This window comes from Chenopodium album, chromosome 10, assembly GCF_948465745.1.
Source record: "Chenopodium album chromosome 10, dcCheAlbu1.1, whole genome shotgun sequence".
NCBI lineage: Eukaryota > Viridiplantae > Streptophyta > Magnoliopsida > Caryophyllales > Amaranthaceae > Chenopodium > Chenopodium album.
The window spans coordinates 2,968,850-3,038,904 of record NC_137843.1 but is presented as its reverse complement, the minus strand read 5'-3'; the positions used below and the strand labels follow the sequence as shown (position 1 = coordinate 3,038,904).

The window sequence follows — 70,055 nt, the reverse complement described above, 5'->3', positions numbered from 1 at the left end:
AGCGACAAACAATTCCGGCGTAGATTTCGAATGCAACGACCTTTGTTTTGTAGGATTATGAACAAGGTGGTCGAGGGGGATCAATTCTTCCAGCAGCGTAGGAATGCAGCTGGAAGGCTTGGTTTATCACCGTTGCAGAAATGCACCGCTGCGATTAGAATGTTGGCGTACGGTACCTGTCCAGATGCGGTGGATGAGTATCTGCGCATTGGCGAAACTACCTCCAGATTGGCTTTGCAACATTTTTGTCAAGGGGTTATTACACATTTTGTTAATGGTTTGTAGTATAAAATGTATTCGTACGCTAATTAAATTTTATGTTGTATTACATTTATAATTAATTAGCGATTAAATTTCAATATTGGTATAATTAGCGATTAAATTTCAATAATTAATTAGCGATTAAATAAAAGTATAATTGTAATTAGTACCCATAAATATTATTTTAACCAAAACATATTAAATATTAATAGGGTGATGTGTAAGAGAGAGAGATATTGGTGGGGTATGTGAAAAAGTAGGAGAGAGATTGATGAGCATTTTTTTTTTTGCTCACTAGTGGGATAGATTTTGCTCACTAAAAATGCTCATGAGCAAATTTAGTTGGGAAGAGAGAGAAAGTGGGTAGAGAGAGAATGAGGAGAATTTTTTTTGCTCACTAGTGAGAATGGTCTTATGTGTGAATTGATAAAGAGGTTAGGGAGAAACCTTTTAACAATGAAGTAAAAGTAGAATAGTAAAGATAGAAAAGTAAAAACATTGCTAGCCTACATTTCAAAATCTAGATTCACCTTGGATGTTAAAAAAGACTTTTATTCTACACAAAACGACTAATCTAATCCGAGTTGTGCTGTTTCAATTTACCATTGCTAAGAAAAATGCACTCCGAGCCGGATTGGTTACATACGGAGTATTGTATTAGGTACGATACATGTACTTATACATATACTTGTGTACTGTATATATTGTACACCTACCATCTTAGGAAGAAGAATAACATAACCTACCTTGAGTCAATGAGTCATAGTGAGTGAAATGAAATAGGGGCAGTAGCATGGCACAGAAGGACAAGAGATGGAATGGCCTGAAAGTGACAACAAAATGTCACACCCATTAAAACAGTATTGTAAAACCCTAGAAAATCAAAGCTTTTCCATTTGCCGGGTAAGGGGAGACAAATGGCTGTGCTTTATAAGGACCTACAATAATAACAATGGCATTAGGTAACTCGTATTAATCATTCAATCTCTAATTCTCTTTCACACATTCGTGTCATCAGCAATAATAGAATTTTAGGTTAACAGTCACTATTTTTCACTTTAAGTAGTGTAATTTTGTGGTCTAATTTTTGACCTAAAGACTTTTTCTTCTTTTTACTATATTGAGTCATGTGATCACACATTTACTGCTTGAACAAGTATTCACATCTGTGACAATTTGCTTATTCACTGTTTTTGATGTCATGTCAACTCATTTTGATCTCAAATCATATTACCTTATAAAGTTCCTGCTTATATACTTGTTTACTACAGTGCTTTAAAGTTGGATTAACTCTACAAGTGATTATGATCCTCATGTTTAATGTTTTCTGTTGGATAATACTGTTTAGATGAAGTAGGGATATTAATTTGGATTTGTGTTCTTTAATTGGCCCCTTAGGTACTATTGTTGCTTGCCTTGCTTTGCACTACTAATAGTTAGTTCATCAAGCGTGTTAAGCATGTGCGATTTAAGTATTACGGATTATACTTGCCTTTTCTTTGTTTATGTTATAGAACTAGACCCAATGATAGATCCTTCAGTCACAACACATCCCAGGGTTATGGTTATGGGATAGTTCGGAAGAAAGGATATGAGAAACACCTATACCTAATACTCCTAGTAGACAACTTAGTGTGCTCTAAGTATGATGATTAGATCCTCGTTTTAATCCTAACAATGCAAGTTAATTGGCCCGTTTAGCAAAGGCATGTCGAGTTGGAGTCTAGTACTGTATGCCAAGTTTGAGCGTCTTAATTAATATATGTATGTGATTAGTTTCAAGTTGGTACTGGAAGCCATATTGTTGCATGGGTGTGTGGCATGAGGTTTCATTATTGTACACTAATTAAAGTGTATAAATTATAGTTATACGTGTTTAATCTGTCATAAAGCAACGAAAATGGACGCAGATAATAGTATCGCATCCACATATAGTGATGATGATATGGCAGTATTCTGGCATGTCACCTACATATGATTCTACAATGAATAAATAAATCAAACTGTACTCCGTATTATATATAGAATTAAATTAGGGAGTAGTTTAGTAAAAAGGATTAGAGATGATGAAAATGATAAAATAAGGGGGGTTATGAATTATGATAGAGAGAGATTCGAGAGGGGGAAGGAGGGAAGAAACGAATCTTATAGGGGAGTGTGAAGAATAGGGGCAGAGATAAAGCTGATTATTTAAAATAAAATAAAAGACATGCACACAGAATGTTATACTACAGTAGCATTAGAGAGAAGATAAGTAAAGTGGGTGAGTGCGGGTGCCGCTGCATACAAATTAAAGGGGGCGGTAGCCCGGGGTTCGAGGGGGCCCCCTACCCTTACTCTGACGGCTAACCCACCCCTCTCTCTCTCCTGCCCGTACTATTGCACCACACAACTGAAGATTTTGGAAATAGTTGCTCCTAATCTCCTACGAGGATGTGATATCACTAGTTAATTATTTTTATTGAACTGAAATTTTGAAAAGAATGGAGAAGAATATTATCATTTTCTCAAGTAATAATAGAAACAAAATGTAGTGTAACATTTACAAAACATACCTAGGGAGGTATGGAGTACTATTATGAAATTGTATGGGAAGTCCAATTGTATTTACATTTTGATCTTTTAAGCTGATAGACATATATTATCTCATTGAATTGTATGTAATAATCACACAATGTTGAATTTAGTGTTTCTATTATATTTAATTACAGGGTGCAAGCGGGTAATCAAATCGAGTTCCTTTAGCATCATTCAATATGGAATGCATTCAAGTGATAGGTCATTTGCATTACTTCAAACAATATTTAGATCATAAGCCAGGTTAGTTCTATCTTATTTAATCTGATACGCTTTTATATACACCCGGGTGTATATAGAGGTAGGTGCATCCAAAGGTATTTTTTTCTTATTTGATATAATTTTGCTCATTTTGAAATAAAAATTATTAAATGAGCAAAATACACTAGGATGCACGATACACTCGAGTGTATATAACAAATCTAATCTAAATTATATAAAATTAGAATATTATATACGACTAGGATTTTCAATAGCGAGGATATAAACTTAACACTCCGTGGTCCGTACTATGCATCTAAAATAATATAAGAAACACGAAAAAAAAAAAAAAAAAAAAAAAATAAAATAAATAACGGGTAGAATAAGGAAGCAAAATAATGCAAAAGTTGAAAATGACATAAATAAGCTCCAAAATAGAGAAAAAGGGGAAACAAGACCTTATCTCAGTCACTCCCCACATTCTCTCTAATGTCGCATTCCATGCTACTCGTCCCGTCCCTAAAATATCCCATTTCTGCCATTCCGGACGGCACGCGCGCTCAGTTTTGCCTTCTGCTTTACCCAGAATAATCCCCCTTTTTTTTTTTTCCTTATCAAAGTTTGAACGTACAGTAATTTTTATTCTACTGTACTTCTACTACATTATACTTGATCAAAAAGGACGTTAGTTTATTATGTTGGTACACTTTTCTTTTCTTTCATTCAATGAAATTCAGAATTCTAAGGTTTCTATGAAATTGATGTTTAACTGCTGACATCACTTACTAGTGGACTAATTTGGGTATTACAACAGTGAATAATTCAGGTTAAAGATTTTGAAAACTGATGGCCTGGGTATAATTAAAAGCAAACATCTGTTTCACATTAAACTTTGTCCTAATTAAATAGGTTAAAGTGTTATTATACAGTCTACTTTATAGCTAGCTCTAACCTCATATGGATATTATAATAGGTTTTGATAATACAGCTATTGTTTGGTAGTAAATTAAGTCTTTATGGATAAGTTTTAGACCAAGTTGATTGTTTGCAATGTGTCCATGTTGGTTGCCAATATGGTTTGCAATATTTGTCCTGCAAAAGTTGGATATTTACGTGTTTTTATTTATTTTATTATTATTAGGAGAGAAAACACAGGTTGAACACCTCTTTTTTTTTTTTTTTTTAGTTGATCAAAAGAAAATCTATTGATATGAAATTAAAAAACAAAATGAAAAAAAGGATTTACACCAAATTACAAAAAGAGTAGAATACTTGGTATATGTCCCTATTGTCAATAATATACGGAGTGCCATTAAATCTAATTTTATTAAAAAAAAAAAAAATCAATTCAGTGACTCAAATTGTGAACACATTCCTCCTTGTTATAAGTGGCTTAATATATGCATATCAAACTTTTTTTTAGTTGGAAATTGAATTTGAATAAGCCTTGTTATTAACCTTGATTTGAACATAACTTCAACAAATTTGAACTAACTTTTATTTGAACTTGTTATGTTTTATGAATTCATGAGATTTATTTTTTCTAAAAATGTGAAAATAAGGTAAGCAAATCAAGGTTCTAATAACCTCTCTACAAACACGACAAATAAACAATAGATTTTCCCTTCAAGGATAAGGACTTGACTAAGCACCGCAGACCAGGTGATATTTTTGAATACCTAAATTAATCAAAGTTTGCACCCTCCTTCCTTTGAAACAATGGTGTCATAACATAGTTTAATCTATCTGGATCTTTCTATATCATATCCTTAGTCTAATGTCATTGATCACGTCCACTCTTATAAAATGGAAGGTGTTAAATGTACCACATATATACATAATCATACCGTTGTTGGTTGTTGCTATTCAAAAGAGATTTCACTAACTTTACTTATGTCACTAAGTCTTCTCATCGCTAGTATTAGAACCGTTGCCTTTTGCCCCTTTTTATTTCTTGAATTAGATTTTGAAAAGTATGAGGAGCTCTATTTTGGAATTTACGTAAAACTATTGTTTAAACAATATTTTCATGTGTTTTTTTTATTTTTATTTTTTTATATATAATGTTTTGTAGGTCATAGAAAAAAGAATTGTGGGTATTAATTATATCCATAATTTTATTCGTTTAAGTGGATGTCATATTCATATATGCCCCATAAAAACAATAATAATATAATAAAGTTTTAATGGTATATTAATTTAATTAGGCTAGTGTTCGAGGCTCATGCAACACTTGTTCATGAAATATGACTCTTCCATATGCTTAGTTGGCTCTAGGGAAACCTAGCTAGCTAGTTTAGCTAGAGCCATGCATGTAGCTGAATTTCATGATTGTTATAAAACTTTAGGCATCAACAACCACATAAATTTAACTTCAAATGGATCATTTCATCATGAATTACATACTAGCGTACCAGTGTTTGTGGGCACATCACACGTGTTCACATGGTCATAAATAGACCTACAAATACTGAATCATTTACTTGTACTACAATAGAGTATACTTTGATTGATTAATTTTGGATAATAAAATACTCGTTAATTTCCGAGATTAACCTATAAAATCTTGAATATATATCCTTAAAATTAATCTGTTTGATCTTTAAGAATGTTTTATCATTGGTTGGACAATATATTATAGTGTTATGAAGTAATTATATGATTTGATGATGTTAATATATGATGCATTATGGTAATGCAAGCAAAGGGCTCCATTTGTGGCATAAGTCTCGGCAAGGCTAGCACTGTATAATCACTTTACACGTAGCTGCACATGATAAGCTCTTTTATAATTATCTCTCTTCCTCCCTTTCTCTCTCCCCCGCCTTGAAACTGTAATCATTACCTTTGAATGGCATCTGCAAGAATGGAAACTCCAATGACTCTAACAAAGATTATTCTTTTGGTAAAATTGATTGCATCAGGTTTAATTAATTAAATATTGTCATTATTATTTCTTCATAATCCTACTCTTACTCCTACTCGCCACTTCCTAAACCTTTTTTTTCTTCTGTTTATTGGACGTTCAATTAGTGCCAGTGCTTAGATAATTTGCAAAGGGTTATAAGTTCTGTATTTCATAAACTGATTATTAGGAAAATCATAAACTAATTATTAGGAAAATCTCATTTTCTTTTGATTGGCACATTTGAAGATTTTCCTCTTCATTCCTTATTCCTAATTTGAGCTACTTTCATCTCTTACAATCATCTATTTTAAACATATGGTGTTACTACTATATCTAGCTCCATATATTAAGTATTTAGTCGAAAGTCCTTCTAATTGACAAAAAGCGCAGACATATTTTATGTGTACGATATATCTGACATCTTAGAAAACAATGATAAAAAATTAGTACGTACATATGATCATTTGGTTTGAATTTGTCTTGTGAATCTGTATATCGCTGAAATTATGGGTTTAGATCATAGTTCATGCTTTGTAGTATTTTTAGTTAGTTTTATACGTTTGTATGAGGTGCAAAGGCTACCTAGTAGAACATTTTCTATGTAGATGTGGATTTTAACCTTTTGATAGGGCATAATTGTGCTAGTGTTAGTGAAAGGTTGCGATTACTGTAGTAAATAATAGCTCTTATACCAATTAGTGTAACCAAGGGAGGGGTAAAAAAGAAAAGTAACCTTAAGAAAGAAACTAGTAACAGAAGTTGCAACACTTGCTAGGGCATTAGGATTGGCCAATTGAGGTAAAAACTGCTTGAAATGTGAAACAAATAATAGTTAACTAGTACAGTTCTTGGTTAATGTTTCTACTGTATGTAGTCATCCAAAATCATGAGAGTAATCATGATATGTTTTTATCAAAATATTGTTTTACAACATTAAAAATGCAAGTAAAGGCAGCTAGATGACAGATTAAGGAAAAAGGACAAATAAAATTCCATACACTACCCTCCAAAAACCTAACCATATTTCAAAATTAAATCCAAATCAACTTTAGGTTTATTTTAATTGCAACAACCAAAAAGCAAGTTTCATCATGTATATATTTATCTGTCCAACTAAAGCTTCCCCCACTAGCCCTTTTATCTTCCTTGCCATCTTTTCTTTTCCAACTCACAAACCAATCTCAAAACCAGTCAAATTGAACTTGCAAATACCCAAACTTTCCCATCTCTTTCTTCTCCTTAACAAGTAATAACACATAGAAACAAAAACTCATCTTTGCTTTTGCTTTTCCACTTTAATTTGCTAACTTGATCTGAAAAAAGACTCAAATTCCTTGTTATTATACCATCTTTTACACTAAATTTAAGGAAAAAAAATTCATCAAAAGGGATGATCCAAGAACTATTGGGAGGTAGTAGTGCTCCTACAAGTTTTTTAGGTGAGAGAAAGATTTCCATACCTTTCTCTTCTCCTCCTTCAACTACATGCCCTTCTACCACACCAATTCTTACTACTAGTTCCATTGCAACAACTACATCATCCGCAACTTTGGCTAATTCGCAAAGTGTTGGTGGTAATAATAACAGTAACAACAACAGCTCAGAGGCTAACGCTAGCCAGCAAAATCTGAGGTGTCCGAGATGCGACTCCACAAACACCAAGTTCTGTTACTACAACAACTACAACCTCACCCAACCTCGACACTTCTGCAAGACGTGTCGGAGGTACTGGACAAAGGGTGGGACTCTTCGGAACGTTCCCATCGGAGGTGGTTGTCGTAAGAACAAGAGCACTACGGTAAGCGGGTCATCTACTCCTTCTGGGCTAGTCAAGTCATCCTCAAATGCCATGGCTAAGGCCAAGGCAACTTTATCAACCGAGTTGCTAGTCAATGGAAACCCGGGTTTTCTAGGAAGTGGGTTGTTGGATCATCTTCACCATCATCCGGATCTTCAGTCAGGTTGCTCAAACCCTATCCTTTGGCCTTCACTTCAACCAAACTCTCATATCTTATCCTTGCTTCGAGGCTCAAACCAGTTCCATAACCCTAACCCTAACCCTATATCAAGTGGTTTTAGTCATGTTAAAACTGAGGGTGGTGCTACTACTACCACCAACATCGGGTTGGATTCATATGGTAATGGATCTCAATCTGGAATCGGGTCTTTCCAAAGGAACAACCAACACCAAGCAAATGGGTTCTCATCTGGGGTTGTTCCAGATTTCATGCAAAATAATGGGAGTAATAGCAATATTTTAGACTTGTATCAAAGGCTAAAATCATCATCAAACTACAATAATTATTGTGGTAATGAAAATCAAGGGACAGTTATTTTAGGCAATATGGTGGGATCAGCATCGCCTTCTTCTCCTATGCATTCGACTATCTTGGATTCGGCACCGGTTGGAGGAGGAGACCATAATTATGGAGGTTATAGCTTCATGAGTTCTCCTGCAATGTCTGGTTGGTCTGATTATCCAATAGCACCTGTCAATGGTGCATATCCTTGAAACTGTATACATATATATATGGGCTAGTTTAATCTTTGCCTTTTACTTTGTTCTTCTTGTTGTTTTTTTTGGGGGGTGTTTCTGTAATTTCATTTTTTACTACTTTTTCTATGAGCTGCCTTTTGCTTATTGTTTCTCTTCATTGTAGTTAGTTTGGGGTTTGAGGTATATGGTGAATTAATATGGCTAATCACTCCTTTTGATCTTTGTAATGTTGTTCTTGTTTTATACTTCTATGTAAGCTTTAATTAACTTGTACTTTTGATCTTTGGCTCAGAGGTCGAATGTCCTGCCCTTGAAAAACTATGCATGGTTTAGTGAATGTGCTGAAATTGTTTATAAATGCATCAAACTTACTATTATATTCATAGAATCATAGGTTGAATTGCATGAACTTTTCAAATTTTCTTGAATTTTTTTTCTGAACTTAACCAACTTTAATTTCTTCAGGATATTGGTCGAGTTGATAATCTTTTCTTTTGTTTTGTTTTTTTGATGAATTTGATGGTGGTGTTATTTGCTTGTCATGGCAGTTAAAGTTGATGAGGTAAGCTTGAGGTTGGGCAGCAGTTTGCCTAAGTTAGTAAAAATCATGCATAATCCAATTTTATAGCGCTAGTAAATGGTTTTCTAATACTTGTATAGGGAATGGGTAAGTAAATAATCCAACAGCTAGAGTTTAACACAGTGAAGTTTGTCATATTATGTACAACTAGGGTTCTGCAGCTAGGAACTATGAGAATCTGCACTGATTTTCTCCTTAGATTCTCCATATCTTGAGGCTCTATAATTTATGCAATTTTGTCTCCCATTTACATACTTAAATGTGTCATTTTGGACTAGGGTTTTGACATGGAATGATGGAGTTCAGTTTTCCTTTCCTTTCCATCTCTTGTTTGGAGTACGTTATTTTTGACAGTGGATAACCAGCTATAATGTCTTGGTTTCTTAAATCCCATAAACTCTATTTTAAAAGTGCGGATGTGAATTGCATCTTTAATTGCTCGTATTATAAGTTTACAGTATGTAATAGCCAATTAGCTAATTGCTAATTTAGCTATGTTCCCTTTAATGGACTTTAGCTGGTGGCTTTAAGAGTTTAAGAAGTGTTTTTGGCCCATTTAAGCTCTAAACTCTTTAATTCATTTTTGTTTATCTGGTAATTGCAACACTTTCTTCATTGGAAAATATCCATGTGTCTTTCTTAATTTTTAATTCATTATCTTTCACATCTAACTTTCCTAATAAATACTAATTTTAGTATTCCACTACCCTATCACATCTACTCCTAAAACTCCATGAGAATACTAGCGTTGAGATTATTTTGGGACGAAGATAGCATAAGATTAAGATTCAGGCTCATTGTGTGGAATTTATATCGAACAAGAGAAAACACAGTTTGAGATCGTCATGTGAACTATACTTAGATTTTAGCAGAAAATTGAACATAAGGACTAGAATGTCATAGTAAAGATTTAGAAATTATTGCTATCTTGCATATAATGGGAAATGTTTTTTCCCCAAAGGAGATACATGGGTGATGAGTACAATTTTTGCTTCATATTGTAAGCTTAGCTTGTTTTCCTAATTTAAAGTCAAGTCACACCCTCGTGACTGTTTTTTCTTTAGGGAAAATAAATAAATACAGAAACTAAGTGTAGCTATTATTTAGCAACTTTTCCACACTTTAGAACATTTGAAGGGATTAAATTTTCTGTCCGTACGCTATATTCATTATTCCACACCCTGAAATAAGCTTGCTGCCCTAAGTACTGTCTGTGCCATATTGCTGATCTCAAATTCCACATTCCTTTGTTGTCTAGAGCTGCTAATACTGCTGTCCATGAGTTTTGATACACCTGCATCATTTCGACAGTATATAATGCTTTTAAGTTTACTACGACCTCTATATATAAATGAGAGTGAAGTAATTACTTATATCTTAGCAAGCTTTAGTTTTGTTTACCTGGATAGTGCTTCTCCAGACAGCATCAACCAAATTGTATTTTCTCCTCATGTTTGGATTCCATTCATCTGCACCAAATCTGAAATATTCACCGTATATTAGGATCAAGATGTCTAGTTAAGCAGTTGTAAAAAATTAATATCAGAGAGAATAATATAAGCTTACGCGACAACAAAGAAGTTATGGCCATCAAGATGCCAAGACTGAGTGGTATCTTGGTTGTTTTGGAAGATGATTTCTACATAATCATGAAGAGCCAAGTCATACACGGTGGTGCCAAGGACCATAGGGCCGGGTGTGGGTTTGTCCCTGCTCGTTTTAAGGTTGAAAACACCAGCAATGTTGTAATGGTCAGCCAGTTTTAGTGGTGTGCTTGGATTCACATAAGAGACATTGTTGATTCCATAATATCTCTTTTTCAATCCATTTACATTGATCTTTCCCGCCGAACTTCCCAAAATGATTGTCTTAGTGATTTCGATTCCTCCATAACGGTAGGCTCCTTGAGGGTTTGGTCTTGCAGCATTAGCAGTAAGGTTCCATCTAGATGACACAGAAAAATAAGCTTAATTATTAAAGATTGTGTTTAATTATGACTGATTACAGAGCATATTTATAATTTCAAAGATTTGAAGGTTGGTTACCTGAAAGTTCTGGCTTGCTTCATGGACCAGTGAACCTGATAAGTAGGTCCGACAGGTAAAGGACCGGAAGCACTGACTTTTGAATTCTTATAACGTAGGATTGCAGTAGCTGTGCGAGTCTTCTTCATGAATCGAGTTGAAGTGACAATGTAATAGTCCTTGATAGCACCGCTGAGGGTCACAAGGACTGACATGGATTGGCCTGGATGAACGTCAAGTGACTCGTAAATTTCTTGGAGAACATGAGAACCCTCAACCTCAACCAGTTTCATTGTATGCCCCTGTATCCTGATGTTGATTGAAGCCATGATCCCCACATTCGACACTCGTAACAGATATGTTTTCCTTGCTTTACCGGTGAAGATTGTACCACTAGGCACCCCGTTGATAAGTAGGCCATCAGGCGTTGGCATACCAATTCCATTGTCCAACTTATATTTCAGCATGTTTGCTACTCCATTTGTGAACTAATTTTCATAGAAAACAATACTATATTAGAGTTTTAAGTATCTCAAGTCTTGTTTTTCCTCATTAGAAATTGATCGAATTAAAGTTAACAAACCTGAGGTCCAGTATGGAACCATTCTCCAACAAGGAGGGTGAACTCCTTAGCTGGAACAGGGTAAGGTAGGGCAATAACAGGTCTTCTATGAATATTGAACGCGCCATATCCTCCATCAGCTCGATGCATAGCCGTGGAAGGGAAGTACATGTAAGTACCTATTTGATCCTTGGCTTGCATCCTGTACGTCCAACTCGAGTGTGGTGGAATGGGACAGTTAGTTCCAAGTACCCCGTCTTCCCACGAGTTCTTTCTTTGCCAAACCCCATTCCTACATATATATATGTTTAAAAGACTTAGCTAACAAGAGTTATGTACATCAGTTTAGATGAAAAATTGGTGATTTCATCTCAGTTTTAGGCATTTTTAGAAATCATTGTTCAAAACATAAGCTTAGAGAAGTTAGGTCCTTGAAACACTAACCAAGTTATTAGGAATGGCTCTGCCAAATTATTATGGATTGTGATATAGAGATTGTCATTAGTGTCGCAGTCTAATGTTGGACCTGGAAATTTTCCATTTATAAGAATAACCTGCAATTGAAAGCAGATATAATATCAGTAAAAGTTAACTAGGATGGTTTTGCACGGAGGTGAGCTAAGTTGATGGCCTCGATTTTTTTAATAAATTCGAAAGGTACACTTGTGGTATTTATTTTTAGAATGGTTGATGCTAAAAAACCCAAAGTAATTAATGACGTTGATGCTTTAACTAGGAATAATGAATATCAAATTAAATTTGGTGGTGTGAAAATGCTAACTTACCCGTTCACGAACTCCAAGAGGAGATCTAATTCCATAGGTTACGTTCCAATCAAAATATTTATCTGGACTATCTGCATGAATTGTGAAAATATTTGACAAAGCTAGAACTCCGAGGAGAATAGAAAATAATTCTATTCGTCCCATGTTATGAAGATTGTATACTTAATAAAAGAACCTGCCAAGAAAAATAGAAAGTAATTAACAATAGAATTAGTTAAAATCATCAGGTAACTAAAGCCACATACTAATCTACCAACTTTTTTTTTTTTTTAGTGAATTAAGAAAAACTCAAATTATACTTGATAGGTGAATTTTCACTTACTAAGACGACATTTAAGCTTTCCATTTTCAAAATAAAAAATCACTGATCTTTTAATTTATGGCAGCCAAACAACAACCAAAGCAGCACTACAAATTCGATTAACACTAAATAAGAAAACTAAGAAAAATTATTCCACCTACTTACAGAAACATATGAAAATTATTGGCAAATAACGTAGAAAACACAATACATTACCTAAGTATAGAGGAGTTTAACTCAATCCCCAAATTTGTACGAGAAAGATATGTTGTAGAAAATTATAGATGGATTACAACAGTGTAGTCCGAGACCTCCCTTATATAATTTGGTTGAACTAAACAAATTTTAAGCCACGCTGGATTTAATTAGCAATTAGCGGTGTCAGAGATCTATTGCGGCGCACTTCATGCTAGATGCTAATTTGCCACTTTCTTGCTTGAAGTGTTCCTCACTAGATCTCATTATTATATTTTCTTCTCATTAAATTCCTTTTGGTATCTCCTATTTGAAAATTTAACTCCTCGATTTCTTAGTACTCGTGTTTTGTATGGAGTATCATTTAACTTTTTTACCGTATAAGTAATAATATAAAAAGTTTATTATCTACTCATATTAAAAAACTACACACCCGAACATATATTTAACGAAATCTTCTTTGACGATTATCAATAAATGATCACACTTTCTCTTTTCGATCAAATGAAAATATATGTTCGGGTGTATCATTTAACTTAGTACTCGTATTTTGTATGGAGTATCATTTAACTTTTTTACCGTCTGAGTAATAATATAAAAAGTTTATTATGTACTCATATTAAAAAACTACATCCCCGAACATATTTTTTAACGAAATCTTCTTTGATGATTATCAATAAATGATCACGCTTTCTCTTTTCGATCAAATGAAAATTTAAAAGTGAGCAAACATTAAGGTTACGAAGCGTGTTTTAGTTTGTATCGAGCGTATTCCATCAAAATTGATATTTCGATTGCATAAGGTTATAGTTTAAACTTTAAAGTTCGTTAAATTTACCGTACTTTATTTGTGATGCGAGGAATTAAATGAGATGCGTCGATGGTGGAAGAAGATGAGAAAAGCGAGAGAAGCGGAGCTGAAAACAAGAAGTAAGTCATTTAATTATAATTAAAAAGTCAACTAAAATTTGTCATTTAATTTCTGTTGTCATCCTGACACTTTGGAAGGACATATAACAAGCAAGTCGATTAAATGCTCCTAATCCTGAAGTTACTAATTTAACATCTATCAAAAAATTGGCAAACTACGTACAGCTAGTACATGAAATGAAGATTCAAGTTTGATTTTGATGATAGAATATTAGAATTGCTATCTCATTGTCCCAATTAGTTAATCACATGGTACGGTATTAATGTGATCTTACTTAACACATGCGTTTACAGAGTAAATTGTTTTTTTTTTTTTTTTGTGCAAACAGAGTAAATTGCAGGATTATGGATTAATAATTTCTTAAAGTATTGTCCTACCTTGCTCTCGTACTCCTCCTTTTTTAAATACTTTTCCGTAGTATCTAATAGTTATTGAAGCAACATGAAATTTATTTAAAAAGAAAAAAGTGATGACAAAAGAGTGGATAATGAATGAATTTTCACTTTTTGGGTAAGAGAGATTCAAAGATATAATCGTTTAGACATGAGAGTGGGTATTTGTAATTTGTAAACATAAGTTATGTTGTACTCTAAAGTGGAATAAGGTAAAATTGAGTTATTAGACTTTGTTGAACATATTAAACTGGAAAAGCATGTAAATATATGATATAATTTAAGAAGATATTAATTATGTACAATGAGGGGAAATTCTCGGCCTTTGATAGCTTAAGTCTTCAATACTCTAAAAATCGTCAATTAGTATCAAATTATGCTTAAATAGTCATGTGTCATTTTAGTACCCAATAAACTTCTTTAATATATTTGTTGGTATCAATAGACTTCTACATTAGTATTAAAATGGTACCATTTAAGTAAATTTAACACCAACGAAAGTTATTAGATTCCTTGAAAACTCAAGCTAATAGAGGCTAAGAAATCTCCGTACCATATGTGATACAAAGAAACCATATATCATGATAGTTTTTGCTATCATCTCCCAGTTACTTTGCAACTAAAGACAGTTGCAAAAATTCAATTATACATCATCCTCTCGCTTGCAAATGTCTGTCCTGTTTAATTCAACTTTCAATTTTTTTAGTCTGATCGATATTATTCGAACAAGAATAAGCAGTTATTTCTTACCTGTACTTGATTCGATACTTGTTTGGGTGGTCTTATTTAGGTTTTTTTGGGTTTATTTTTTGCTATTTACTTTCATGTTGATTTGATGAGCTTCAGAGTACAGACAAGTACAACAAAATGCCAACCTCCCTTTAGAAGGCCCATAACTTGGGCTTTTTGCATGGATTAGAAAGCAACATATGCTGGGTCATATTTTGTACAAAAACGACATATGTTGGGCTCATACTACCAGCACTAAAGTATGCTTTCTGCCATGTTTTTTTACCCTTTGAACCATTTCCTGGTTTAAGCATGAATTTGCCTCAAAAGGTTAAAATTATGATCATCTTACATTAAAAGAGAGAGAAACAAAATAATAAACGAGTATCAAGAATCATGGATCGAATTTCATCTACATCAATAATTCATACCATTTTCTCTCTACACATCAAAAATAAAATGATAAATATATTTATTATAGTTTATAATTTTGGATTGAGATATATGATCAAGGTACAATTGAATTTCTTCTCTTATCCCCTCCTTATAAGCTTGTTTCCCCCTCTTTTTTTTGGACAGTCATACCCTTGTGACTGATTTTTCTTTTTTGGGAAAATAAATACCCCCACAATAGGTTAATATAAAATCAAGAAAGAAAAAAATGAACCAAGTACAATACAAGAAAACTATATAAACTAAATCTATAAATTAGCAGCCTTTCCACACTTGAGAGCATTTGGAGGGATGTCACTCTCTGTAAACAGACTTTTTTCATCGTTCCATACCCTGATATACACTTCCTGTCCCAAGTACTGCCTGTGCCATATTGCTGACCTTAAATTCCACATTCCTTTGTTGTCCAAAGATACTAATATTGCTGTCCATGAATTTCGATACACCTACAATCGAAAAAAAAAGAAAAAAATTAATCACATCGAAGACAAAATACTTGACATTTAAACTGCTAAGCATATCACGGTTATAAATTGAGCACGTACAGTCAACTTGTTTGACTTGTTACATATCACAGTAAATTAAAATACAAATTGACATGCAAAGTTTTTTTTTGTTATATGAAGTAAAATGAGTATTTTGAAGCAACTTTTAGTTTACCTGGACGGTGCTCCTCCAAACAGCATCAACCATATTGTATTTTCTTCTAACATCTGGACTCCATGAACCCGCACCAAATCTGAATTATGAACCTTGTATTAGAATCAATAATTCAACCTAAACAAATAATCAACTTTACGAGGGTAAAGATAATTTAGAAGCTTACGCGACAACAAAGAAGTTATGGCCATCAAGATGCCAAGATTGGGTGTCTGTCTCATTGTTTTGGAAGATGATTTCTACAAAATCATGTAGTTCTGTGCCATAAACAGTGGTGCCGGATATCATAGGCCCTGCTGTTGGTTGATCCCTACTCGTGTTAAGGTCGAAAACACCAGGAATACCGTAATAGTCAGCAAGTTTCAGTGGTGTGTCCGGGTTTACGTAGGAAACATTGTTGACCCCATAACGTAACTTGCCATTGACCTCCCCAACAGAGTTTTCCAAAACAATTGTCTTAGTTATTTGGATTCCTCCATAACGGTAAGATCCTTGAGGGTTAGGCCTTGCAGCATTGGCTGTCAAATTCCATCTATATCGAAGAGAAAAAAGTCATAAGGTTAAGCTAGACTAAGATTGATATGACCTTAAACTTTTACGATCATATATATGGAGAGTCACGAATAACAATGATGTAAAAAAGATTGGAAAATTTGTCAAAAATAAGCAAGCATTTGCTCGGTTTTTCCAAAATAAGCAAACCTTTTGATTAACCCAAAGTAAGTTCACCTTTATTGGGTATTTTTTTTTAATAAGTCAGATGACTTACAATCTACCAAATAGGTCACTTTTTTCCTAATTCTAATTAATTTTTTTTCTTATTTTTTATTTGATGATTAATTAAATTGTATTAAAAAAAAAAAAAAAAAAAAACAAACAAACAAACAAACAAACAAACCCACCGCATACCAGTGCTCCACCCCCATCCCCCCAGCCACCGCACAAACCACATCCCCCGGGGATATCTAAAAAATTAAGGTTTTTTTTATCTTGAAAAAGTGTTTTTTTTATTAAAAAAAAATTTACAAAATTAATTAAAATAATACATTTTAATTAATTTAATTTATTTTTTAAATTGATCAACCACACAATGACATGTGGCATAAGCAACCCAAACAACCGATTACACTTAAAAGAAACCGGTCATGACTTATTTTGAGAAAATACCCCATAAAGGTCAACTTAATCTGAGTTAATCAAAAGGTTTGTTTATTTTGGAAAAAACGAGCAAAGGTTTGCTTATTCTTGACAAATTTTCCAAAAAGATTTTACCTCAAAGTTCTAGCCTGCTTCATGGACCAATGAACTTGATAAGTTGGGCCAACGGGTAATGGATGAGAAGGGCCGATATCTGAACCATTGTAATGAAGTATGGCAGTAGCATCTATAGACGTTCTGTCAAAACGAGTTGATGCGACTATGTAGTAGTCCTTGGCCGAGCCATGGAGGGTAACCAAGAAAGCTAAAGATTGGCCTGGATGAACATCGAGTGACTCGTAGATTTCTTGGAGAACATGAGAACCCTCAATCTCAACAAGCTTCATCATATGCCCTTGAATCCTAATATTGATGGATGTCATTGTCCCTACGTTTGCTACTCGAAACAAGTAAGTTTTCCCAGCTTCACCACTGAAAACTGTGTTACTTGGATCAGCGTTAATAAGCAAACCATCTGGCATAGGCATACTTTCTCCATTGTCCAGCTTTTTTTGGAGTTCCTGTGTCAGATCATATATGCATTGAAACCGTATCATACATCCATACAAGAAAACAACTAATCATTCCTAGGATGAAATTTGCATTATGAATTAATCAAGTAACACTTATATTTACACAAAATTGTTCTTAATTTGCTACATTATTACTTAAATTAGTACGTGTCACTCTGACTAAGTTTACGAACCTTGTGATCAGTCTTGTACCAGTCTCCAACAAGGAGGGAGAATGCGGCTGCTGGCTCAGTGTACGGGAGCGCAATGACAGACCTTTTATTAATAATGAAAGCACCAAAACCCCCGGCCAGTCGATGCAACTCCGTGGAAGGGAAGTACATATAGGTACCAATTTGATCCTTGGCTTGCATCGTGTAGGTCCAGTTTGAGTGTGGAGGGATAGGACAATTGGTTCCGAGTACACCGTCTTGCCACGATACCTTCCTTTGCCAAACCCCATTCCTATAAGCAAGGAAGAAACCATAAGTATTTTTATAATAGGAAATTACAAACCTACTAAAAGGAATTGATGATATATACTAACCATGTCATGAGAAATGGCTCATCCAAACTATTTCGTATAGAAATAATGACATTATCATTGGTGTCACATTCAATTGTTGGACCAGGAAATTGGCCATTTATAAGAACACCCTGCTTTTGATTAAGAAAATTATTATTAGTAAGAAAAATTACCAGGATTAAGCTTCTTTCTTAAGTGTTATCAAACAAAATTGAGGGTGCAAACCGTACCCTTTGAGGAACTCCAAGAGGTGATATCGTTCCATATGTTACTTCCCAATCATAATATCTATAAGGACTTTCTGCATGAACTCCGAAAATACTTGACAAGGCCAAAATTCCGACGAAATACAAAAATGTTAAACGTTCCATTGTATGAGGATTAATTATTTAACCCAACCTGCTTAGACAAAGTGAAAAAACACCAAAACTTATTGGAAAAGAAAATTGATTAGTTGAAAAAATATGGAATTTTATTAACTAAAAACAATTTCAATTCCTCTTTTGAGATTGTGATTACCATACATTAGTTATTTGACAGCTAGTTGTGTACTAAACATGCAAAGTATTACGTATAATGTAAGTATAGATGTGCATAAACAAGCATCTACGTTTTGAAAGTGGCGCGCGTAAAGCACCTAACTAGAGTAAAATGTAGGTGATAATATGATGGATGTACGCAAACTTATTATCCAACTCTCAAGTTAAAAACAAAGAGGAGAACACTATAATACATTACCTAGTTACAGGAGAAAAAACTCGAAGCCCCCGACTCGTAAACGAAAGAGACGAGAAAGAAGAATTATTAATGAAGTACGAGTACAAGGGTGTGTGTTTCCCAGAACCCATCTTAAATATAAAAATTATGACAAGCTGGAGTCAAAATGGACGTGTTTGGGATCTATTGCGGCGCACTTCATGGTAAACAAGGCTTATAGCTATACTACAACTCCCGCTTTCTTGCTTGGAGTGTTCTTCACTTTGTATTTTTCAATGTTACATTTTTATCAAATTTTTAAAATAATATACTTTAATTACTTTCTTCATGTTGAAGTTTGAACTTTTTTGTTTATTACTACAACTTGAAGCGAAGCGTCGGTGATGCAAAAGAAGGAGTTAGAGAATGAAGAAGACGAGGTATGCGAAAGCAACGGAGCTGAGGACGGATCTTTGAATTTAATTAAGGATTTTAATTTCAATTTCCATGAAATATTTGATTAATTTAATGAAAAACAGAGGGAGGTTTTAGTGGATCCAGTTTATAGTACAAAAACAAGGCTTATAATTTGGTCTTCCTTCTTTTATACTTTCTGATTCTGAAATTGTTGGGTTTCGAGCCATTTTTCCACTCTGTACACACTCTGTGTTCATCAGAGTTTGAAACATAACAGAGTGATTTTTCCCGCCATCATTGGCGGTCAACGCTTCTTTTGATTTCATTAACTGTTTAGTTACCTTTTTCATATGTTGAGTATATTAGTCAACTAGATCCAATTTTTGGAAATTCTTTTTTTATTTTACACTCGAGTTTTGCTATACCGATTTGGTGAGGTTGTGCAATAGTGACTGTTACTTTTAGATCTTTCAATCGTTTAATAGTGGATATATATTAACAAAACTCATGTGACATGAGAATTTAGTTTGATCGATATTGATCATTCCTAAAATAAATCTATCCCAAATTATAATTTTGCCCTTTTTCCAAGATGAACCAAAGCTTCATCCTCCACCCCCATTGAACTTATGCTTAACCAATAAAATGGTGACATTTCTTTTTATACAACTATACAAGGTATACTTTACGCCATTTTACAATTTAGTATAGCTAGCCCTACACCGACAGTAATATCAATACTTAAATTAACCAATAGGTTTGTTTGATGGTTGCAATCTAAAAATTGGTTTATATCACATCATCACATATGAGTCTTTTGGACTTAAGCTTTAAAGCACGAAAACGCTTAATTTTAGCCACGAATTGTTCCGAAACGTTTCGGAAACGTATTACGTTTCGAAACGGCCCATGGAGTTTTCTTATTTTGTGAAGCATCTCGCATAATTCAGCAGTTTGAAAACCTGTGGAAAACTTATTAAGGATATAAATAACCGTTTTCCTTTAAATAAAAAACAATTAAACCCTTAAATTTACAAATTACAAGTCAAGCAGCATAGTTGTTTGAGTTGTTTCTATAATTGCCGTTCCACCGCCTTGCTGGAACAACGTCCATCTAACTATCACCGACCGATCGATTTCCCTGATTTGATGTTTTTCTTGTATTTAATTTGGAAAAAAAGGGGAATTCTTCCAATTTACAAAACGAATTACTTGTTTGTTTTTGTTTCTTGCAAGTTTATTTGGTATTTTATTCTAATTAAATGTATTTTATTTATGTATTTTTTTTGTGTCCCGTTTCCCGTAATTTTAAAATTTCCGTTTTCCCGTTTTCCCATCTCTATTTCTGTTTCCCGTTTTCGTGCAACCTAGGACTTAAGTATGGATGTAGTATAGATCTTTTCATATTTATCACATAATTGCGTTCTTGTTATATGTAGTAGACTGTTAATATTATATCAATGATCGACTCAACTAAAAATTTATTCCCGAAAATTAGAGTCTTATGTCTAATTTGTATTCGGTCACAGATTCACAATACTTCTTCTCCCAAGGGTACATCTTAGAGTATACTTCAGACTTCACCTATATATCCTTCAAGTTTATTTAATTAGGTGATTTATCATATTGCACAGATTCACAGACTAATTGAGTTTTAAATACAATCTCCATTATAATGGTTTGACTTTCTACATACATTAATTATGAACATTTGACATTAGTAATTTGAAGTCCTCTGCGCCACGTGATGACTAATGAGTAGTAAAGTCACTCATGCATGTGTGATAGTGTGAATTGAAACCATTTAATTTCCAAATAAAAAATAAAATACGAAGTACTCCCTATATCACAAATTTCACCAAGTCAACTCACAAATTATCATCTTGGTAATCAAGTCAGTTTCTCTTTACCTACAACCTCATGTTTTAATTAGCATACACACAGTATCAGTTAATCTATTATTGGATCTGTTCAAATGTACATTATCAATATACGGAGTATTAACTTTTACGATGATGAAGTTAAAGTTGACAAATATAATAGTCAAATTGTTACAATACTGAAAGGAAATGGAGGGTTAGTAATCTAGTATGAAAGGAACTTGCCTAAGTGTTTTTATTGATTATTTGCGTATATCAATCTAATAATGTACTCCGTCTCCCTGTTCCAAATTGATCCCAACATGCACTCTCTTTTTCATATAACGATTGCAAATTGTAACATTATTAAAGTCTACACTAACCATACTTTATAGCTAGTAAAAAACTCTCTTTTTCTTTCCACAAATAAAAAATGCTCCACTATTCTTATAGAATTATTTGTGTTGGGTATGACCAAAATTTTCTAGGACCATTATTTTTGTGGAGTATTATTCATTCTAAAAGCTTTCGGAATTATCAAGCAAGGTCATTACTTGCTTAGTTGCTCATGATTTCTCTAGAACAATAACATACTTTAATGTTCTAGAGCATTATACATTAGAAGCTATTAGAATATAATACATGGTTCATGAATTTTTCAAGAATATTATGGATACAAGAATGATAGAAAAATTTCTGGAATATTCCGACCATTTCATCCAACCTCCATCCACACCTATAAATATAGGCCATGGGTTCAATCATTCAAAAACACAGATAAGAAGCCATACCATACACTAGGCTTCCTACATACTACACCTCCTTATACTATTTACCTTCTTTACGAATCCACTATTCCTACTTTGTAATACTCCTTTGTGAGTTCCTATTGTGAGAGTTTTCTTGTAATACTCACCCTTTTAAGGGTTCTTGTACTGTCCTATTTTCATAATAGTGGATTATTTTGGTGTTCGTCATCATGGTTTTTTTTTCCAGGATTTTTCCCCACATTAAATATTGTATGTCCATTTCATTACTACTTATCTTGCCTTTATCTTTTATCTTAATTTTCTTATCAATCTATACATCTTTAATTTGCTTCCGCTGCGCACTTATCAACCCTAACAATTTGATCTATAGCCGATTTGGGCATAACCCATTCCAAATGTTATTTTATGTTGCTGATATTTGAATAAAGATCACAAATGCAAATCTTTGATGATTTTGGAGGCTTTAAAACATATGGTACCTGACACAAATTGTATATTGATCTAAGAGCAAAACTCAAGCATTAAAGCCAAATTAAAGTTGGGTATAAAACTTTGATTATCATAAAATCATAAATCATCACTTAGTAGAGTTTAACTGGGAATTACAAATAATTCCAGCTAACATTGGGTTGACAATAACATCACCATTTCCTCTCAGCTTACAAAAAAGTTTTAGTAACCATTAAACATGAAAGATATACTATTCGTAGTAAAACTGTAAAAGGAAAGTAGATTTTAAAAACAAGCCAAACATGTACTATTTTCATTTCTTTGATTTTAATATTTTTTGTTTGGGAGTAAAAAGAGGTACTTCTCATGAAAGGAGATGGACATATATTAACGAACTCTGTAATAGCATGGCTGTATGGATGAACAAGATAGGGTGATCAATCATGATTCCAAATTAGGCAATAAGCAATCGTGAAGACGGTTAAAAAAACACCGAAAAAATGATTTTGTATGTGGTCATATTCAGTTAATTATCAAATTAGGACTCCAATCTGTACTGCTTCATATTTAGTTACATTTTTTTTTTAATAAAAAAAGTATAAACATATAACATAGACATTAAGACATACATTAGACAATTAATTAATAGAATTATTAGATAACACCACTATAGTATAGCAAATCAAATCAATTCATGTTGTTACAATACATAGTAATAGCGTATATATCTAAATCTTACTTCTAAAATGTAATAAATACATTGTATTGTAAAGTGCATAAATAAATTCATCACTAATAATAATATAGGCTAAATCATATATCTCGGTGTGTATGGAAACCTTTCTAAAAATACATTCACTCTAGCTATGGTGCAATCGGTACACAGAGTCCTCCAAATGTTTAACACAACGCACTTAATTAATTTTCGCGTATATGAGTATAACAATATAAGTAAAAAGAAATGATTATATGGTAGCCTTTCCACATTTGAGAGCATTTGGAGGGATGTCATATTCGGTAGTGAGGCTTGTTTCGTCATTCCAAACCCTCAGATAAACTTGTTGTCCTAAGTACTGTCTATGCCAAATCGCTGATCTCAAATTCCACATTCCCTTGTTATCTAGAGATGCTAATACTGCTGTCCATGAGTTTCTAAACACCTGCCAATTTGTAAAGAAAAGAGGCACAACATCAATTAAATTAGAATTACAAGTATAATAATTTCTACTTAGTGTATTCGATACAATATGTATGTATGTAAATGATACGTCGTAAGTTGTATAAGTGTATGTTCAAAGATTACCTGGACAGTACTTCTTGAAACAGCATCCACAAAATTGTAACTTTTTCTGCTTATGGGACTCCATTGGTTTGATCCGTATCTGAAACATTATTTAACATCGTTTGAGTATATATAGTTTTTTTAATGGCTTGAAGAGCTACTAATGCTAGATAGAGAGATCAAGAAGCTTACGCGACAACAAAGAAATTGTAGCCATCAAGATGCCAAGACTGAGTGGTGGCCTCGTTATTCTGGAAGACTATTTCTAAAAAATCATGAAGAGCCAAGCCATACACTGTGGTGCCTTGGATCATAGGGCCGGGTGTGGGATTGTCCCTACTTGTGTTGATGTCGAAAACACCAGGAATGTTGTAATAATCAGCAAGCTTGAGTGGTGTGGTTGGATTCACGTAGGAAACACCATTAACACCGTATTGCAACTTGCCGTTGATCTTCTCAGCTGAATTGGCCAAAACTAATGTTCTTGTTATGTTAATTTCCCCATAACGGAACGATCCTTGGGGGTTCGGCCTTGCAGCATTGGCAGTTAAATTCCTTCTGTTGAATTAAGAAAGCAAAAATATCATGGTTAATATGACACGTAGAATGTTATGCTACACAAGATAATTATATTCATATATAGGAGTTAGAGAAATTGAGAACGAACATTAAATAGAATGTATATAGTATATACGAGTATTACCTAAGAGATCTGGCTTGTTTCATGGACCCGTGAACCTCAAAAGCAGGGGGACTAGGTACAGGGCCAGAAACAGTTATATTTGAACCATCATAATGAAGGGTTGCAGTGGTAGTGAGAGTCGGTCTAGTGAAACGAGTCGATGCAACAATGTAATAGTCTTTGATTGCACCATTGAAAGTCACCAAGAAAGTTAAGGATTGGCCAGGGTGAACATCAAGTGACTCGTAAGTTTCTTGGAGAACATGAGATCCTTCAACCTCGACAAGCTTCATAGTATGCCCTTGAATCCTGAAGTTGATTGAAGTCATGATCCCTACATTAGCCACCCGAAACAAGTAGGTTTTCCCAGCTTCACCCGTGTAGACTCTATCAGTACTAAAGTTTTGAAGACCGTTAATAAGTAGGCCATCGGGCATAGGCATGGTATTACCATTATCTAGTCTATTTTGAAGCACCTGTATGATAGCGACTAGTCAAAGTTAGTGTATGAATAGTAGGATCGGACATTTTGGTCATTAATAATTAATGATTCAAGTTTACGAACCTTGTGGTCAGTCTTGTACCAATCACCAACAAGGAAAGAGTGTTCACCATCAGGCTCAGGGTAAGGAAGAGCAATAACAGATCTTTTGTAAACATTGATCGCGCCAAATCCACCAGAAGCGCGATGCATCAATGTTGAAGGGAAGTACATGTAGGTACCAATTTGATCCTTGACTTGCATCGTATATGTGTAGTTTTGCCCTGGTGGAATAGGGCAGTTTGTTCCAAGTACTCCATCTTGCCATGAATTTTTTCTTTGCCAAATTCCATTCCTAAAGGTTGAACACAACTTATAATAAATAAGGGTTTTCACTCAGAATAAACAAAAGTGTACAGCTTTCTAGTTGAATTCGGCAATGATGTCCAATTACTTGAGGTGAGGGTATGAAGAATGAGTTTAGAACCAATCAAATTAACATACAATACCTTCGTTTCATATTGATGGTGAAATAATGTAATCATGCGAGGTTTTGTTGTATTTTTACAAGTATACATTTAGAGATAATAATGTTCAAAGATTTACATTGACAAACATGAAAAAAATAAAATGCTAATGTCACGTAAGTAATGTACGGGTAGTAATTTTACAAAAAAACAGGGGACAAAGCTTAAAATAAATTTAGGTGGATTAAAAAAATTAAAAGGAATTATTGAATTGAATAGTGAATACTGAGTAGTGGATAGAGTGAATACTAAGTTACTAACCATGTCATGAGGAATGGCTCGTCCAACTGATTATTAATAGTGATGATGAGATTGTCATTGGTGTTGACCTCAATTGTTGGACCCGGAAATTGCCCATTAATAACAATACCCTACAATTGAGTATGAATATATTACATAATTGCAAAAATAAATACATAAAAACTTTGGAAATAAAATTAGTAGTGCAAAGTATTTAACAAACCGTTTGTGGAGGGAAATTCCCAGGATATATCGTTGCATATGTTATGGTCCAAGTGTAGTATTTATACGGACTTTCTGCGTGAATTCCGAAAATACTTGACAAGGCTAAACTTCCAAGAAGCAAAGATAGGACTGAAAAATGTCCCATTTTATGAGGTTTGATTGATTAATAAACCTGCTGAGGAAAAATGCAGAAATTATCAATTATTAGACTTTGTAGCAATGCCTCATAGAATATAGTTATACTTTGTTTTTCATTAACAAAATCGTCAAAGCGGATCAAAGTTGAGTGGATAGTGCATATAAGTCAAAGTATTGTAAATAAAAAGAAGTCAGTAAATATTTGAGAGTGAAGTTGTGCGTGATCCATCAAACTAATTATGATTTGGAACAAAAATAAAAGGACAAATTAAACTAAAAAAAAAAAGACACAATGGATGATATTAGAGGGACGGTGAGAGAGTACTACACAGTACACAATACAACTAAATGAAGAGACGTCGTACTCATGTAGGGATCGCATGCCTAGTCTAAAAATAGGATATTTTAGGCAATTTAAAAGTGTGTGGATAGTGAGATATACATTAATGATAGCGAGTTTAATAATATTGGAAAACTACCCAAACTTAGATACTTTACTAAATATCAGCAAATACTAAAAAAAAAAAGGTGAAAGCAAATAAGTAATACCTTAAGGTAGGAGCATAGTTGAATACTAGTAGAGTTGAATGTCTCTTGTTTATAAAAGAAAGAAGAGATGTAAAACAAGTATATATGGGGATTGCAAATTAAGGGTGCAGTTTCCCGGAAGTTGTACAAATTTCAGTGAATTAAGTATAATGCCATACTTGAATTTAAAGGTGTCAAAGATCTATTGCGCCGTACTTCATGTTATTATAATAAAGTCAGCGTCACAACTCCCATTTTAATGCTTGTATATTCTTCAATTGGTTCAAGTCGTAGTATGAATTGCTTGTAATAGTGTAACAATATTGCCAAATTTGCAAATATTTTAACGTTGTTATCATGCTATAAATTGAGTATGATGCTTCCTTGGTGCAAATTGTAATAAGATACTTCCTCCGTCTCCAAATGATAGTCCCTTATGGCCTATTTTTAGTCCCAAATTGATAGTCCCATTTGCTTTTTTCAAGTACCATTAATATCAATTTTTTACCAAAATTTCCTCCAATTACAACAATATTTGTGCAAATTTATCTTTCCCATGTAAATTTTGTTTTTCAATGCACTTTTATTACTTTCTCTCTCTACTATTTTACATACCCAATGTAAATTTATACTTTCAATGTAATTTTACTACTTTTATTTAAGTTTCTTAATTCCCGTGATTTTTGCCCATAAGGGACTATCATTTGGGGACGGAGGGAGTAATAAGAGCGAGAGCGGCGGAGCTTAGAACGGATCTTTTAATAAAAATTAATTTTAGGGATTCAAGAACCCATCCAAATTGCCTTATTTTCAATATCAATAACATTAATGTCTCACACATGGAAGTACACAACTTTAAAATGGAAGATCATTGGAGGTTTTGGTGGATCAAGTTACTATATTTTGTGTTCCCATGATCTCTATTTAAAAACAATATAATAATGCAGTTTTTCTTAGGAACAACAAATAACGATGTAGGGAGTACAATTTTTGAAGAGATCTATCTACCAAATACCAACTTCTAAGCTTCCTACTAATTTCAAGTTGAGACTTTTCATCCTTGAAACATAAGCGATTTTAAGTTGAAAAGAGTAGGGTTCAATGCCATAGATGCATATATACGAAGTACATGTCAATGAACTTGTCTGGTGTTACAACGTGCTTCGTATCTCTTATGCCTCATTAACGACATATCAATGTTACGACGGAGTTCTATAAGGCATTAAAAAATTAAATTAGGATCATATTCCTACAGGGCTACAGATACAGTCCATAGAGATAGATTATTGCTTTTTCAGTAAATTACTTGTAAGAATTAGTAGGCGAAATTTTAGATACTCTGCATCCCATTTAGCCTGCTCATATCTTGATGCATTTGATGCCTTGATTGGATCCAATGTCATTGAATATTGTTCTAAATAAGTACATAAAATACCTCATTCAATAAAATTGCACTAATGAACGAGTAATTACTAACGATTTATTAATCATGACCTTAATATGAATTTTGAAATGAAATAGTATCGAGTTGAGCTGAGAATGATGAGTTCTACTCACGTAATTCTCTAACAAAAAAAAAATGTAAGAGTACGATTGATGTGGTCTGAGCAATAAATTGCTGCTAACTGCTGTTGTCTGTTGACTGTTGACAAAGGAGTACTAAACAACTTCAACAACGGTGAAGTAATTCCATTTTGATTAAAGAGATAAATTAATCAAACAAATACTGTAATTTCCAATACAAATCAATATACAGACGATTTAAGGGGGAAGAGGATGAAAAAAATCAGAATATTTCCCGCTTCAACTTTCTAACTCACAGTCAAACTCTGATGACTGATTAAATCTATAGTAGTAGTATTATAATTAACGAACTAGACTGATCGATATGTGTTGTTTAAGGATGACGTCCAATTGCTCTTCCACAAAGGAGAATGTTAGTAGGGGGGTTGTACTCATTAGCAAGGCTCTGGGCAGAGTTCCACACCCGGAGATAGAGTTGCTGTCCAAGATATTGTCGCGACCACATTGCAGACCTCAGGTTCCACATCCCTTGGTTGTCTAATGATACCAATATTGCTGTCCAAGAGTTGGGATATACCTGTAAAAGTTCATCCAAATACAGGCAAGTCGCAAATATGATCAGAATCTAATTTTCTGAGGGGGAGGACAAACAACAGCAGAGTATATTTAACTAATTAATCAAATTTCCCAAGTTTTTTAGTATGCTGTACCTGAGTGGTATGTCTGGTGAGGGCATCTTTTAGATTGTAATTCTTCCTACTGGCTTGACTCCATCTACCAGTACCAAAACTGCAACAATTTCGAGTCAAAAAATTGAGAATGCCTGCTTAAACTCATAAAAATGGGAAATAAGAGGATAAAACAATGTAACGAGACGTACCCAACAACCCAGAAATCATAACCATCAAGATGCCAAGACTGCATGGCATTCTCATCATTCTGGAAGACAACCTCAATAAAGTCATGGTGAGTTGCACCCAAAACAGATGTGCCAAGCCTTGCAGCACCACCAGAGGGACTACTTTGGATGGAATTCAAGCTGAAAACTCCAGGAATATTGAAGTAATCGGCGAGCTTCAGAGGAGTATCAGGGTTGATAAAGGAAACCTGGTTAACAGCATAACGTTGCTTTCCGTTGATAAGAGGTGCTGAGTTGGCTAATACAAAGGTTTTTGAAATTGGGATTGTTCCATAGTGGAAAGATCCCTGAGGGTTGGGCCTAGCTGCATTTGCTGTCAAGTTCCACCTACACAATTAAGAAATTGACATAAAAGGTTAGCCATATGTTACCAACAAAACATAGGCATGATCAGAAACACAGAATTTTTTGTGCTACAGCATTCAAACTAGAAAATCCAAGGTCATCTAAACACTATGTTAGTATCAGGTGAAACGCTAACATCAACAAGGTTGCCATCGACATCAAAGATATTGAGGTTCAACATTGAGATTTAATTCCATACCTGAAGGTTCTGGCTTGCTGCAAGGACCAATGGAATCCGCCAGCAGGGGCAGCAGGCAGAGGTCCTGAGACTTGTGAGGCAGAGTTTGAGTAGTGGAGAGCTCCAGAGGCAGTTAAAATTGTCCTTGTGAAACGTGTTGATGCAACTATGTAGTAATCCTTGGGAGCCTGATCTAAGGTCACAAGGATTGAGAGAGACTGACCCACATGCACATCAATCGAATCGTAGACATTTTGAATAACATTAGATCCTTCCACTTCTACCACCTTTAATTTGTGACCTTGGATCCTGAAGTTGAATGATGTCAACAATCCAACGTTTGAGACTCTAAATTTGTATGTTTTTCCTGAAATTTGACAAGCAATTAATGTTAAGATATTGATGTTACTGCTTAAAACATTTTTTAAAAATTAAAAAAAAAAATTTAAAAAAAAAAAAAAAAAGCAAGGCAATGATATGTCAAACTTAGGGGAGTATCAATGATTCATGAAGGTAACCTTGTTCTCCGGTGAAGGTACTCCGAGTCTGCTGGCCATTGATAAGCAAGCCATCAGGGAATGGAAGAACCTTTCCTGCATCCAGACTTTGCTGCAGGGTCTGCATACAACATAATTTTGTAATTAGGATTAGATTTCAGGAAGACTACTTGTAGCAATAAGTTCCAAGTTCAAAATATGGAATTGAAGATTCAAAAGATAATGAAAGTCTTAGGGGAGTATCAATGGTTGGTTTTCTCACATTTGTAACGAAAACAGTATTCTAATAAACATCAAAAACCAGCAACATATGAAAGCCTCATGAAGTCATGATCAGTAACTAGCAGTGAAATTTATACATTGAACTTAAGATATTACACTATAGGGGTAACATTTCTTGATACACAATAGAATACTGACCTTGTAGCTGGCTTTGAACCAATCACCAACAAGCAAAGTAAAGTCACCAGCAGGGTCAGCATAAGGAACAGGAATGCGAGGCCTAGAGTAGACATTAAGGGCTCCAAACCCACCAGCAGCGCGGTGCAATCCAGTTGATGGGAAGTAAGTGTAAGAACCAATTTGATCTTTAGGCTGAAAGATGTAAGTGAAGTTCTTGTTTGGGGGAATTGGACAGTTGGTCCCCAATACACCGTCTTGCCACGAGTTCTTCCTTTGCTTAATTCCATTCCTATAATTATTGAAAAAGTTCAAATTAGATCAGTCCTTCATCCATACTTGGAAGGCCAATGTTGGATATATGAGTCTAGATTAGTCCATAAATTGTAGATTATAAGTATATAACTTTTCCATTCATATTTCATTATCAAATGTGCCTAAGCAATCACATTTACATAATAGTTTCAATCAACCTTAGCAAAACCATATTTGCATTTTTTGGTTCTTTTTTAATAACAGAAGCACCAGTATTTCTATGTAACACTGTTAAAAAAGGACTACATACTCTACGTCTCTAATTAGAATCACGGTTTTCTTGCACTTAGGAGTTTAATTTACAGTTTTCAAGTAATGGTAATTAGCACATTGGTGAAGTATCAAATTGAACGAGTGTAAAATAGGTCATAAATTAGCAGATTTTGCAAAAGATTATACGGAGTAAAAGATACTCATAAAGTCGTAATCAACAGCAAAAAGCAGTCATTTAAAAAAATTAGTGAATTAATAAAAGTCAATTTAAGCGGTATAAATAACTTTTGTGGGTAAAAATGATATCATTTTAATAAATATTTGTTGACAGGGCGTGGGACCTTAGAATTAGCAGTCAATTGTTACGTTCTTCGGGCGTGTTCAACACTAGCTTTTAGGTAGCTGTTAGTGGTTTGACCAAAAATGTGAGTGTTTGACAAAGTAGTAATTAAGGTATCTTTTAGTAGTAGAAGTAGCTTTTATGAAAAGTTAGAAATATTAACTTTTGAAATTAGAGGTAGCTTTTGAGGTACCTGTTGAAAATTTAATCTATAATTCTAAAAATAAAATATTGAGTTTTATATGTACAGCTAATCAAACGCTACTTTACCGAACACTCGTACCTAAATTATCTATCTTCACAGCTAACAGCTTGTTGATTGCTAACAGCTACCTCATCATAAATCCGACTTAACTCATAACTCACAGCTTTCCTTCTTTTATTTTTAATTGCACTGTTTTTGAAATACTTTGAAACAACATTTAAAAGATTATAGATCGATTTGGTACAAAATAAATCCGACTAACTCATAATTAACAGACAAAAAAACATCAATAATACAACATCAATTAAAATATAAATATAAATCAAGAAAATGTCTTATTTTCACTTATAACTTATAACTTATAAACTTGAAAATTGAATTGAATAATTAGTTATTTAAAATACTGAACCAATCAAAAGTATAGGAGATAAGAAAGGAAACATACCAAGTGAGAAGGAAGGGCTCATTCAATTTATTAATAACATTGAGGACAATGTTGTCATTTGTCACACAATCAAGTTTTGGTCCAGGAAATTGACCATTGATGAGAATAACCTTGCCAAAATAAATAAATAAATGTAAATTAGATTTTAATTGTTAAAAGGTTTTAATCAAAAATGAAGTATTCTATTTCAAAAGAAGAAAAAAAAAAAAAAAAAAAATCAACCAACCTGTTGAGGAACACCCAAAGGAGCAATGTTTCCATATGTTACAGTCCAGGTGAAAAATTTATAAGGGTCATCTGCTTTTGCAATGGAAATACTCAATAATGCAACTATTCCAAATAATGTTATGTTTATCAAACTTCTCCCCTCCATTATCTTCTATTCCTGTAAATAAATACCACACAAAAACACATTAGAGTTATATAAGAAAAATGAATGCCACTATAAACAACCCCGGCATCACACGGGTTAGATGTACGCAACCTTATCCTTAACGACTGGTCGACTAGACTAAGGAGTGGTGGAATAAAGTAGGACATTGCTAAAAAGAGGAAGGCGCAATGGTGCATACCTTAAGGAGTGAAGGGAGGCAAAGATTTGGTTGGAGATCTTGCAGGAGAAGGACTGTCAATGAGAGAGAGGGTGATGAAAGCAGAGGATATATATAAATAAAGAAATGAGGCAGGAAAATGTGTAATTTATTAACTCCTGGAAAAGGCAGTTTTCCTGATATCAATAATTTCAAAATTTCTTGGTTTTTTCTACTTTTGTGTATACTACTTCTCCTTAAGAGCTGGCATTCGGTGCTACTTTTACGCGGTTTCGCTTTCGCGTGAAGCTCATCATACCTTTATCCATAATTTCTATGGACCTAATTGCCAATTTATACTTTATTTTGATCTTCTTTATTTTATTAATGTACAGTTCTTTGAATAATGTACAGATTCTACAATTTTGTGATTACAATGAGTTGGCTGAAATGTCTAATTTAAAATTTAAATGGACTAGTGTTTTTAAAAATACTTAAGTCTAGTGTAATTATGTCTAGGGTTTTTTGTCAATCAAATATCATTATAGATTTTTCTTCACATTCTATATACGGAGTATAGCATATAAATTTTTAGACCTTTTTTGTGTAAAAAGGTCAGTGTAGTGATAATAACTAACTTGATCAAATGTAAAAATGAATCCAACTTGATTAAATAACTAAATAAGACGTGTTTTATTTTTAATATTGATCATAAAAAATAGACAAAGCACAGCACATAAAATGTAAAAGTCATGATAAGAGTGTAATCAATCGTAAATGGTGAAAATATATAATCAATATCAGTTAAATTTAGGCTTTTTTTTTCTCTCTCTAGTTTTTAGAGAGAGATAGTTCCCTCTAGGGTTTTTCCTTGGGAGGGTTTTTCTAGCCTCTTTTACTAGGGTTTTTTCTATGTTTTTTCTTCAATCCTTCCTTACTTTTCTTCATCTCCTTCATTCTTGATTTTTATTTGTGAATTTTGTAGGAGCTTCCACTGGTTTTTACCGGTGGAAAGCCCCAAAATCTCTTTAATCGCTTTCAATAAAAAAGATACCATCTTTAAGATGGTGTTCATGGTAGGGATTTCAATTAATTGTTTATTGAAGAATGAAGATCGAAGGTTTCGCAATTTCTACCGGAGTTTAGAAGACAACGGAAGTATATTCATCCAAAAAATTATGCATCTGTAGATCTGATGCCGAATCAGAACGAACTCACAGATTGTATTGCTTCGGATGAAGTTTTTTGTTAAGGCTAGTATCAATCGATTCTGCGATGTTGTTATTTTTAGAGTTTTATATATTTTTGTTGGAATTTTAAATTTCTCAAAAATTGATTGTAAGTATCGTTTGACTATTTTATAAATGAAATCTTTAATCTTCCCGTAAAAAAAAAAAAAATATATATATATATATATATATTTTAGTTGAGAGAAATAAGGGAACTTCTACTTCACCTTTTCTTAAATTTCAATAATTTAAATTCAATTGAAATTAACATACATATTTAATCGGTGTAACAATTTCTTTAATGTGCAATGGATAGTCGGTGCAAGCAATATTTAGTGCTTAAAAAATGGATTACATTGACACTCACCAACCCCTTCGAGTTAAAGAAATGGGAACAAAGATACTACATTACGGAGTAGTATTAATATATTACTGTAGTATTACAGGATTCCTTTAATCTCGGCTGGACTAAAGTCAATTTACTGATCGCTGTCCTCCATTGGACAAGTACACAATACCCTTTTTTCAGCTCTATTTTTTATTTTCAATTGTCAATTAAGTATTCTTTTATTAAAGGCAAGTGCATAACACTAATTTACAAATGCATATCACAGAAGTATCATTGTCTATGAAATTTATACTTTGTTGTTTATAGTTACTATAGGAGTATAGGTTGTTACTAATGGATATTTTAAGGTGAGAAAAATAGAACACTATTGACATATGGATTTTTCAGGGGAAAGTATCTTATTAATACTTCCTTAGCTTTATTCCAGTTTACTTGACATGTTTTGATTATGACATATTTTTTAATTAGCAAGGATATTATAAATTAAAGGTAAGTAAATTGTAAAGTATTTTAGTCTAGTAATTGAAAATTATTTTAAAATATACTCAACATACATGACAATGCAAATTTTTAATCATTCAAATAGAAGAGAGAGGTTGATTGCTTGTTTTGTTGAGCGTCTCAGTTTTAAACATGATGACTTACTAGTTACAACACACAAGATGAGATGGTTCTACTCCAATGAATATTTTAAAACTAAATTGATTAACCCTAATCGATGTGAAATTCAGAATGCTATATTTAGATGAAATTAAATAGAGTAAGAACATGGGCTGGTCATACATGCAAATTAATCATTGAATTGAAAGTCCACAATATTCAAATAATCAAATCTATATTAATGCATGTAAGAAAATTTTTCCATTATACTTACTCCATTTAATATAAATGAATACATACATTTTCAATCTTAACACTTTCAATAATATTATTTGCAATCTATATGTAACAAAAGAAAATACGTAGTAGAAAAGAAAAAAAAAATGAAATCTTGTTATATTATTGACTAAAAATGTAGCTTCTAAATACTCTAATATCAATTATTTGTTGATTTTTATAAATAAATAGTAAGATATATAATTATTTAGAGTTTTACATTATTATAACAAGGTAAAATTAACATATAATTACTTTGTCGAAACTTGATTTACAATAAAATTTCCGACTGACTTTTCGAAAAGAAAAAAAAGGTAAAATTAACATATACTCCAATTAACAAACAAATATAACCAATTAACCATCATATCAAGACGGAAAGATAGAGTAACTAATAACTCTTCATTCACATTGGGTGAAACTAACGAAAACTTTTGACTTTTAAGAATAGCTCCATAATGAGAGGATGCCTTGAAAAGTTGTAAATTTCTGCATGCACATCAATTAATACTAAAAAGGGGTCAATTTCTCCACAATTAGTGGCTAAAAATTAAGAAGTTACTAGAGAAAGTATAAAGATAGATAAGCCTACAATTGGTAAGGTGGGACTACGAGAGGTTTTGCATGCAGTGTAAGCAATGCCATGTACAAAATCAACTTTAATTTATGTTGTTAATTAAGACTACCAATCGAGATTATGGCAAATGATTAACCAATATTTTAAAATGTTACAGTGTAGTTATTTCGGTAATGATGGAGGCTAACATGGGTTGTCTTTGGGATCTTCTGAAGTTTGTAGGGTCCACACGTTTTTATGAGCCACTAGTCCACTTACTACCAAATTGAATGACCACCGTTAGTTGTTTATATTCAAGGCATCAATTAAGGGAAAGGTCACCTACATGACCCAATGGCATCACCATGCATAGTCTTCAATTTGCACTTTAATTTACATTACTCTTAATGCTCATGCATGTAACATATTGCAATTTCTTTCAAGTTCAGGACTTGCACCTAGGCCATGAAAATGAATGTTAACGTTCTACAGAGACGAAAGTAAAAACGGACTTATTTTGACGAGGTATATGTTAAAAAGTACAACTCACTCAAAGTTTGTGATCTTTGAGTTTAAAATTATTGAGTACAAAATACAAATAATTATATAGCCAACTGATTTTGCTTACAAGTCAAATGTACAGTGATTTTTTATTTTTGGCGTTTGAAACTAAAACGATGGTGAGAGATGCATTCCAATATTATACAAATAATAGTTTGTTCGGAACCATTAGTCTTGTAATGACTTTTGAGTCAATAATGAGATTGTGATTTGTAACTGGCTAAATTAATAGTTAAAATACAAATTTGGGGGAGGGGGGTGGTAAATTTTCTTTGTGTTATGATTTTGGTTTTACGGTACCTATAGGGGAGACATGAGGCGTTATACACGAGTAATTTAATGTTGTTAGTGTGGATATGCCACGTTTGGTCAGCTTCTATTTTATTTCTTGTTCTTTTTGGGGCCTAGCCCCTTGTTTGCCTAAAAAAAAAAAAAAAAAAACCTAATAACAAGTAATTTTTAATTGTCAAGTTTCAAAAGTAAAAATATAAATATAAATTTTTTTTTAAAAAAAAAAAATCAAATATAGTTTTTGCAAGAATAATGTAGGGAATGGGTCATGAAATATTAATATAAATCTTTTTTTTAAAAAAATCAAATATAGTTTTTGCAAGAATAATGTAGGGAATGGGTCTTGTGATTATACTGGAGTATTAAATAGAATATGCTATAAAAATATAAACAATAAAGTTGAGAGATCGAAGCACAAGAAGTCAAGAACACATAGTTTGTTCCTATGCTTTGATGACAAGGTATTTTCAAAATTATATTGCATAAAAAGAAAATTAGTATTAAAAAAATAGAGTAAAAAGTTGAGTAAAAAATTAGATTTTTTGAAAACATTTTAATAATGTAGAAATCTAATTTCAGATTATTTTCGTGATCAAAAAAATACTTCGTATATTTTTGCAAGTTTGTAACTGATTGTATATGTATGTATTTTGAGACAGATTTTCAAACCTGAGGATCCGTGGCGCAATGGTAGCGCGTCTGACTCCAGATCAGAAGGTTGCGTGTTCGATTCACGTCGGGTTCAATACCCTGAACTTAGGTCCTCTTTTTCTTTTTTTTTTTTTTTATCAGATACATAGATGTTACAAGTTTATATCTACAACTCCCATGAATTGTGAGCTCTCCTCGAGCTCGATTCGTTGGTGTCCGAGCTGGAGCTTTTGTTTCATCTTCTACTCATACTCTAGTACATGAAATCTCTAATTTTCCCCGCATAATATAGATAAGAAATATCGAGATCGTTGTAGAACGCAGCTGTGTGTAGCTAACAATAATATTTTGTAGTGCTGGATCAGCTAAACAATGTGCAAGTATAACTCTTCTCACATTGACAGTCAAACTATCTCTAGAAGGGACCTTGAACTCAAATAACCCAATTTAATCCATCAATCATAATTAGAAATTATATTGTAATTTTACCAAAAATTAAATTTGAGCATATACTCAAAACCTGAAATGGGGATTAATTTAAACCAGAATTTGAGCAATCTGCCATATCTAATTACAGAAGCCAAAGAAGAACAAATATATGCATGAAGCACGTACAGAAGGCAGAATTTAGCTTGCATAAATGAAACAAGATCCTGGATTTCTTTAATTGATAATACCGGTCCACTATCATGAAAACAAGCCGCTTCATCAATGATAATGAAAAGTAGCCAGTGCATTCCAATGCTCAGCAGGCAGCTAACTACCTGAAATTAGGATATACAAATTACAACGTCAAACTAAACATACTTTTCCCAATGAAATGCGGAGGATTTTACTGCCACCACAAAAGAACATCCACAATTCTGGACATCCAATAGATGAAAAGAGAAAAAGACGAATATTCTTTAGAGGGCAAAGAGCGAAAAACTTATCAACTGGCCTAAGTTCCTGGGCACAAAAAAGTCATCTTTTTTCCAATTGCTTGAAGCTGTTCAGAGGACAAAGTTGTATATGGTTCGGGGACATATATTGGCATATCTTCGTGGATATGGGCATGACACTTAATAATATTACTTACAAAACCATTATTGTCACTTTCCATCTATTTATACCAAACAAGCCCCTACAGTATTAGGAAAGCAGGGGGAGGGAATGGAAAGTGATCATGACATTTTCTTACCATTGATAATGTTACTTGTACATATATCAGATCCAAGGCCAAACACATGGTTCATCTTAGCACGTTTTGTTTCCAGATATCTCTCATTCTCCTTTGTGATAGTAGTGACAACTGGTATTCTATTAATAACAGCGAGACCATAGTTACGGAGCTCAACACATTTCACAGGATTGTTTGTCAGTAGCCTCAATGATCGAACTCCAAGATGCCTCAGTATCTGCAAGCTTACCAAGGCATAATTAACATACCAGAGTAAATAATTCAACTGAATTACATAAGTTTTGACTTTTCAAGTAGAATTGGTTACCTGAATTTCTTTTATCTAAACTCAAAACAAATGAAAGCCAAGTACTGTAATATAATTAACCATTAACCCTGACGTTGATCTGGTTTTAGAATTCGACACACAATATTTGGGAGGAATTTGTTCATTTTTCGCGCGGGCGTGGAGGGGGGGGGGGGGGGGAGGATGGGAAGACTGGGAACAGTCTTCATGTAAAGAGGAGAAGCAGGGAGAGAGCAAGAGCAATGTGCTGAAAAGCGTGTGAATATGAATGTTCATTTATAATGGCCATTCCATCTTCCATGATAGGCTTCTTAATACCTGTGCACTAATGTGATATTCGCGTGAGTCCACAGGTAAACCAAGCTCTATATTCGCATCAACAGTGTCCAGTCCAGCGTCCTGTAAAGTATAAGCACGAAGTTTGTTTCCCAAACCAATGCCCCTTCCTTCATGCCCGCGATTGTAAACCAATACACCTCTGCCAGCTTCCTCAATCAGCTGCATTGCAAGTGCAAGTTGATTCCCACAGTCGCATCTGGCTGAGCCAAATATGTCCCCTGTAAGACATTCAGAATGTACCCTCACAAGGACATCTTGGCCATCTTCTATTGCACCCTGTTTTGATCATAGTCTTTTATTAGTTGTAATTATTATAAGGGTTAAAGCAGAAAATATATCTAGCAATGATAAATTAAAATTGCACACCTTGACCATTGCAATATGCTCAATGCCATCCATGATTGACAGGTAACAGTGAGCTGTAAATGTCCCCCATGTAGTAGGAATACTTGCACTAGCAGCATGATTAATCAATATATCATTTACCCTTCTGTGCCTGTGAGATCATAGAATGTATTCAGTCATCCACCTACTTTAAAGTACAGAGTAAAGAAATGTAGAAACTCGTATATAACACCTCAAGTCTGAAGGACCAAGGATGCTTGAATGAAATGCTTGAATAGAATCTCCTTTTCATGTCCCTGGTAAGAACCTTGTGTCAAATTTTCATTGAACCATCCCTCTTTGCTATTAGGATTAGACCTAGTTAATAGACATGGTAACTCAATGGGCATAGGGTTAAAGTCAAGTTTAAAAGGGTCATATTGTACATGGCCTTTAATAGACAGGGTTAATGAGGCCAAAATAATAGCCCGATAATTTTGTACAAAAATTACTCCCTCCATCCCCAAATAATAGTCCCGTTTGCCTTTAGCACAAGTTTTTAGAGAGGTGAATTAAAAAAAAAAAAAAAAAAAAAAAAAAGGTAATGGAGTTTGGTTGGAGAGAGAGAGAGAGAGGGATTTTGTTGATTAAAAGTGTTAAAAAAAAATGAAAATAGTGGGGTTTGGTAACTTTGGTTGATTCCAAGTGAATAAAATAAATAAATTTGTGAAAATGAGACTTTTATTTGGGAACAAAGTGAGTAGTTAAAAATTAAGTTTGAAGTATGATTTGTATTCACTTGTGTTTACTTTTGTCTCTTTCCTTTTACATATTTCTTTGCTCTATTATTGGCATGTCTATTATCGGCCTGCCATTGACTTGTGGCCTGCTTTGTTTGAGCCAGTTTAACTCGCTAATGACCAAACCTGCCCTTGACCCACACCGACCCCTAACCTGACCCGCCCAATAAGCAGGAATAAGGATGGGTATACGTCAAATCTAACAGGATTGAAACAATAAATCCATAGAATCTAGTATGCACAAACTTAAACCTTTAAGGACAAGTTAAAACATGTATTGTCATTCTAAGAGTTTTTTGAGTCAGAGGGTCAATAGGATGTATCGTTTTTAAATAAAGTGAGACTTACCGTATGAGATCAGTGATAGATATGATTTTCAGTTTCTCCTTGTTAGCAAATTCATGAAGCTTGGCAAGTCTCTCTGTTGAGCCATCTTCACAAGAAAGCTCGCACAAAACCCCAACTGGTTCTAGCCCAGCAAGCACAGCAAGATCTACAGCAGCTTCTCCGTGCCCGGCTCTTTCCAGAACCCCTCCCTCTCTATACTTTAGCAAAGAAACAGGACCTGAACAGCAAAAGTCCTCAATTTTGGACTCCGTTAATGCTAAAGCCAGGATAGTGGTTTCCAAGTCATTAATGCAAGCAGTTGTGGCGCGTTCCACATTCTGTAGAGCACATCATAAAACATTGTCATGAAACCCTTGTAATAGATGATACCATTAGGAAAACTTTATGCAGTCATTGGATGACTAATGTATAGCAGCATGCCAGCATGTTAACGGTAACATTGATCAGAATCATTCGCCTCAAGCACACATACTTATTATAAGTTCATAAGCCAGATTATCTCATTTATACCATGTCCTACTGTTCTCATTGTCCTGAGACTAATTTCAAGCATTACAAACTGAAGCATTCAAGCATTCAATAGAGAAGCAAACAACAAGACCAAATATTAAAATCAGATTCTCAAATACTGCATATAATACATTCACAGAGTACAGAAAAAAGAAGATTTGTCAGATATCCTTTTCAATGGAATTGAATCAATTTCTTCTAGTCTATAAGTTTGTATGCATAGAATATTAAATAGATCAATAATATCACATATCATTATGTATATTTTCTTAGTTCTTACCATACAGAGGTCCTGCTGTCTCTCTAAGTCTTCCTCTTTCGTTGTCACATAGATGATCCCAGATCCTCGCCTCATAAAATAATCTATAGCTTCAGGTGATATATGTGAAGCTGCCACCATTAGATACCCTTTATTTTCTCTCTTTTCTTTACCTAAAATGATCACCATCTACAAAGAACAGATAGAGATGAAGAGAATGACTGTCTAAGTTGCCCAAATCAAACCTTGAAACAGAAAATGATAGATTTTCAAGGAGGGACTAATTAATTTTACTCCCATAAACATGTAGAGGATATTGCCCATTGTCATGTATTTCCAGTTAAAGTTTAAAATTCATTTCAAACTCAGTTTTCCAACTTTATCTTTAACAATACATGTCTGCAGACACTGGATCTAATATGGGATATGGTGGCTACAGAGAGCATTGCATAAGCACACTCATATATGTTTAAAGATAGACGATTTAGAAAGGTAGAAAGTGAAAATACTACAAGGTGAATTGCAGATAACCCTCTACACCTCTCAAACCTCCCAAATTAGCAATAAATAAAAGAGAGAGATAAAGACTATAGAGAAGAGAAGAAAACAAAACAAAGAAACAACCTTCCCTTGACGGATATCATCAATGGCATCCAAAATGGAAGTAAAACCTTCTGTAGGACTGCTTACAGAACATTTACCATTACTACCACAATCTGTCCCGGGATCAATATATATAGCATTAAGGGTACTGCTGATATCACCGTCTTTGGCAACTGTTGCAGTAACTTCTGTCATTGCGATTTCCTTCTGTGACTGAGACACTGTCAATGCAAGTCTCTGGAAGTACCGAAGTTAATACACGCTCTGCATAAGAATGAGGAGAGATTGTGAGAGAATTAGACATAATGTAAGAAGACTAAAATAAAATGAATGATGCAAGGAGAAAAAGAGAGAATGCTAGGGCAGAAATCTCAGCAGAGGGAATGTTCAGTCATAACTCATTACCAGCCAAAATGCAGTACAGGAAACTTATATACAGCAAAAGCAAGAAAAAGGCATATTTCACTGAAAACAAAATAACAGCGGAACCTTCCTAGCAAAACACAACAAATCCGTAATTCTGTATCTATAAAATAAAGCATGACAATTTCAAAAGCATATACATAAAACAGCAAAAGAAAGAAACTGAGTGAGAGACTGAGAGGGGTATGTGTGTAGGAGGCAACCAACCAAATTACACAGAACGAGCACAACCAGAACTAATCGAAAAATAATTCTTAAGCAGTTAAGGAAGGCATATGATGGTGCAAAAAGAGGAAAGATTCATATTTATATGCATATTCAGACAAAACACATTGAAAATGTCAATGATCTATAAGAAAAACACTGGTAGTGGGCAGCCTCAACAGAATTAGCCAATTAGGCGCCAATTTGCAAACCCACTTGAGAAAATTCAATTACTCATGGACTCAACATGTGCAGATGATATGCTCAACTTCATATTCTCTTGCTTCAATATATTTCAAGATCAAATCTGTTTATTTTAGTTGCAAATGGTACAATTTTTTAAATACATCACATGATTGAAAATTAGTCAATGAAGAGAGATAAATGGGTATTGAAGAAAATCGAAATTCTATAGACCAGGGACACCATACTGCATATAACAAACAAGTCTATGGAATAGCTTTTAGACAACAGGAAGCTAATACGTAATAAAAATCGTGAGCTTAGGAATGTCTAGATATCTGATACTCCAACACAATTGAAACAAAAGTGTTTTAAGGAAAATTCAATACAACTTTCTGAGTAAAGAAAATTTGGGAAGGTCGACAGAGAAAAGGGGGTCTCATACAAAGAATGATCCTCAATAAATCATTGACCAGGAATCTACATTAGCATTAATCAGCAAGCATGATATTCAATTCGGCTTAATTTCCAAAGGCAGATACATACTAGGCAGTATATACAAATTTATAGTCATTAGGGGAATGTTATTGAAGTTAGACACAGTTATGTCTTGAGAAAGCATTTTGCTAAGCCTTTCTAAAAGTATATCAACCAGTATGATCCAAACAAATTCTCTGTTTATAGCATTTTCCTTCAGCCACAGGAAACACACTACAAAAAGCAGAAGCATCAGTGGTTCCATGCTCTTATTGCATTCAGAAGCAATAGCCCCAAAAAAATTAGGACAAAGAATTCGTATAGATTAAGTTAAATGTGGATTAAAGTTATTTCAGATATTATTGGCATAAGTAGTAAAACTAATATAAGACAAACATACATGAATTTATATCATGCAGAAAACATTTTTTTTTCCTTTTTTTTTTCTTTTCTGAAATTCAAATACTATGTACCTGAGAACTGATAATACATTTCTGATTATCATGAGGATTCCAGAATGTATCAGCTCCAGGATGGTATAGATGACATTTCTGCACAGATCATATTGTGTATAATAAGGTCATTAAAAGACCAGATTTTTTTTTTTTGTCCATTTCTAGTGATTGGCACTGGTAAGATATACCAACGGTAGCTACCATTCTCTGACAAGAGGCACAGTACAGAGAGAATTAGCAGCTGAAAATTCTTAAACCGCAACTGAAGCGTAGATAACCCGGACTAATGAATCAGGACTTGTGGCCTGGGATGAGAAAAATCCAAGAATTCACTTAACAATATATTTCACCAATAGTCACCACAAGAGCAGCTTCCGTCCTCTAAAAAGTGGAACCTGTTTGAATCCCTCACAATTATTTTTCTTTTGGTAATCCTAGAAATAAATTTGATTGCAGTATGACAGTCTACACAGGTCCTTAAATTTTTATACACCTTGATTGGTGTCCCAGGTGGAGTAGAGATGATTCCGAAAGCAACTGCAAGCTTCTCACTGTGGTAGGACAAATTCTGCTCCTTTTGCTCTTCTTCTACATCATGCAGTACAAAGTCAGTGTCTGGCACATAGCCTTCTTGCTTCATCTTTTTTGAAATCTCTGTCAAGAATGCATGGATTTGATTGTAATTGGGATGAGAAATATCACCCACAAGAAACCTGTGGACCTGTCTCTGGACCTCAATCCAACTCAAGCCTGGCTTCTTAACCACCCCTCTATTATCCATCATTTTTCTTACTGTTTCCACTTCCTCCCATCGACCTGCAGTGGCATATATGTTGGCCAAAGTTGCATAAGTAGCAGCATTTTCAGGCTCTATCTCAAACAACGCTTTTGCTGCTTGTTCTGCTAGTTCCACATTTTTATGAATTCGACAGCCACCAAGAAGAGAAGCCCACAAAAATTTGTCAGGCTTCATAGGCATTTTACTAATGTATTCTTCAGCTTCCTTGAAACGGCCAGCTCGGCTCAGTAGATCAATGAGGCAAGAATAGTGTTCTACAATTGGTGTTAGTCCATGGCGATCCTTGATTGAGTGGAAATATTCAATTCCCTTCTCGACTAATCCTGCATGAGTACAGGCAGAAAGAACTCCAACAAAAGTGACATGATCAGGCTGAGTATCTGATCTGAGCATCAACTCAAAGAGCTCCAAAGATTCCTCTGTATGACCATTCTGTGCAAATCCAACAATAAGTGAAGTCCATGATACTAAATCAGGCGTACACAGTCCTTCAAAAGCCTTTCTTGCACTCCTGACATTCCCACACTTGGAATACATATGAACAAGTGCACTTGCAGCAAATGAATCTGGGTTAACACCAATCCTGATCATATTCCCATGGACCTGCTTCCCTACATTCTCCAATGCTTGATCTGCACACGCGTTTAAAACCCCTGCAAATGTAAACTCATTTGGTCTGATTCGAGACCTCAACATATCTGCCAACAATGTGAACCCGTCTCTCCACTTCCCATCCTCAAAATATCCATCAATCATTGCTGTCCAAGAAACAACATCTCGGTCCACAGTTTTATCAAATATACGCCTAGCTCCGTCAACACAGCCACATTTAGCATACATATCAGACAGTGCACTCCAAACCGCGGAATCAGATTCCAAACCCAACCTCACTATACGCCCATGAATCTCTTTCCCAGAAAGTAAACTCGGTACAGCAGCAGAAGCAGCAATCACACTTGACATAGTAAATTTGTTAGAATCAAAATTCCCAATACTCTGCATTTCCCTGTACAAATTCAATGCCTCCTTTGGCCTCCCATGTTGAACATAACACGATATCATAGCAGTCCAAGAAAACCCATCTCTCTTCGGCATTTCATCGAACAACTTACGAGCGTTTTCTACCTTCCCTACTTTCGCATACCCTTTAATCATAGTATTCCAAGAACACAGGTCTCTCTCAGACATTTCATCAAACACCTTCTGGGCATCCCTCAAACTCCCACATTTAACATACATATCCATCAAACGATTCGATATAAAAATCCCAGGAATAAAATCCGAAGCTTTGATATGACAATGAACCCTTCTTCCCTCTTGAAGGGATCTTTGTTGCAGACATGAAAGTAACAGAGAAGAGTAAATAGTAGCAGAAGGACGATGAATGTGACCCAGCAATTGAACAGCTTCTTTAAGAAGCTTTTGCTCGCATAATATATCAATGGCTTCCTTGAATCTTCCATTTCTGCATAATTGGTTTATAATCTCCTCATTGTGAACTGGGTGATTAAACTTTTTCTGCAAAAAATGGTTTTGAGTGTGTTGATTAGTGTTGATTGAAGAAGATGATAAGAGTTTCCTTTGAAGGTTGATTCGGAGGAGAGAGAAACGAAGAGAAGTTGTTGCTGCCATTGTTTCACAGTGTTGAGTGCAGAGCTCAACGACAAAGATGAGTCAATGTGAGAGGTTTTACCAAAACCTCGGTTGGGTCAATCAGTAGTCGTCCATTTACAAAACGGATCATATTATTAGCCCAAAAGGGCCTTTTTTTTTTTTTTTTTTTTTTTTTTTTTTTAAGGACGCGGGCGCTGATTTTATCATATTTTCATACTATCTGTGTTTCATATTATTTGCAACGATTTGGCATAAAATATAGAAAAAAAATGTCTAATCGTTACAAATAATATAAAACGGAGGTAGCAAAAAAAAAATGTAGTTTTCCAATTTTTTAATTAGCAAATTTCCAATTGTGGGTGTTGGGAAATATAAAAGATAGAAACACACACTATTAAGATTGATAAATCGTATTATTAATTAAAAATATAATTTTTAAAAATTGAGCGCATATTCATCCTAACAATCTCATGCAATAGAGGTTATGTTTACCATATTTACAATAAATAACGTATTTTTATAGGATCCTAGATTACTTCAATTTAGCTTGGAACTTTTGGACTCATTGTTGCATGAGTTGAGACTTGAGACATGTGTCTTAAATGGAGTTTTGGACCTTGCATGATGTGAATTTGATCCAATCAGTTAGGTGACTGTGAACCCCTAAATCGTGAGTTTGATCTACACAGAAATGACAGAACCTAATAGAACCATGATCATTGGAATAATGCATACTCCACGCTAAAAAGAGCGAAAACCCACAACATCCAACAAACCACCTGAACTGCAACAAACCTTCTGATACAAGTCAACTGCACAAGATCATAAACAAAATCTCATCTGGATTATCATGGCAATATCTCCACCTACGGTATACTGTATGTGATAATCTCCCTGTATTAGATGTGGTAAGACTAAACAAACAGGATAAATACATCTCTGATGCCTAAGCTTGCCCAGGATACAACCACACATTGACACAAGACTTCAGAATATACTGTACAATGTAGACAGACAATAAGTCATCTACTCCGGACTTTGATTTTACAGAGGAACATAAACTACCCTGAAAATCTGTTCTAAGCTCTACTCATGCCAATGTCCATTATTATAGCATAACAAACATGAAGCTTCAACAATTTCGACAGAGTTCATGGATAATATAAAATACATATATTACAATCCTAAAGGACCAGGGGAAACTTGGATCTTAACACTGTAAGTGGGGGGCAGAATCACCCAGCAATACCTGACCCCGCAAGGCCTCTACCCTCCCCATTTTAATATATTTTTTTTCTTTTTCTTTCCCTATGACTACACGTATCAACTGGAGCACAAAAGAAGAGAGGATAGAAGGAGCCGAAACATTTCAATCATGACTAATGAGCAACCAAATTGCCCAGAGAAGCAATGGGGATAATGTTGGAACCTCCATCAAACAGGAAGCAAAACATTTGGATGATCACATTGCGTAAACTATCTCTCCACTACTATCAATATCAATCTCAGAATCTGACAAGTCGTCAATATCTTCATCCATATCGAGAGTATCTGAGAGAAAATTGAGTGCTGATGACCCAGCAGCAGGGATGGTTGCCTCCGAAATGATTTGCATGATAGCATCAATGCTTTGCATGGGTTGCTCCAGCTCTTGAAATTGGTTGCTCATTGTATTCTCGTCCATTAGATCAGTGGGAAAGTTTTTGATGAACCACTCATGCCTCTTAATCTCAGGAATTGAGATCCTCTGGAATGCACACTTACAAGTATAAGCTAAATCTAGCAAACGATGATAGTAAACCAGCTAAACAGGAGAATCTCTTTTCCCAACATGCAAAAGAAGGAACATATGCCATCCCTCCCAAAAGCTTTAATCATTCTCAACCCCCATCCCCTGACAAAAACAAGGAAAAAGCTATCAAATGTCAAGAAAGAATACTTACCGACTCAGGTTCTTGAACAAAGATCCTGGAGATAAGATGGCGACATTCTGGTGATATGTTTATGCTGTCAGGAATTGCATACTGCACACTCAATATTCTCTGCAGAAAAAGGCGACACAGAAAAATACATATATTAATCGTAAGTATGTCAAACAAATCACCAAGGATAATAATCAGAGTACACACTTGAATCATCTTCCGAAAGTCCTTTGGTTCCTCAGGGTCCTCGAAAGGGTATGCGCCCACCAACATTACATACAAAGTCACTCCGCATGACCACACATCTGCTATCTGCAATTCTCAGCATACTTCCATGTCAGTTAAAACAGCATACCACTTTGACATAGGTGCACATTGCAGTATTGACTGGATATGCATATGCAGAGCAATTATACTCTTAGAAAGAGAGAAAACATGCAACATACCACCAATATTACCAGGGAAAGTAGTAAAATGTCAACTATCCTTCTCAAGTACTCAAATACTAGGAGGTTTAAAGCATAAATCAGAAAGTGGTTTCTGTTTGGAGAGCAATACATTTTCCATATTTCTATCAACCCCTAGCTTTTCTAACAAAGACTCCAATTCTGTTATGATGTACAATTACTATTACAATTACCTTACCACAAACCAAAAAAAGGTCTTTGTTCGCCCATTAGGCCAATTGCCTCCCAATGTAAAAAAGATTCTTATTTTCCTATCATGCTCTTGATTTGTTATTGCAGGTTACAGAAACACTTGGCCATTTGAAACACCCACGAAGGGGAAGTGTGTCCCCCCCCCCCCCCCCCCCTCCTCTCTCTCTCTCTCTCTCTCCCTTGCAATTCAACCTTGATCCCAACTCAGCTATTTAAGACCTCTGCTCTCCTCCAGCCCAGAAAACATTTTAATAAATATTCTCTATTTCCTATCATGTTCTCAATTAGTTATGCATATGTAATCTTCACTTTACTGATAGCTACCAGAAAACAAACTCTGTGTCTCTGATGCACATAAGCATGAAATCAGGTGGATTTTCAGTAACATAAACATTTTGCGACTTGAAACACCCAGAAAAGGGAAATGTTGCCCTTTCAGAAACCCAACCCCTCATCCGCGATTCAACCTTGATCATATCCAACCCTAATTTTCAAACCCCTGCTCTCCTCCAGCCCATTGTCAGCAACCTACTATCTCCAGTGGAAATCCACCACCATATTGTTTGCTCATCTACAAATTTATGCTGACTTTATCAATAAGTTTGATGATGCCCAGATAAACACTGCATTAATCAAGTTTAATGGTCATAAATTTTATCATTGGTGGTTGGTGAAGTTTGTAAAGGAATGCTCATAGAAGATTAGAAGCCAAGAGAAACCAAAAGCAATAAAGTTTTGCTAAAACACTCAATTGCCTTGGAATGGATGGTATGCAACAGATGAAAGTTGTACTTCATGGAGTCTTTTTATTTAAGCCCAGTTGTTGCGGTTGTGCAGCCAGTCGCTTTACCAAAAGTGAAAACTGAAAAGGCACTATGCCACTAGCACTACAGCTAAACAAAATTATTGTAGTTCGCATATAGTTGATACTAAACTTCACTTCACTTAGAAAGTAAGGGCGGGCTACAATAACTACTTGTAACTGAGCTGACTTTTAAAATAATCACAGGTCAAAAAATCTTCTTCGGAGAATCCTTTGCCTTTCAGATCTAAATCCTGCTGAGCATCACCACTTTATCTATTCATCTCCACCATGTATTCAGAATAGAGTTCAGTTGATAGTCAAGTATTAGCCACAATCAGGGAAACACAAGGGAACTCAAATAAGTCTTAAAAATCGAGGTATCCCCATAATATGTAAGCAAGTGTCACAGACTGACAGTTCTTGGTTTTAGAACATATCAAATCCTATATGAGGCAACTCCCTTGTATGCTCGTACTAACATATATAAGTGCATGTTGAGTTCCTTGTATTTGGTTGTGTTCTATGCTAAAGAAGATTGCAATAACATGTTGCGTGATGTAATGAAACAGTAAACAATTCCTGTTTAACATTAGCATTACCAGTTGGCAGCAGCTGTTCTTTCTATAGGCTCATTCAACAATTTCTCCATATGGAATTTATAAGATGGTTTTAAAAGCTCTCTAAAATACAGATGCCAATGCCAAAATGGTTCAAATGATGCCATCAATCAAACAGGAAAAAGAAAAAGGATACCTTTCCATCATATTCTTTCCTCAGTAAGACTTCTGGAGCAATGTAAGCAGGTGTACCCACCGTGGATTTAGGCTGTGAATGATACACAGAAGACTGGGAGAAAGAGGCATAAGGTAGGTCATTAGCAATCCATGATAACCTCCAAAGAGGTAAAAGTGTCTACATATAGCCTCAAACTAAGACATGAAAAGAATCTCAATCCTCCATAATACAAGTGAAGCAAATAAATACTTATTTATGAAGCGGAACACTGTATTCAATTGTGAAAACACAAATCTCTATGCACCGAAACACGAAAGAACGAAGAGGGCCAATAACAGAGTCAAATGTGGTACCTTCGAGTAGCCAAAGTCACATATCTTCAAACGAGGAGCTGGACTTCCATCCAGTAAAGTATTTTCCAACTTTAGGTCTCGATGACACACTTGCTTCATCATAAAATAAGACTTATAAGAAAGAGCCATAAATTTATCCTATTTGTGACTACAGATTTTTTATTTTATTAACAGTAGCATCTATATAGAATGTTGAAAGGCGGATACAGAAAGATTGCACTACAGACCATTGCATGACAATAGCTAACTCCTGAAATAAGCTGTTGGAAAAAGAAGCGAGCCTGCAGTCAAGCAAGTGTCAGTAGAAATTGAATAAACATAGTAATTAATACGAGAAGGGAAAAACAGTTGAAATCAAGAACCTCATCCTCACTAAAACGGCCTGCATTACATATTCGCTCAAAGAGCTCTCCTCCAGATGCATACTCCATCACAATTGCCAGATGGGTAGGTGTTAAAATGACCTATTCAGAAAGAGTGAAAAAAGCACTAAGCATCTCTAACTCCAAATGCTAAGTAAGAAAAAAAGGTTCCGAATAAACCTCTTTAAATCTAACAATATTTGGGTGCCTTAATGACCGATGATTGATGATCTCTCTTTGAACATTCTCATCTATCTGCAAAAAAACATAGCGAAAAGAGATAGCCGTCTCAAAACCCTTGTCAATTACAAAACTGCCTATAAAAAAGTTTCAAATTCAAGGTTATTTGTTAGTTGTCACACTGCTAGTTCAAACCATACTAGCATAGTAACAACGATTTCCTAAAAAAAGGGAATTCTATCACTAACATACGATCCTCAGAACATTGGTAAACCATAATATCAGAGTACAATAAATCAAACCATTTACCTCTTAGCTATAATAATTTTCCTAACTTCAAATAGTTTTTGGTATCTCCTTCATAACAATCATGAAACCATGACAGTGGTTAACTCAATTCCAATTCCAATGAAACTGAAAGATTCACTCAGAATTATACTATTCAAGATAGCTCGTTAAATAGCTCGTAAAACTGGTCAGTTGCTTTGAATCAAGGGTTTAATGAGAGCCTCTTTTGTCATGATATGCATCATGACATTCATCATTAGGTTAAGGCTGCTTACATCCAACTCCATCCTGGATGGGAGCCATTTCAAAAGACATCACTGCTGCGCTGATGTTGATAAATGATGACAATGGTTAATACACAGTTTAAAATATAAAAGAAAATAGGTGAAAATAGGTCCACAGGACCAACTTTTGAACCTACTTCACATCTATTTGCATGTGTGCCTTCTCCTGAACTCAAGACAACCAAGCAACTAAATAAGTAGAAACTCTTATATTTCAGCATACAGCTTATGAAAACTCTCAATATTAAGACGTGATTACCTATTGTCACAATCTTAGGAACACAACTTGATACTCCCTAAGTAGCAAATCCCTACACCATAGCCCCAGTCAAAGATTCATTCGAAACACCTTAGAGTCTCAGACATGTTATAAGGTATAACTATTAGTTAGTTAGTTAAGATTTTGAAGCAAAAATATCCAAGGTTTTGCATTCGAATAAGAAAAGAAAGTTAATATCTTAGGAGCTGTTGTCCTCAACATTCCAATGTTTGCCTACAAGGATACAACTACATATTTTGACTAATTTTGCCTCTTTAGAGTCAAATAAAATAACTTCTATGTTCAACTAACATATTAACAAGTAACACCCCCATCAAGCCGAACATACACCATCGACGAGTCAACCGGAATCTATTGTAAATTAGATTAACATGCTCTTAAGACAATCTTCAGTTCTTCACCAACAACAGCATTTTGCAACCAGCACACAAATATGAAACACCTCAGACTCTTCATATCAGGCTCAAAACTCAAACACTCAAATAGTATCAAATTCCACGTTTGTTATGACCGTTATGCTATATTAAATGTCTCACTTTCCAAACCTCACCATGCATAAATGCATATGACCTCCATTAATAATAAAAGTCTCCCACTTTTTGCAGGGCATTCCAAAAACACCCTTATAAATTATAAGTCTTATAACCATTTCTAAAATCCCAAAAATAACCCCAATATTGGTCTTTAAAATGCATATCTGGGGAAAAAAGCTTTTTACTTAAAATAGCTGCACTTCTACAAATAGCATCACTACTACTAATAGCATCACAACGCCGTCATTACTCATTTACTCCTAGTCAATCTTAATGTCAAATAACCATTAGCCAAACAAATCACTGCATTAAAACTTCATCTATATGATTTTCTTAAAAAATAAATATAATAAATAAAGAGAGCATTGAATATCACAAAAGTAGAATATCTGCGTGAAAGAATCAAAGATTCCAGTCAAATTTATACCAAAAAAACGAAAGATAACCATCAAAACTCTTCGAAAAAACACCATTCACGTGAAATCCCAAGAAAAAGTTATCTTTTTTTCCGAAACAACTCCAACAAAAAATTCCCAATACAAGAAATAAAACCCCACAAAAAAACAAACAGCTTGCAATCAATACCACCACAACGGATAAGAATTCAAAACTCCTCCAAATAAATCAAAAAATAATTAAAAAAAAAAGAAAAGAAAGAAGAAGAAGATGAACCTTATCGCCGCGTTCGATATACTTGACAGCAACAAGCTCTCGAGTGACTTTGTCTCTCATCAAACGAGCAACACCAAAGTTTCCAGAACCAATATCTCGAACAAAATCATAACGGTCACTATCGTGCATAATCGGCATATCCATGGCAGGATTTACCGACGCTTGAGCTCGACTTCCGGCGTCCATTTTTTAATTAAAATTTTCCGACACCACTTCTTCTTCAATCGACGGTCGCAAGTTCGTTCTTCTTCTTCAACAATCTAGCAATTTCAGATCTTCCGATGACATTTACAGCAATCAAACGAAACGGTGTCGATAATTTGAATTGATGATTTATAAAATTAAAAACCCTAGATCGGCGAATAATTTCCGATTAATCGGTCAAAGCTTATTCAAATGAGTGAGAAAGTAGAGAGAGAAAGAGAAAGAGAAAGATAGGAAAAGAGAGAGAGTGATGTATGAGCAGCAAAGAAAGAGAGGATTTTTGTTGAAGGTAAAAACTAAAAAGGGAAATGACAAAGCAAAAACGGCGTCGTTTATGATCCGGTTGCCTTACTGGGGGCAAATTAATTTGGTTTATTGATGATATTTTTTAATTAATTAATAATTAACCGCGTAAAATGTGTTTGGTTAAGTGATGCAGAAGATATTTTGGGAATTAAAAAATAAAAAATAAAAAAGACGGGTGTTGGAAAGTGATTGGGTAAAAATGTGGGTAGCCCATGTGGAAGTGTGGAGAATCTGCAGGTGGGCGGTAAAGGCGGTAAGGCCCAATTATTTGTGCTTTCAGATGCTTTGGTATGGGTATACCACTTATAAATATCTTGTTTAATAAATTAATCACCTTTGCTATTAGTCTACACTAGGGGTGAGCAAACATTCCGGGTACCCGGAATTGGAATTGGAACCGGTTAGGAACTGGCGGGTCCGGAACTGAAATTGGACCCGGTGGTTCCAATTCCGGGTAGTAAATTAAGGACCCGGTTATAACCAATTCCAATTCCAATTCTCAACTTTTTGGAACCGGAACCGGTTGGGTACCCGGTTACCCAATATATTATAAACTAAATAAATTTTAAATAATTAAAATATGTTGAATGCATATAATTTGTAAAATAAAAAAGTATTGTTAATACCTAACATAAATACAAATAGCTTAATGCATACATAAATATAAGTATTAAACGCTAAAAATGAACCTAATTAAAATAAGAATTGTAATTTGTATTATACTTTAACAATTACATACATAAGTGGGTACCCGGAATCGGAACCGGTACCCGGTGGTTCCAATTCCAATTCCTAAACTTTAGGACCCGGTTAAACCAATTCCAATTCCGGTTCCGAATTTTAGGACCCGGTTCCAACCAATTCCAAGTCCGGGTCCTAAAATTTTGACCGGGTACCCGGTTTGCTCACCCCTAGTCTACACTCTACTACAAGTCTACTTTGTTAAGATCTAAGCTTATTCGTTATTTTGTGCGAAGCATATATATATGAGGTGAACCTTTCTGTGATCTTCATGTTTTATTTTGTGTTTCTTTTTTAAATAAATATGAATATTCCGGTTAATATTACTTTAGAAATGTGGCTTTTCCTTGTTTCAAAAAAAGAAATGTGGCTTTTGTTTTATAAATTTTGCTCAATTTGACATATTACGTGTTTTTCTATTTCTTATAAAAATTTGAGAGTTGAGATGGATTGAAAGTAGATTAAAGGGTAATTATACTACAAAAATACATACAAGTCAGAAATAAGAAAAAAAAAGAAATCATTAAATATTATGTCTGAGAAGAGAAACAATTTTGTGAACAATCATATCAAATTACTTTTCATTTTTACAAGAATCTTGGTTCTTATACCCAAATTGAAAAAATTAGAACTAAATAGATAAACAAATACAGTAATAAATAACCCTCTAATAACAAATGAAATAATTAATTTGATTTATAAGTGTATATTGTTTTTTTAAAAAATAAATAAATAAATAAATTTGTGACAAATTAAAATATGTTGAATTGAGACACACCTCCAACAATAGTATTTTATATCAACTATTCAATCGCCCTGTTTAGTTGACCTTATTTTTGTTATTTGATCTGAAATTCTTTTTTCCTGATGGGATTAATTTTGATTTTATATATACGTTAATCTATCAAAAATATAAATATTAAGTGGAACCGGTTGGATTTGTAAGAATATATATTTTATTAATAATGGAGTAATTTTTATACTTGTAATTTATTTCATTACGATTAAAGACATTTAACTATTAAACATAGCACATACCATTTTTTTTTTTAATCTGATCCAAATTTTATTTTTCGGATTAATTTGATCTAAATTTATTTAAAATAAGGTGAACACCTTATTCGCAAATTTTTAACTAGGGTTGCGCCCAGCTAGCTCTGGTTGGAGTCGCGCCATATAACATTTATTTAGGAACATTGCAATATATAAAAATAAACATTTATAATATAATAAGAGTAAAATAAAAAGACTATGGATCTGAAAAGAAATAAAAAACCAACTGTACATCTAATATTTAGAACTGGGCATGGGTTGGGCCGGCTCACGAGCGGCACGAGCTTAGCACGAAAATGGTACGGCACGACACGATGGCCGAGGAGTAGGCCGTGGGCCGTGCCGTGAACACGATTTCGAAAATTCGGCATGGCACGGCCCGCGCCCGCGGGCAACACGGTACTTTAGCCCCCAGCACAGCATGCGGCACGCCAGGCACGGCTCGTGCAATCGCTGATTCAAATAAATTAAAAATAAAAATAACATAATAATAAAGAACTATAATAATTAAAAAAATTATAATAAAAAGAACAATAATAATATTACAATAAAATAACATAAACACAGATTAATAAAATTATTTAAATAGTATATCCATTTTAAAAGTTGTTTAAAAAAATATATCGATTTTCTTCTTTTTTTAAAAAAAAAAACATGGGCAGCACGGTGATCGGTCAGGCACGGCATGCCAGGCACGTGGCCTGTGCCGTGTAGTGGGCTGGGGTGTGCCAAATAGTGGCCTGGCACAACACGATGCCCACCTCTACTAATATTATATAAACTGGACATTTCAATTGTAAATAAAAATGAACGTATAATGTTATTTCTTTTTCATCAACATTTTTTATAAGCTTCAAGTGAAATATATTGATTTGTTCAATTCTCTTAAATGAATATCTTGCAATTGGCTGGACTATATGATTTAATACCAATTAATAAATCAACAATATGTTTTTTAATAATGAACAAAATGCTAATGTCTAACATTATTAATGTTAATGTTAATTGAACCTCCTTTACTATAAAAATAAACATTTTATACAATTGCACAAACACAAAAATTTGTATTAATTAAAAAAAGAAAATGAACATTTATTTTATAAGAACGAACATCATACGGCATGAAAATAAACTTTTATTTTATAAGAATGAATTTTATATTGCATGAAAATGAACATTTGATTATTGAGAAGCACAAAATTATTGTGAAATATATTCAATTAGAAAATGTTCATTTTTATTATAGTAAATGTTTATTTTGATAGCGACTTCATAAATACGTAGCTGGGATCGACCTCAACTATTAACGATTGCACCTTATTTAGTAATTTACATATTGATAAATACATCGATGTATCCAATCTTAAAAATTTCTATAATAGTTTATGACCCTATCTTTCAAATAAATATATATGACCTATTCCATAATAATATTATTGTGGCCCTAAGGTTTATAATATACATGCAACTGACGCTATATTGAACAGACCGACTTTAATTTTAACATGGTAACTGTATTTTTAACGGGTAATCTTTATTAAAACTTGAGTGACCTTTGATGTTAGCTTAGTGTGAACCTAAAGTGCAATGTTAAGTTGAACGTACAAGCCTAATTTTAACATAGTGACCTTTATTATTCATATTGACCAATATATTAAATTTTTTATTAAAAAAAATTTCTTATAGTTTTATAATGTCACAAATACACAATGACTTTTATTTCAACTTAATAACCTTTATTTTAATTAATAAAACAATCACAGTGTCTCTAATATTAGTGATTTTCATTAAAAAAAAAAACCTCTTATAGTTTTATAATGTCACAAACACACGATGACTTTTATTTCAACATAATAACCTTTATTTTAATATAATGACCTCTTTTTTATTAATAAAACAATCATAGTGTCTCTAATGTTAGTGGTATACTCTGTATGTGACATGTCAACAACGAGTTAATGAATGGTGTCCATTATACTTAGGGGCCGTTTGGTTCGCAGGAGGGAATCGAAATGGAATGAACAAAGGGAAAGACAAGGAATGGAATGAAAATCCCCCAATTTTGAGGTGTTGTTTGTTTTGAATAACAAATGAATGGAATGAATGGAAGCCCACCAGTCCAACTACCACACCACCACCACATTGCTTCACTTCCCACCATTTCCAACCACCACCTAGCTACTCCACCACTCGCCGCACCTCCTCCACAACTCCCCGCCCTTCGCCGCGCCTCCCCCGCCCCTCGCTGCCGCTAGCCGCGCTGTAACACCCCCAAATCTCCCTCTACGGAAATACTAGTATAATACGTATAATTATACCGTAGAGAGCTTGGGCGTATTACCGCCGCGTGATTACGCAAGGCTACTCAAAATACTTAACTTAATAACAAAACTTGCAGCGGAAACTCAACTTTCTTTTATTAATACTTATAAAAATAGTAACATTGTTATGAGTACTCAAATAAAGACGAGACCAACATTCCTAAACTAGGTGAAACAAATCCCTGGACTCCATATGCTCATTCATGACTCCACCTGAAAATAGTCAACACTGCTTACCATTACGGTAAACAGGGCAAACCAAAACAAATAAGAAATACAGATTAGCAAAATATGCTTAGTACGATAAGTGCAAAATAATGTAAACTCAATTTATTTGCAAACATGCTTTAAAAATCAATTCCAATAATTAATCCAATAAATTCCAAACTCATTATTCCAAAACCGATTCCAATGATTCAATATTCAAAATAATAGTTAATAAAACCAATTCCTTTATTAAGAACCAATTTCTTTTAATCCAATTCCTCACTCAAGTGTGCACACTCCCAAGCCAGTCTCCTTATATTACAAGGCTATTCTTGAGGAAAGACCCGGTCATATAAAGTCCAAGGCCTTATCAATAAACCAAATCCGCATAGTGGGATTACCAACATGCTTATAAAGCATTAATAATATAATAATAATTCAATGGTTCAATAAATCCTTTTAATATCCAATAGTTCCAATATAATTCAAAATCCCTTTTTATTAATTCCACATACTTTCAAAATTAAAACCTTTTAAATAGATACTTGAGAATAAAATCTCATATTAATAAGTTTTCAAAATCAATAACTCTTCCTTGAAAAACCTTTTATTTAATTCAACAAACCTTTTAAAATCAAATCCTTTATTTAAACACGATAAGTAATTCAAACCATTCAAAACATGATTTAAAAGTCAATCATTCAAAATACTTTTATTAAAACAAATTAAATATTAAAATCAATACCTCCAAACATAATTCAAATCAATTTAATTCAATCACCAATAAAATCATATAAACATGTTATTCAAACCAATCACTTTCGAAGGTATCTAGCCACCTAAACGTACCTTGATCCTTGCTAGAAAAACCATACAAAAAGAACCTCAAGAACCTTGATTCCGAATATCAATCAACACTTCGCACTTTCAAAGTTCAATCACGAATACACCTTGCAAATAACATAACCATAAAGTTATCACAACATAAACTCAAATGTAATGTGCATTGACTATAAAACTCTTTTAAAATAATACTTTAATATAAAATTATAGCTTTGAAATAGGTATTTGTATTTTAGAAAACTAACCATGAAGAAGATAAAGGAATAAGATTAAAGAGAATTGAATTTTCGTTGGAAAGAATAGGCAGGATTTGCAGAGGTCATAACTCCTTCAATATAACTCCGAATTGGGTGATTCTTGAGCCTAACCTCAAGGATTTTTTGAGAGAAACAATCTTCTGTGAAACATCAATACCCCAAAAACTAACCAGAAGTGCCCAAAAACTGGATTCAAAGATAAACGGGATGATTTGTGTAAAAAGAGGAGAAGAAAAGTATGAAAAGGTTTAGGGAAAAGAAGAAGAAGAATAAGAGAGAAAAAGAGAATTGAGTTTTTGTTGTGAAGAATATGAGAGGTATGAAGGGGTATTTATAGGCTAGCTCATGCAAGAATTATGGCAAGAGAATGTGGGAAGAATTATGGTAAAAAGAATTAAGGAATTACTTGGAGAAGTGAATAAAAAATATGGAAACTTTTGAAATTAAGGTGATTAAGAATAATAGAATTTAGGAAAGTGTATTTGTCATGAAAATAATATGGCAAAAGAGATTACTTGGGGAATAATCAGGGATGAAATAAGGTAGGGAAATAAGATGATCAAATCTTTGTGAGATGGAAATTAGGAATTAAGGAAATAAGGAATTTGAGGAAGATAATTAAAATACAAAACTAACAAAATAATTAACCCAAAATTAGCATATGGTGGCCGAAAATATTGAGCATATCTATGCTCATATTTTCGGACCTCCACTTATAGTTTTAGCGAAATATTTGCTAGATTTTAAGGATTAAAAATGATTGCATAAATAACATATTTGCTAGTTTTAGGGAAATATTTGCTAGATTTTAAGGATTAAAAATGATTGCGTAAATAGTATATTTTGTATAAAATAATTAATTAGGAAAATACCAATTATTCACTAAATAAAATAACTAAGAAAATCAGATTTTCTACGCATAGAAAATCCGAAAATCATAGTTAATAATTTAGGAATTTTCGGCCCTTTTAAATAAATAATAAAATATAATTTTGTTTAATTAAAATATCCGAAATATATATAAATAGTCTGGTTTTTAAAATAAAATAAATGGATAATAAATCTTATCTAAAATCCAAAAATAATAATTAAGTTTTAAAATACTTTAGATGCAGAAATTCAAATATCATTTTCGCTCCAAAATTCAAATAGTAAAATAAATTACTAAAATACCCTTTTTAAGAGAATACTAATTAGAAAATACGTTTCAAAAATACGGGGTATTACACGCGCCTGCCTCGACCTCCCCTCCCCCGAAAAAACACCCTTAGCCCCGATCTCCCTCTCCCCCGAAAACCGTCGCCTAGCCCTCCCACCACCCTCGAAACCAAACCCTAACCGTTAGGGTTTCGAGGGTGGTGCGAGGGCCAGGCGACGGTTTTCGGGGGAGAGGGAGATCGGGGCTAGGGGTGGTTTTTTTGGGGGAGGGGAGGTCGAGGCAGGCGCGTGTAATACCCCGTATTTTCGGTTAGGGTTTTGAGGGTGGTGGGAAGGCTAGGCGATGATTTTCGGGGGAGAGGGAGATCGGGGCTAGGGGTGGTTTTTCGGGGGAGGGGAGGTCGAGGCAGGCGCGGCTAGCAGCCGCGAGGGGTGGGGGAGGCGCGGCGAAGGGTGGGGGACGAGCGGCGGTGCGGTGGCTGGGTTTTACGGTGGTTTATGTGGGTAGTAGGGTAGTGATATGGTGGTGGTGGGGTGGCTAGGGAATGGGAATGGAAATACCTAGGGGGGTTGGGAATGAGGTTAGAAGAATTTGGGGGAATGAAGAGGGTAAAGGAATGAAAAAAAACGATTACCAAACAACAGCAAAGGGATTCCCTTTCCCTTTGATAAATACCCCCAACCAAACGGCCCCTTAATTTTGTTTTTCAATCCTTTTGCAAGACAAAGAGCACTCTAAACCATTCACTCATTTTTTGAATGCATTTAAAGCACAAAACATTAAGGATGTACTGGACGGTAGGACCCACAAGTTGTCACACATTTTGGCCCTTATTACCCCGTAACCCTTTTTTTCACCTTAAATTCAAAGCAAATCCCGTAAAATTATACAGAAAAAAAATACAGTATTCCAGTTGGTATTACAAACAAATTTGGTGAAAATGGTTTCAGATTCCGAGCTTGCAGAGAAAGTGCATGAATTTTTAAGTGGGTCTGATTTAAAGAAGACGACTAATAATATCATTAGAAAAAAATTAGAGTCTGATTTTGGGGTTGATTTATCTCATAAAAAACCTTTTCTCAGAATCCAAGTTGACCGCTTTCTTCAAACCCAGTACAAATTTTCTGAAGAACAAGATGATTATCTTGATGCTGCGGTTGTTAGGGGTGATGAAGGAAACGACGACGTTTCAGATTCTGAAGACGATGAGTATTACGAGGATGAAGATGAGGGTGAATTTTCTGTTAGAGGAATTAGAGCAGCAGCAGACACTTTCAAGGGTATTAGCAAATTCAAACGGTAATTTCTTTTGAAATATTTTGATTATTTTTCTGGGGTTTGATTATTTTTATGTTAGCTTTATTAATTTAATTTGTATGATTGAATTTGGTGTATTAGTTACTTTTTGTACAGTACATGCATGGTTTATTTTATACAGTAATGAGGGTTAAAAAAAAGTTAAATTTGATTTAGTAGTAGGATATTTGAATTTCTGTATAAATGTTTTTGCAAGTAATGGGGATTAATTTTATGGCCAATTAAGGACATGGAATCCTACATTTCAATGTATGTCAGTAATTCAGCAAAAATTGACTACTTAAAGTATTGAGTAAAGATTAGGAGTTCTTGTACAATAGTAGAATTTAAGAGTACACATAGAATCCTCGATGTTAGTACTCCGTTGTATGAGTACTGCATTATGAATTTATGATTGGATGGTATATTGGTATGTAATTTTGTTAAACAAATGGCTTATTTGTGTAAGACCATGTTTAGCTGATTTTGACTAGTGGGTTGTATTAACTGATTTATTGGCTAAGTGATTGTATTAGCTTATTGCATAAAAATGTTTGGTAAATAGGTGATTGAATGCCGGGCCACTTGTTGAGGATAAAAATTGAGACTTTGAGTATATAAAATGACCAAAAAAAAAAAAAAAAAGGGAAACATTGACATATTTTATTGTGAAGGATTGGCTATTGTTAAAAAGAACATATATTTGTTGGTTTTTATTGAAAATTTAAAAATTGTATACACATACCATGTAAATTAGACTTTAATTTTAAACAAATTGTTTTTCTTTTTTATGAAGTAAAGGTTAACCAAGATTTATTAATGCACATCAAGTTCTGCCAAATAACCTTTTGGGGCAAAGAGTTAATACAAATTAATTCGTAACAATTATTAGTATCTCATCTTGCCACTACATAATAGGGTATCATATTTTAACACAAACTAGCCTTTTGGCCCGTTCAATGCACGGGTTCTTATCTAGGTTATTTTATGTGTAGGTATGTTTTTCAATAGTTGAAACTTTTGATATGAAATACGAAGTAATTGTTTCATTGTTAAAATTTAAAAGGAAAAAAAGAATGAGGATAAAACTGTGGAAAAAGATAAAGGAATTTATTAGATACATATATATACATGAAGATTTTAGGATATGAAATGACATATTGGTTTAAGTTATATTTTAAGTCTATTAGTTGAAAAGACAATTTTTATATAATTCAATTCATATGTTTATGTGATGTATATTAATTGGTTCAACTTTATTTTATTATGATGGAAATGAAACACTTCATTTTCTTAATTGAATTTGCAAGTTATAGAATGTATAAAGACTTAAACAAAAAGATCAAAATGGGTGACATGTGTCATGTGTGGTAGTGAGTGACTTGTAATGACATGTGTCATATGAAAAATTATGGTTTGTGTTTTTAAATACTAAGTATAGATTTGTCAAGAACCAAAGACAGCCTCATACTATCTTCATTGGGGATGAAATCTCAAAAAACAAAAATAAATAAATAAAAAAAAAAAAAACAACTTGAGAAACCATGGATGAAGAATATATTATGATAAGGTTATACGTATATATTATCTTACAGATCGAAGTAAAAGAACATACATTTCAGATGTAAATAGAATGATATACTGTTCAAATTCAAAGATCATGTCCAGTATCCATTCATAAAAGAGCATAGGTCACAATGAAAACACATTGTAAAAAAACACAGTATAAAATAATGAACATATTGATGTTCTTTTGAAACTAAACGTGTATCAATCTACTGCATTTAATCCATTTCAACTTCATTATCCCGATTTCATCAGTTGATACTTCAAAATCACCAAGTAGGACATTAAGAGAGTTATTTAGTTTTTTCCTTTTGCCAGAACAAACATTGACATCAACGCACAGCTTTCATAATGGGTTTCTTGTCCAAGCCAGACCCTTTTGTAAAAGTAGTTGCACATTTTGAAACTTTTATGGTTCAAAATAAACTAAGTTAGGATTCCAAGATCCTAAGTGTCCCTAACTCTATTTAGGACCTTGTCCATGTCCATCACTGTTTTGGTCACTGACATTGACATGGTCAAGGTTTGTTCTTGTCAAGAATGTCAACTCCTTCTTGCTCTATGAGACTGTAATGTCATTGAACATGGAAAGCCTAGCATAATTCGTGCAATAAGTTAGGCTTGTGGACTTGTCCTTCGCATTTCTACGAGATTTTGTTGTTGTTGGATCAGGCAAGCATAGGATGAACATGCAATGAGGGATATTTGTGGACTTGCCCTTGGATGTAGCTCAAAATAATGCGATTTTTTGAGGGACGCAAAAAATATAGGGGATAGAAACGAAAACAGAGAGATATAAGGTGGAATTTACTAATAGTCATGCAACTTTCACATGAAGGCATATTGGAAAATTTTATTTCGGGTTCTTTTAACTGGGATATCCGTGATTTAGATTGTTAGTGTTGCACAAGATTGACATAAAGATATTTCCCCACTCAGTTTTTATTTACTTAAGTGATTTTCTCAAAATGACCTGTGTAAAGGTTTCATAATACAAATTTTAAAGATATTAATAATCTATATTTATTTCCAGGTCTCGCCGACAAAATAAAGTGAAGAATAAAAGAGTGTGCGAGTCTGGCAAGTTCTGTACGCTGTCTCCTGCACTCCAAAAATTCCTTGGAGTACCTCACTTGATAAGGACAGAGGTATATGTTGAACATTCTCTATGTCATCATCAACTTTTCCCGTGCTGTACAATACTCTTCCGGGGATGTAATCAGGGAACTGTTTGCTGATTGCAGGTTGTCAGACGATTGTGGAGCTATGTTAGAGATAAAAGGCTGCAAGATCCTCAGGATGGAAAGACTATCATTTGTGATGAAACATTACATGAACTTTTTGGCGTTGATTCCATCAACATTCTTCAGATTCATAGTGCCTTAACAAAACACATTTGGCCGTCAGGTACATATTGATACTTCTGCTTCCTTTGTAGTGTGTTCAGGCTTAATTTGGTGCAACATATAAATTCAACTAGATGCATAGGGCATTTCAGGTTTCCTTGATCAATCGGCTCCTACTTCCTAGAGAAACTCTGTAGTTAAGTCCCCGATTAATTATCAATAGGTTTGCACTCTGAGTCTATGACAGTCTTATCTTCAGTTGCCTGGGGCTCTGGGCAAGAAAATAACGTTTGGGTCAGTCCTTTTCCCCCACATCAGGAATTTTTTTTTCAATCTTGTCAGATTTCCATCGTTGGGTTCATTACAGCTTCATTTTTTCTCCTTAATTTCCCTTATCTGATCTTATCTATACTTATTGTAACTCATCTGCTCTTATCTTAGCTGTAATATGATTTTGGTATTCCTTGTGTGAAAGTACTTCGTTAGCTGAGAAAAGCAAGGCTCTCGTATCTCTGCCTCTACTGACTGAAATGAAATTTGTATGAACATCTTGTAATTGCCAATCTGTTATTGATACTTGCCCTCTGCCTGGAGATCTCTGATATTGAAGCCTAGTTATCCCTGATCACTTTGTTGATATGTTGCCACAATGCCTTAGTTTATTGTCCTGACACAGCATATGCAGTTCTTTTGTTCTGAAATTCTTTGATCAGTGATGGTGACTAATTAGTAATACCCGTTATTGGGCTTCTTATTTCATACGCGCTTTAGTGCTGCAAAAAGATCGTTGAAACCATTGTTCATAGGCTTAAAATTGATTCGTATGCTGAAGTATTACAATATTCTTCCAGAATAACTGAAACCGATTTAACATGCATTATATTTTGCAATTTCAGAGAAGTCGGTCAGGAGAGAGAAGCCACGGAAGCAAGAGAGGGAAGAAGGTGAGGACAACAGCGTGCTTTCAAATTTCAAGTTAATTACTAATGTGAGAAATTGTAAGAAATCTGGCTGGCATACAATTGGTACCCATCATCAAGCCATTTTGCCATGAATTAATATGATAGATATTTTTCTCTTATTATGTTCATGTAGATTTTTTTTTTATCCAGTTCCCTCATGATGCTTGAGGGTTTGCAGAATCTGAGTATTGAATTGGTGAAGTTTAAGTTTTACTCATACTAAATCACCTATAATCCATGTTTCTGATCTTATCCTTATCGCTGTGTTCTCCATTCAGATCCATTTGAAGCAAAGCCTCCAAGGAAGGTGTATTCTGGTTTTCTTGCCCCTCTTTCGCTCTCAGACGCTCTTGTAAAATTCCTGGGTACTGGAGAAAGTGCGCTGACTCGTGCTGTTGTTATAAAGAGAGTATGGGAATATATAAAAGAAAACAATCTCCAGGTATATATTTCATTGATCTCATAAGTGCATTAATTAGTGATCTTCTCCATCTTTTTTTTTTTTATTTTTTTTATTTTTATTTTTGTTAAAAATTTCATCATTATCTATGTTGATGGATGCTATGATTGAGCATAATTAATGGTAAACCCATAACACTGGCTCAGTGTTAAGCATCATTGAGCTGCAGCTGCAAAAGGTGCCACATTTGAAGCCGCAAATCCAAATTTACCTAGCCTTTTCTTACACTTGCCATAATAAAAGCTTACTACTCCTAACTATTTTCATGAATGTTGTGGTTTTTCTTGAAGGACCCATTTGCGAAGAAGACGGTAATATGTGATGAGAAGCTGAAGGAGCTCTTTAATGTCGACTCCTTTAATGGATTCATGGTCTCCAAACTCCTCTCTGCACATTTTCTGAAATTGTGACCATCTGCATTTGCCGAAGCCAACCTTTCAAGCTGTTATTTCGGATTCTAAATGATTATATGTAGTTTGTATCATCATGTAATTTAGGAAGAGGGGGGGGGGGGGGGGTGACTTGGCGAAGGAGTGGAGGAAAAATCAATCAAATTTCATTTTATGGATGTCTAGAGAACGTCTCATTTCTTGGAAATAAGCATGTGGTTTCATTACTTTACACTATCGTCATTATGTGGTCTTCCTAACTTATTTTTTCATTAACTTCATTAAACCAAATATAAAAGCGTGTAAAACGCTCTCGATACTTAATTATTTGGGGTCGGAGGAAGTATAGGTTGCATAGCTACAGTATTCCAAGTATCCAGAGGTTAGGTGATGGGCTTTATCTTAGTGGGTCAATTTAAAAATTGAGGTCCACTGGGCCTTGCAATGCTAGAATCCGGTGAAGTCTCACATGATGACTGAGGATTCCTTTTGAATATTATTAACGATTTTCTGAAAACTATAAAATGTTACGAGTTACATATTGAAAAAGCATAATCATTTTTGTGAAACGGAGGGAGTATTATTCTTAGATGCTCGGAATAATTTGGGGAAAAATCTTGCTTTATTCATTCATATATACTTTAAACTGTATCAATTCGAATAAAACCAAAGTATGGATAGTAACGTGGGAGTATTTAATCACACCACCAACGGATATGAAAAATTTGGCTTTGCAACCAAAGGTCTCCAATTCCGCATAAACTAAAATATGGGTTCCAAAAAACTCCCACATAGTGCCATGATTCCTCATTGTCTAATACAGAGTACCCTTTTTCTTTCGTTGTCTTAATTTTTGTCTATTTCTATGAATAATTGGTTTGATGTTACCTAAAACTTTGTGATTGTCATACATGGTACAGTAGATTTTTATGAATTTTTTTTAATGTAAGCTTGTGTGTTGAATGATAAAGATCAAATGATCAATGATTTAAGACCATTCAATCTGATGTTTTATTTCATTCATTTACAAAATTACAATGGGTATCAAATGTGTAATTACAATATTTTAAGAGCTTGTAAATATTATACAGGTTATCTTGAGGATTTTCCTAGGTGATATAAGGACGGATCTAGGAGCTAGCTTACCAAGGCCATGGCCCTCCCTATTCCCATAAAATATTTTGAGTTATGTGTTGAATTGTTGTAAATATTTAATATAAAATTATTAGTTGGCTGAGTTGGTTTGTACAGCAATTGGTAATCAATACATCTCCTGGTGTTGGAGGTCATGCCTATGACTAACATTTTTTTTTTTTTTGGATTTAAATTTTTGGCTACTTAATTTGTATGGCCTGTCCTATACTAAAATCGATTTAATTGTCACATGAAAGATAATATAATAAGTACTGTCTTTGTCTCAATTTAATTGTCACATGAAACATTGTAAAGAGTTTTAGGTGATAAGTTGTTTGATATCTTTAATTATATTGTAATCGAAAAGAATATATAATGATTAAGAAGTAGTGGAGGATTTTGTAATCAAATGAGAATGAGATTAGCCCCAAATTTTTGTTGCTGGAAAAAAGAGGTACTAAAATATTAATGTGTCCATGTCAAAATTCTTGATGATTAATATTACAATTAAATTAGAATGGACGTAAATAGAAAATGGTACTACAATTAAATTTTACAATGGGAATACGAATTCGGACTTACTCATAGGTCAGCCTTTGTTATGATGAGCTTGTAAAAGTAACAAATGGTGCAAGTACTATTCTTCTTGCTATCTTGCATAAAACTCAACAGTACTCAACTACGAGTAGCTCTTAAAACGAGCTCTTATACCTAATTCAGTGGACTCGGAGGTTATAGTTCGTATGTTGGTGGATCCAATTCCCCCCAACTCTCCTTATATTCATTTGTTACGAAAGTGTAAGACCTTAATTGCTAAGCGTGATTGGGAACTTACAATTAGTCATTGTTACAGAGAGGCTAATCGGCCCTACAGATTGGTTAGCTAATTATGGAGTAACGGCTACTGAAAAGATAGTCATCTGTGAGGCGGTCCTGGAGAATTTTCGAACCGTTTTATTGAAGGAATTGAGGGGAGTAACAAGGGCTAGGATGATCCCAACCGAAGCCACTTGAAGTAGAATAAGAGGCTGCTTTGTGGTGTTTAGCTTAGCAGCCTAGTTTAGTCGTTTGTTTCTTTGTTTTCTTTGTTTTATCTTTTTCTGTCAGGTTTGCTGCTTTCGTTGTTTTTCTTTTCTAGTTCTTTGTTCTAGGTTTTTCCTTTCTCTTTTAGGGGCTTGCTCCTCGTGTGCACCCAAAAAAAAAAAAGAAGTATTTATTAAAATTGTTGATGAATGTACTTTAGGAGGTTTATTTTTTATAAAAAAAAAAAAAAAATTAAAATTGTTTAAACTAACAGTGAGAAAACAGAGATATAATCTCAATTCTGTTACTAAGTCCTCATTTTTTTTATATACTACAATTAGGCTATGTTTGCTTCACCTTAAAAAAATAATATAATGTAAAAATAATTTCAGTTCAGTAAAACTTCAATTTAGTAAAAATAATTTCAGTTCAGTAAAAATAAGTTCAGTTTAGTAAAATTCAGTAATCGTAAAGAAAAAATATAATAGAAAAGCATTAAAAATAATTTTAGTTGAGCAAAAATAATTTCAGTTCAACAAAAATAATTTCAGTTCAGTAAAATTAATTTCAATTCATTTAAAATAATTTCCGTTCAGCAAAAATAATTTCAATTCAGTAAAAATAATTTCAGTTAAGCAAAAATAATACGAAGTGAACGAGGCCTTATACATTGTGTATTATGAGTATTGTAATTCTGTAACCTTTTACTTTGGATCCATGTATACATTTACTCTAAATAAATCAATAACGGAGTTGATAAGAAAAGTGATGTTAAGCGGGAAAGGGGAAATAAATCAAAGTTTTTATTAGAGAATAACGACACAATATGATGAATTTTCAGTATTTTAAGTTTTAGATTGCAGAGTAGATCCAAATTTAGAGTAATATAAATTTAAAATTTACAAATTTGCATGAATCAACATCGATGAAAATTCCATCATGAGAGTGAAGGGTAGCTCAAGTGGTTAGAACTACTATTCCGGTTCCAAAAGATATTAGGATCAATTCTCACCTCCGCCTTTTGTGGTTCTCTTAAAAAAAAAAAAAAAAAAAAAAAAGAAGAAATTATCATAATTCATAACTCTCTTTTTCCAATGTTGTACCATTTTTTTAATAGAAGATGATCGGGCCATTTAAATATTAAAAATCACCTCTTTACGTTGATAACACTTTATAAAACAATATTTGTTGGATAAGAGATCACGATAACGTTACGTATGAGAGAAAAAATGTGCTCAAATTAATTGACAATGACTAAAAGTTGTGCAACTTGAATGTTAATTTACCCTAATAAAGGCATAGGGTATATTACTTGTTTGAGTTGGTTGTACAATTTAAGATGTTTTAATCTAATTTGGGTAAGAATGCAGAAAAACAATTGATATTATTTAAGACAATTCAAATTTTGACTAATAGATTATTTTTTGTGGTAACAATCGGGGGCTTATTCATCAGTTGGATAATTACGATTATTTTTAGCTCAAAATGTAATGCAATGAAGATATTAATGAAATGATTAAAAAGTGCATCAGGAAATGCTACTTGTTACGGTGTCAAGTGTGTCTTTTAGCATATATATTGTACTCCTTCCGTCCCCTTTTGATAGTCTCTTATGGGCATTTTTCACGGGAATTAATAAACACAAATAAGAATAGTAAAAGTACATTGAAAAAGTAAATTGACATTGGGTATGTAAAAAAATAGAGAGAGAAAGTAATAAAAGTACTGGGAAAATAAAATTTACATGGGAAAGTTAACTTTGTACAAATATTGTTGCAAATTGGAGGGAATTTTGGTAAAAAAAATTAATATTAATGGTTGTTGGAAAAAGCAAATTGGGTGAATATTTTAGGACTAAAATTTGCTCATCAGGGACTATTATTTGGGGACGGAGGAAGTAGT

General features: G+C 33.9%; 9 protein-coding genes and 1 non-coding gene across 11 annotated transcripts; 3 read left to right on the top strand and 7 right to left on the bottom strand.

Moving 5' to 3' along the window:
- Positions 1-7,094: 7,094 nt before the first annotated feature.
- Positions 7,095-8,722, top strand: LOC145563127 (uncharacterized). The gene has a single exon (XM_081623551.1). The coding sequence runs from the start codon at positions 7,338-7,340 to the stop codon at positions 8,457-8,459; it is 1,122 nt and encodes a 373-aa protein (XP_081479677.1). The 5' UTR covers positions 7,095-7,337; the 3' UTR covers positions 8,460-8,722.
- A 1,401-nt stretch (positions 8,723-10,123) lies between these two features.
- On the bottom strand, positions 10,124-12,539 carry LOC145563126 (L-ascorbate oxidase homolog). Its single transcript, XM_081623550.1, has 7 exons — positions 12,396-12,539; positions 12,055-12,164; positions 11,628-11,902; positions 11,070-11,520; positions 10,591-10,968; positions 10,426-10,504; positions 10,124-10,318 (listed from the first exon to the last, which is right to left on the bottom strand). The coding sequence occupies exons 1-7, from the start codon at positions 12,537-12,539 to the stop codon at positions 10,124-10,126; spliced, it is 1,632 nt and encodes a 543-aa protein (XP_081479676.1).
- Positions 12,540-15,644: 3,105 nt separating this feature from the next.
- Positions 15,645-18,662, bottom strand: LOC145563125 (L-ascorbate oxidase homolog). Its single transcript, XM_081623548.1, has 7 exons — positions 18,522-18,662; positions 18,313-18,422; positions 17,960-18,230; positions 17,329-17,774; positions 16,223-16,588; positions 16,057-16,135; positions 15,645-15,842 (listed from the first exon to the last, which is right to left on the bottom strand). The coding sequence occupies exons 1-7, from the start codon at positions 18,660-18,662 to the stop codon at positions 15,645-15,647; spliced, it is 1,611 nt and encodes a 536-aa protein (XP_081479674.1).
- Positions 18,663-23,415: 4,753 nt separating this feature from the next.
- On the bottom strand, positions 23,416-26,065 carry LOC145563124 (L-ascorbate oxidase homolog). The gene is made up of 7 exons (XM_081623547.1): positions 25,919-26,065; positions 25,717-25,826; positions 25,013-25,283; positions 24,469-24,923; positions 23,958-24,323; positions 23,787-23,865; positions 23,416-23,643 (listed from the first exon to the last, which is right to left on the bottom strand). The coding sequence occupies exons 1-7, from the start codon at positions 26,063-26,065 to the stop codon at positions 23,449-23,451; spliced, it is 1,623 nt and encodes a 540-aa protein (XP_081479673.1). The 3' UTR covers positions 23,416-23,448.
- A 2,179-nt stretch (positions 26,066-28,244) lies between these two features.
- LOC145561948 (protein SKU5 SIMILAR 14-like) lies at positions 28,245-32,690 on the bottom strand. Its single transcript, XM_081622085.1, has 9 exons — positions 32,539-32,690; positions 32,193-32,351; positions 31,967-32,076; positions 30,470-30,740; positions 30,071-30,170; positions 29,574-29,919; positions 28,991-29,356; positions 28,821-28,899; positions 28,245-28,687 (listed from the first exon to the last, which is right to left on the bottom strand). Exons 2-9 carry the CDS (start codon positions 32,337-32,339, stop codon positions 28,484-28,486), a joined length of 1,623 nt encoding a protein of 540 aa, XP_081478211.1. The 5' UTR covers positions 32,340-32,351; positions 32,539-32,690; the 3' UTR covers positions 28,245-28,483.
- Positions 32,691-37,031: 4,341 nt separating this feature from the next.
- TRNAW-CCA (transfer RNA tryptophan (anticodon CCA)) lies at positions 37,032-37,103 on the top strand. The gene has a single exon. It is a non-coding gene; the product is annotated as a tRNA-Trp (tRNA).
- Positions 37,104-37,546: 443 nt separating this feature from the next.
- Positions 37,547-43,549, bottom strand: LOC145561949 (bifunctional riboflavin biosynthesis protein RIBA 1, chloroplastic-like). Its single transcript, XM_081622086.1, has 8 exons — positions 43,419-43,549; positions 41,680-41,922; positions 41,077-41,244; positions 40,287-40,603; positions 39,181-39,310; positions 38,794-39,090; positions 38,190-38,406; positions 37,547-37,773 (listed from the first exon to the last, which is right to left on the bottom strand). The coding sequence occupies exons 2-8, from the start codon at positions 41,851-41,853 to the stop codon at positions 37,766-37,768; spliced, it is 1,311 nt and encodes a 436-aa protein (XP_081478212.1). The 5' UTR covers positions 41,854-41,922; positions 43,419-43,549; the 3' UTR covers positions 37,547-37,765.
- Positions 43,550-43,741: 192 nt separating this feature from the next.
- Positions 43,742-45,907, bottom strand: LOC145561947 (pentatricopeptide repeat-containing protein At4g37170-like). The gene has a single exon (XM_081622084.1). The coding sequence runs from the start codon at positions 45,829-45,831 to the stop codon at positions 43,747-43,749; it is 2,085 nt and encodes a 694-aa protein (XP_081478210.1). The 5' UTR covers positions 45,832-45,907; the 3' UTR covers positions 43,742-43,746.
- A 968-nt stretch (positions 45,908-46,875) lies between these two features.
- LOC145561946 (serine/threonine-protein kinase SRK2I-like) lies at positions 46,876-53,337 on the bottom strand. The gene is made up of 9 exons (XM_081622083.1): positions 52,887-53,337; positions 50,830-50,904; positions 50,650-50,751; positions 50,515-50,568; positions 50,288-50,380; positions 49,953-50,045; positions 47,943-48,047; positions 47,757-47,855; positions 46,876-47,560 (listed from the first exon to the last, which is right to left on the bottom strand). The coding sequence occupies exons 1-9, from the start codon at positions 53,070-53,072 to the stop codon at positions 47,276-47,278; spliced, it is 1,092 nt and encodes a 363-aa protein (XP_081478209.1). The 5' UTR covers positions 53,073-53,337; the 3' UTR covers positions 46,876-47,275.
- Positions 53,338-60,853: 7,516 nt separating this feature from the next.
- LOC145563122 (uncharacterized) lies at positions 60,854-66,108 on the top strand. 2 transcript variants are annotated; one of them, XM_081623546.1, is made up of 6 exons: positions 60,854-61,276; positions 63,873-63,987; positions 64,084-64,246; positions 65,082-65,129; positions 65,426-65,589; positions 65,898-66,108. In XM_081623546.1, the coding sequence occupies exons 1-6, from the start codon at positions 60,918-60,920 to the stop codon at positions 66,015-66,017; spliced, it is 969 nt and encodes a 322-aa protein (XP_081479672.1). In that variant the 5' UTR covers positions 60,854-60,917; the 3' UTR covers positions 66,018-66,108. The 2 variants fall into 2 exon arrangements, with proteins under 2 accessions (XP_081479672.1, XP_081479671.1); XM_081623545.1 differs by having other exon boundaries at positions 65,082-65,183.
- The last annotated feature ends 3,947 nt before the right edge of the window (positions 66,109-70,055 follow it).

Excerpts from the sequence above, each read along its gene's own strand:
- LOC145561948 (XM_081622085.1), bottom strand. The coding sequence starts at position 32,339 with ATGGAGGGGAGAAGTTTGATAAACATAACATTATTTGGAATAGTTGCA. Across the intron at positions 30,171-30,469 it reads GGTTCAAAGCCAGCTACAAG|ACCCTGCAGCAAAGTCTGGA; the intron begins GTCAGTATTCTA and ends TGTTGTATGCAG. Across the intron at positions 29,357-29,573 it reads CAGCAAGCCAGAACCTTCAG|GTGGAACTTGACAGCAAATG; the intron begins GTATGGAATTAA and ends TTAATTGTGTAG.
- LOC145563127 (XM_081623551.1), top strand. The coding sequence starts at position 7,338 with ATGATCCAAGAACTATTGGGAGGTAGTAGTGCTCCTACAAGTTTTTTA.
- LOC145563125 (XM_081623548.1), bottom strand. The coding sequence starts at position 18,662 with ATGGAACGTTTAACATTTTTGTATTTCGTCGGAATTTTGGCCTTGTCA. Across the intron at positions 16,589-17,328 it reads AAGCAGGCTAGAACTTTGAG|ATGGAATTTGACAGCCAATG; the intron begins GTAAAATCTTTT and ends TCTTCGATATAG. Across the intron at positions 15,843-16,056 it reads TTTGGAGGAGCACCGTCCAG|GTGTATCGAAATTCATGGAC; the intron begins GTAAACTAAAAG and ends TTTCGATTGTAG.
- LOC145563124 (XM_081623547.1), bottom strand. The coding sequence starts at position 26,065 with ATGGGACATTTTTCAGTCCTATCTTTGCTTCTTGGAAGTTTAGCCTTG. Across the intron at positions 24,924-25,012 it reads GGTACAAGACTGACCACAAG|GTGCTTCAAAATAGACTAGA; the intron begins GTTCGTAAACTT and ends GCTATCATACAG. Across the intron at positions 23,644-23,786 it reads TTTCAAGAAGTACTGTCCAG|GTGTTTAGAAACTCATGGAC; the intron begins GTAATCTTTGAA and ends ACAAATTGGCAG.
- LOC145563126 (XM_081623550.1), bottom strand. The coding sequence starts at position 12,539 with ATGGGACGAATAGAATTATTTTCTATTCTCCTCGGAGTTCTAGCTTTG. Across the intron at positions 12,165-12,395 it reads CTCTTGGAGTTCGTGAACGG|GTTATTCTTATAAATGGAAA; the intron begins GTAAGTTAGCAT and ends TTTCAATTGCAG. Across the intron at positions 10,969-11,069 it reads AAGCAAGCCAGAACTTTCAG|ATGGAACCTTACTGCTAATG; the intron begins GTAACCAACCTT and ends TGTGTCATCTAG.
- LOC145561949 (XM_081622086.1), bottom strand. The coding sequence starts at position 41,853 with ATGACAGAAGTTACTGCAACAGTTGCCAAAGACGGTGATATCAGCAGT. Across the intron at positions 41,245-41,679 it reads ATGATATCCGTCAAGGGAAG|ATGGTGATCATTTTAGGTAA; the intron begins GTTGTTTCTTTG and ends TGTTCTTTGTAG. Across the intron at positions 39,311-40,286 it reads TCTATCACTGATCTCATACG|GCACAGAAGGGTAAATGATA; the intron begins GTAAGTCTCACT and ends ATGATCTCACAG.
- LOC145561947 (XM_081622084.1), bottom strand. The coding sequence starts at position 45,831 with ATGGCAGCAACAACTTCTCTTCGTTTCTCTCTCCTCCGAATCAACCTT.
- LOC145563122 (XM_081623545.1), top strand. The coding sequence starts at position 60,918 with ATGGTTTCAGATTCCGAGCTTGCAGAGAAAGTGCATGAATTTTTAAGT. Across the intron at positions 61,277-63,872 it reads GGTATTAGCAAATTCAAACG|GTCTCGCCGACAAAATAAAG; the intron begins GTAATTTCTTTT and ends ATTTATTTCCAG. Across the intron at positions 64,247-65,081 it reads AAAACACATTTGGCCGTCAG|AGAAGTCGGTCAGGAGAGAG; the intron begins GTACATATTGAT and ends TTGCAATTTCAG.
- LOC145561946 (XM_081622083.1), bottom strand. The coding sequence starts at position 53,072 with ATGGACGCCGGAAGTCGAGCTCAAGCGTCGGTAAATCCTGCCATGGAT. Across the intron at positions 50,905-52,886 it reads ATATCGAACGCGGCGATAAG|ATAGATGAGAATGTTCAAAG; the intron begins GTTCATCTTCTT and ends GTTTTTTTGCAG. Across the intron at positions 50,381-50,514 it reads TTAGCTATTGTCATGCAATG|CAAGTGTGTCATCGAGACCT; the intron begins GTCTGTAGTGCA and ends TTTATGATGAAG.